A 70,558-nucleotide genomic window follows, 5' to 3' on the forward strand; every position below is an offset into this window, starting at 1 on the left:
ATGAATAAATGCATGACCCTCATAAAAGATTGAGAATGATTAGTGTTGTGAGAGAGAGGTGGAGAGAGCAATTCACTCAAAGATCAGATGGCAGGAACGTTTTTTGTTTTTGTTTTTGTTTTTGTTTTTTAAAGATTTTATTTATTTATTTGAGAAAGAGAGAGCTTGAGAGGGGTAGGGTCAGAGGGAGAAGCAGACTCCCCGCTGATCAGGGAGCCCGATGCGGGACTCGATCCTGGGACTCCAGGATCTTGACCTGAGCCGAAGGCAGTCGCTTAACCAACTGAGCCACCCAGGCGCCCCAAGAACGTTTTTATAAAGAAGTAGAAGAGTAGAGTGGAAAGACCAGAATCTAGAGGCAAGAGACACAGTTGAGTCCCCAACCTGTTCCTTAGGTTTTTGGGAAAGTCATGTCATCTGACTACGTATCACTGGCCTCATCTGTAAAGTGGACCTTTCCTCCTCAGGAGAGCCCTGATCACCCCTTTGGGGCTCCTGTACTTCTCCTGCAGCCTTCCTACAGTTCACTAGGAGGTTGTGTACAGCTATACATGTGTAAGACTGGCAGTAAAGAGAGGAGAGGCATGGTGTGCTCTACATTCTCTCTACCCCTGGCCCTTTGCCTATGTGTCAGTATCTACTCCTAAGTACTTAAAAGACTGCTTCTTCGGTTTTGAAAGATGTTCCTTATTGTGCATGATACATTAAAATAATAACAGCTAACTCCACAGAGAGCATTCTGGAAGAGCAAGCAAGAGTAACCCAGATGAGGAGCCAGGGTCCACGACAGGCCAAATGGGGTTACCCCAGGATGTATGACAACAAGGAACATCATAGCCCCCTGAGCTGCCTGGCCATAAGTGAGGCTGCTACAAGAGCCTGAGAAAGGAGAAATCAGAGCCATCCATTCCCACACCTGCCCAGGATCAGGGCAGCTGTGTACAAGTTGGAGAGATGATGTTTTCCCTCGACTTGCCCATGTTCTGAGTGAGACCTTTGGTCTAGTTTTAAAAGCCATCTGAGCCTTGATAAGCAGGGGCGGGGCTTCCAGAGGCAGGAGTCTCAGAGTTCTATAAAGCCCAACGGGGCACAGCTGGGCAACTCTCCCAAGGACCGTGAACTGTTGGTTTCGTGCCTGTTCCTCTGGAAATGCAACGGCTGTTGACTTCAGTGAAGCGGGTCTTGCAAGTGAAGACAGCAATGCAGGAAGCCTTCGCCTCACCTGCTAGCCTTCTTCCAGCAGCCCGCCAAAGGTGAGTCACGTTGTTCCCAGGGACTGTGCAGGCCACTCTTTGAGAAGTGTCATTGAACCAGTAAAAGACAGATAGGTAGAGGGTCTGCCATAAGGAAAAGCTCACTAGAATCCCAGGGAAAAGTAGGCAAGGCTTGTGCACAGCCATAGATAAGCAAGTTAACCTGTTAGGGTCTCAGTTACCACCTCTCTAAACAGATGGTCCCTCTCAGCTACAGAGTTCCAGGATCCCCAACCTCTGATACCCGCTGGTCGTAGACGATGACATCTTTCACTGCCCCAGCTGCATGAAGCAGTGGAAATATCAGTACCAGGGCCCCCGGCATTCTCCTTTGCACCACCATTCACCCTTTTACCCCCAGCTCCTGCCAAGACCTGGAGCATTCTGTGCCAGCTGCGGTGTTAGTCAAACCAGCTGCTTCAAGTCATTGCGGCAAGATTCCAAATGGACTGGGGATCAGAAGCATGTTTCTCTGCCCTCTGATTTCATGGAAGGGGGAGATGGGATGTTAAAATAAGAGTATATGTCTGTGTGCAATGCACTGTACACAGAAACACGCACGTGTGCCTTTTATTTCTAAACACTCCCCAGTTTGGCCCACGTGCTTGGAGCCTGCCAACACCGACGGTAATAGCTATAGCTAGGGCCTTGGGATCCGCTGCACTGTAGGACTAGCCCACTCCTCCCACTTCCACACTGCCTTCCATGAATACTGAGAAAAACGACTTTGACCCAGTGTCTTCCCTTACCTGGCATCCAGGGACCTGGCCGCATGAATGTGTGGAGTAGGGGACGATGCTCCTTAGCCTTCTTATTTTCTTCCTGACTCTCTGCCATTGTCCATACCCTCCTTCACCCTCTTTAGACAGGCCAAATGTCCCAGCTCAACATTTAACCTGTTCTTGTATCTGTGAGGAAGGGATTGACATGGGTTCGCTTGTTTCAGTGAGCAACGGCGGGCTGCCCAGCAAGAGACAAACCTCAGAACTCATCCAACCTGTCCCTTCTTCTGGCATCCTTGGTTCACACATTTCCCTTTTCCAGGGTACTCACAGCTCATCCCATTTTCCGTGGCCTGAAAGAGTATTAAGGATCTTTCTTATGAGTCTCTCTTTCTCTGTATGTCTGTCCCCTCTACTGCAACATGCACAACTCTAAATCCAACCCAAGAACTACTCCCACCTCAGCTTATGCTTCACCGCTGGTTAATAAAGAGGGGTGCCCTCCCCTTGGCGGTCCCCAGTTGCTTTTCTCATGTGCTGCATCCCTAATCCCCGCTCTACCAGGTGCCCTTACTTGCTTAGTCATCTCCCACTGTGACCGCCACCCCATCCACTCGCCTCCAGTTCTTCATCAGCAGAAGTGCCACTCATCCATCAAAGTTGACCTCAAATGTAGTCTCTTCCATGAAGACTTTACTGAGCCTACCACCCACAGGAAATCTCTGCTTCCTCCAAACTCCAGTGGGATTTTGCTATATCCCTCTTGAGGCCCTTATCCCATTCTGACTCTCAGTTGGGGTATGCATGTATGTGCTCGTTTATTCCTCCCACTGGTCAAAGAAGTCATCAAGAACCTAGGCCTCCTCTTTTCTTTGTCTACCCTCTCCACCTCGGCAGCCTCTCACTAACACAGTGCCTGGCATGTAATTGTGAATTTTGAAACACAAGAGAAGGAGGAGAGATGGAATAAAGAAAGAAAAGCATATTCTTAAATCAAGCAACCTCAGAACAAAACCAATTTTAAATTAAATAAAGTGATTATTCTCTAGAGAAAATATACAAGATAAGAAGGGCACTCTTAACTCCAGTGGTCTGATCTTTCTGGAAGCCTCTACATGCTAAATTTTCTTCAAGGTTCTGGAATCCATTTCCAGAAAATAGCCCCCTGCTAAGATAGTTACAAAAGTTACCAAGTGGCTGAATCTTGGAACCTCTCCTTGAAAGCTTGGATTTCCAGCTGGAAAGAGAGGAAGGGAGGGAGCTCAGAGAAGGCAGAATGAGAATGAGGCTGAGGGGAAAACCAGCCAAGTGAAGGACCACTGCTGGCTAACCATTAGCTCCTATATACTGGGAAAGATTCTCCACAAATATTTGAGAGTACAAACTCCAATTATTTAGGGAACACCAAATAAATAGGGCAGATAACTAAATTCCAAAACTCTCTTATCAGATATGAACATTTATACTTTGCCTCATTGTCTGATGATCTTGTGATCCACTTTGCCTCACAGTACTTCAAAGTGACCTTTCTGATGGGAGAACTGGGGTTTGCCAGAAGCCCAGAATCTTCAGGATGATTGACAGACACACTCAATCTGAGCTATAGTTCCTGTGGCGTAGAGCTAAATGCATAAGCCTGTGGAGCCATCCTGTCACTCACCATGGTCAGGAATTCTATAGCCAGATATAAGTCAAAGGACTCTGGTGGCACTCATGAGTGCCTTGGTGGCACTCAAGGTGGTGAAAGGACAGGATATTTCTGACACATGAGTAACCATGAAGGTACTCTGAGCACAACACTTCACCAATGCATGCCTTGATTTCACCATCTGCAAAATGAAGAATATCACTAAAGTAACCAGATTTCAGGTACTTTCATGTGGGAACAGATGGAGGTGGACTTGGTGATTTCTGTACCTGTAGCTGGAAGGAGAAACTCCAGAATTTCACCAGGGATATTAGGAGTCAGGATTGAAGAGAGGTGGGTAGGTCCAGGAAAGAAACAGATTATCTTTTCCCTCTTCCACTGACCCCTTCCCCATTTTCTCTCTGCTCCCATTTAGAATTGTTCCCCCTGTCCTCTGTATTCTCCCAGCCTTTGCTTGTTATACTATGTATTTAGCTGTGAAATGTCTGCCTCTTCCATTAGACCATGCTCTCTTGATGGGAACAAAGGATGCCTTCTTCACTACTGTGCATCTGGAACCCAGCACTATGTAGGATGTGTTCCATAAATATTCAGAGGCCCAATCAGAAAAAGCAGAGAGGATAGAATCAAGCAGGAAGCTTCCTTAAAAAGTAGAAAAACAATAGGTGTGTTCTTGTGTAGTAAAAAGAAACAAGTAGAAAGGGTATAATGAGAAGGCCACTTTAAAACTGAATGAGATTTTTAAAGTTATGTCCTATGAGGTTTATAACATGTGTAAATCGTATGACAATAATAGTTCAAAGGGATGGAGAAGATAAAGGGAGTTAAAGTATGGTTTTTCACTGTTTAGAAAATAGTAGAAGTATGAATGTAAGTTAGATTACAATAAACCAAGCATGCATATGGTAATTTCCGAGGTCATTACTAAAAGAAAAAGAGGAGATAAAATGGAATAATAAGTACTTGCTTAATCCAAAAGAATGCAGGAAAGAAGAAATAAAGAAACAAAGGATATATGAGACAAGGGTGGCTCAGTAGTTAAGCGTCTGCTTTCGGCTCAGGTCATGATCCCAGGGTCCTGGGATCGAGCCCTGCATCAGGCTCCCTGCTCCTTGGGAAGCCTGCTTCTCCCTCTCCCACTCCCCCTGCTTGTGTTCCCTCTCTCCCTGTGTCTCTCTCTGTCAAATAAATAAAACCTTAAAAAAAAAGAGAGAGAGACAAAGGAAATAAAGAGTGAGATAGTAGATTTAATCCCATCTGTATTAGTCACTAGAATAAATATAATTGGACTAGTTACTCCAATTAAAGCACCAATATTGTAAGACTTATTAAAAAACAAACAAGACCCAACTATGTGCTGTTTAGAAGAGATGTGTGTTAAATATAAAGACCCTGAGAGGTTAAAAGTATAAAAGGACAGCAAAAGATATACCATGCAAACAGTAATAAAAAAAACTCAGGCAGCTTTCTTAACATCAGGAAAAGTAGATTTTGTGGCAGGAATATCACAAAGATGAATTAAAGAGGGACATTTAATAAGGAAAAAGGTTAATTCAACAGAACGATAACCCTTACATTTGTATTCATCTGATAATATAGCTTCAAAATATATGAAAAATGAATGAGATGATTGCTGTATAGTATTTTGAGGCGACTGGCTGGAGACCATTAAGAGGATTTTGATTGTTATCTCCATTACAGGTTTTCTACCATCCCTGCTGTCCCCTTGGCCAAAACAGATACTTGGCCAAAGGATGTGGGCATCCTTGCCCTGGAGGTCTATTTCCCAGCCCAGTATGTGGACCAAACAGACCTGGAGAAGTATAACAATGTAGAAGCAGGGAGGTACACGGTGGGCTTGGGCCAAACCCATATGGGCTTCTGCTCAGTCCAGGAGGACGTCAACTCCCTGTGCCTGACGGTGGTGCAGCGGCTGATGGAGCGCACGCAGCTCCCGTGGGACTCTGTGGGATGGCTGGAAGTGGGCACTGAGACCATCATTGACAAGTCCAAGGCTGTCAAAACAGTGCTCATGGAGCTCTTCCAGGATTCAGGCAACACTGACATTGAGGGCATAGATACCACCAATGCCTGCTACGGGGGCACTGCCTCCCTCTTCCATGCTGCCAACTGGGTGGAGTCCAGCTCCTGGGATGGTATGTGCTTCCCGAGACCTTACGCAAGAAAGGAACTGGGTTAGAGGCTGAATCCTCAGTTTTGTTTCTCCATTTCCCCAGTGATTTCGTCAGAGAGGGCAGGACAACTTATTCACACAGCTGCTGCTATCGTCAACAGCCACCATGCTGATGACCACTTAGACTTGTATAACTTCATGCTGTTCATTAGGTAGCACGTTCACATAGCCATTCATTCAGTCCTTCCAACAGCCTAGGAAGTGGGTGTTACTCCTGATCTAGAGGTGAGAAAATGGAGGATCTGGTATCTCACACACCGTGTGTGGCAGGGGTGGGACACAAAACCAAATCCAATCTATTCCTATTTCTCATTAAGTTTCTCGTAAGTCTCTGAGAGACAGAGTTAAACAAGTTTAGGTATTAAGGGGGAAACATCCTGGTAGAAATAGACCCAAAGAATCACAGGATAAAAAAACAAAACAAAACAAAACAAGAATCACAAGATACACTATTACACAGAGTGTTTATTCTCTTACTCCCTTGCCTGACTACTAGGAAATTGGTTTTTTTTGCTTAACATATTTTTTAAAAGATTTTATTTTATTATTTATTTATTTTTTATTTTTTTTATTTTAAGGGGGGAGGAGCAGAGGGCAAGGGTCCTGGGATCGAGCCCCATGTTGGGATCCCTGATCAGTGGGGAGTCTACTTCTCCCTCTGCCCCTCCCCCTTGCTCATGCTCGCTCTCTCTCTCTCAAATAAATAAATAAAAATCTTAAAAAAAAGAACGTGCCAAATTGTTCTTCAAGATGTTGTACTAAAGTACATTCCTATAATACATATTATCAAGCTTTCTAATCTTTGTCAATTTAATAAGGAAAAATAAGGATTTGTCTCTTTTTTCATTATAAGAAAGCTTCAGTATTTTTTAGGATGTTCACTGGCTATTTTCTCATTACATACCTTGGGGTTTTTTTTAATGAGACTTTTATAAATGAAGGAAAATAGCTTTTTGTTGGTTGTAAGTATTGTAAATACTTCCCCAGTTTGTCTGAGTTTGTTTCTGATAAAAAGTTTGAATTTTTGGATAGTCAAATTTACTAATCTTTTCTTTGACAGCTTCTAAATACTTTTCTATAGTTTCCAAACTATATATATCTGTAAAATATATATATATATATACATATATATGTATATATATATAAAACAATACTTTTTTGTTGGAGTTGTTACAATTCTTAAAAGAAGGTTCTTGGGTTTCCATGAATTTGTGTTGGAATCCTGACTTTGAATCTTTATCTTACCATCTATTAGCTGTGTGGCTTAAGCCAAGTGACTTAAGTTCTTTGGGCCTCCATTTCTTTGTCCATAAAGAGGGAATAACTCTACCTGATATATAGGCTAATCGTGAGGGAAGGGATTTTTGTTTTGTTCACTGGTCTATCTTTAGTACCTAAAATTGTGCCTGGTTCACAGGAAGCACTCAGTCTACTTGAGATTTGGGTAGTGATCTCAAGTAGAGATAATTACTTCTTGTCTCTCATTACAGGTCGCTATGCAATGGTGGTCTGCGGAGATATTGCAGTCTATCCCAGTGGTAACGCTCGCCCCACAGGTGGGGCCGGAGCTGTGGCCATGCTGGTTGGGCCCAAGGCCCCTCTGGCCCTCGAGAGAGGTCTGTGGTAAACTGTGGAAATGTGGTACCAAGAGACTGTTCAGAGCAAATGCGTAGCTCCCAATCCCAAAAGAAGATGAAAGAAGATAATTGGGTATAAGGAGAAAGGTTCTCCTTTGAGACTTTTGGCACCTATTCCAGATTTTGTTAAGGCCATATAGGTATGGAAAGGGAAATATAAATCTCATTTATATAAGAGCAACCATCTATTCAACTCCCTTTGAACATGGGAGGGATGTTGAGTGGGCTCAGACAGAGAAAAACCAGGAAACTGTTAGTACATGCCTCCCCATCATCCCTGCTCCATGGGGGCTGCATCATACCATCCCTGAATCTCTCCTTGTGCCTTGCCAGGGCTTAGAGGAACCCACATGGAGAACGTATACGACTTCTACAAACCAGATGCGGCTACAGAGTACCCAATAGTGGATGGCAAGCTCTCCATCCAGTGCTACCTACGGGCCTTGGACAGATGTTACACATTATACCGTCAAAAAATCCAGAACCAGTGGAAACAAGGTATGGGGCTCAGAAGGCAGAAAGTGGGGACTCTATTTCTAGGACCAAGAGGTGGTCCTAAAAGCTTAAGACAAGATTTCTTCTCTCCTTCAAAAATGATCTCAAAAGAATTGCTTCATGTCCGCTTCCTCTTACACCCTTCCATGGATCTATGCTAAAGTCCATGTGGAAGCTTCCAATGCAAGTATGAGGCTGCCTCCAATTTGAGCTAAATGAAAGAAAATAAGCAATCTAGGACCAAAGCCACCAGTAGGAAACCAGTGGGTATCAGCCGCCTGGGGAGGTACTGTGGTGAGTGAGAGTAACCACATCCTACTGGGGCTAGGATTTGTTTCTGTTGAAGTCAGGAGTGATTTGACTCACCTTTTGTAGTTTGCTACCTTTTAAAGTCTGGTCGATGTTGAAAAATCTTATCTCTATTTTCAGTATACTAAAGTGTTAGTGATTTTTCTTTGGATGGTAATGTTACAAGTTAATTTTATTTTCACCTTTAGTTTCTGAGTTCTCCCGCTAAGAAAATATGTACTGCTTTCATAATCAGAAAGGAAACAAACGTTATTTTAATAAAGTACAGAGTGATCTACTTTAAAAAAATAAAAGGGCTTTTACCTGCTTAACCATGGCCAGACGGACATCTGTGATAGGCAGTTTCCAGTGTGAGAAAAGGCACGTGTGGAAGGTCCCAGAGCATGGATGCTTTAGGGGTGGCCTTAGGAGACACTTCTTGCCCCTTTCCACTGTGCTGAGAGGGATGCCACTCACCACTGCTGGCCCATACGGGTAAGCATTGGACTTGGACTTCTCTACCTTCCATGCCCTGTAAATTTGCTATTGGTTAATTGCTCTCACCAGCTCTGTGTTCTGTCTGCATTCTAATTTTGCTCCGTAACCTCATGCGGAATTTGATTGGTGCTGCTTTGGTTCTCAGCACTAAGAGACAGTCTAGGGTGTCTATAGAGTCAGAGACATCAGAACCTAAATCCAAAGCCAGCCATTTACAAGCTGGGTAGCCTTGGACACATGACCTAGCTTCATATTTTAGAGACTCTGTTTCCTCCCCTGAAAAATAGAGAAAGTAACACAACACCAGTTTGATTTGGAAGAATTATCTGTCATAAATGTTGGCAATAGTAGACAGGAAGAAAATGTTTGTTTCTTTCCTTTCTTTCTTTATAAGTAGAGTGCTTAGTAAAATCCTTGTAAAGTGAATGAATAAAACTTTCATGTGTTTGCTGGAGGTAGGAGCTGGTTTTCTGGGATGCCTCAAGTCACTCAGAATACTTAGGTCTTGGAGTGTAGGTCTAAATGGCTCATCTGCCATGGCACCTCCTCGCTTTCACACTTCCTCTTCCAGCTGGCATCGATCGGCCTTTCACTCTTGATGATTTGCAGTTTATGATCTTTCACACACCCTTCTGCAAGATGGTCCAGAAATCCCTGGCTCGCCTGATGTTCAGTGACTTCCTGTCAGACAGCAACCACACGCGGACCCCCCTCTATGAGGGGCTAGAGGCCTTCAGGTGGGTCCTCTTCGGGAAAACCTAGAGGCTCGTGAGGGCTGAGGAAGGAGGAGGGTTCCTCACTCCTTGAGTCTGTACCACCAGCCAACCCTGGGGGTGAGAAAAGGACAATTCTCCAACACAACAGAAATGACACCAAGTCTATACATGACTTATTGGGTTATGGTCTACATAGGGGCCCCCACCTTTTATCTCAGGGAGCACAGGGAGTTTGCCAGCACCTCTAGATCAAGTGGCTGGCTATCAGAAGCTTCAGAGAATAAGAAAAAGGGGAAAGGGAGTGTGGCTAAATCATCCAGTTGGTAAACATTTTATGAACATCAACTGTATGTCAGGCATCATACTAAACTCCAGGGACACCAAAATAAATGTGACTCCATGATCCCTGCCTCAAGGATCTTACAGTCTAAAAAAAAAAAAAAAGGATCTTACAGTCTATATGGACAGAAACACCTAGAAGCAAATAATCACAGTACAGGATGGCAACTTGGGAGCATCAAGCCTCTTTCTCACTTGCCATTGTTGAATTAATGTCTGGCCTATTGCCTTAATTTCCCCCATCTACAAAATGGAGATAGTCCAGCTCCCCACCTTAGAAGAATCTGTTTATTGATGCATTACTCCAAGACATTTAGAAAAAAGAATCTTCAATACACAGTTCCCACTGGGAAGAAAATATTCCCTTTTCTTCTTGGTAGCTGTTTAGTTCAAGTTTTGGAATATTCTACCAACATCTGCCCCCACTACTAACTATTACTAACCCTGCCACTAACTAAAACATCAAAATGAGCACAAACACTACTTACAAGACCTACCCCATGAAAGAAAATTCTAACATATACCAAAGATAATAGTTTAATATCTTTAATATATGGAGGTCTCACCAATAATAAAATAAACACCCTAATAGAAAAATGAGCAAAAGATATGCACCAGAAATTTCCTCAAAGAAGAAATGCACATGATCCCATTTTCAAATGTGCTTGCTCATTAGTAACAAATTTAAACAAGTTACCATTTTCCTTACATAGCCTTTTTAAAAATTAGAATACTCAGAGTTGATGAGGCTCTGTGAAAAAGGACAACAGTGGATGTGTAAATTGACACAAGGGCTTTGGGGAGAAATAGGAAAACACAAAACAAAGGCCTTAAAGATGTGCACACTTTTTGGTTCAGCAAATCCACGTGTGTGAGGGAACATGAAGAGTTTTAACTGGTAAGGACAGGAATGGGGAAATTGGTTCAAGTAGGGCACATCGTTTCATGGTCAATCGTGCAGCCTTTAAAAATATTGCTAGAGAAGATGATTTAATGTCATAGAGAAAATTAGTTAGGGAAGCATGTTGAAGAGAATATAGAGCATGATTTTATTTTCTAGTTAACCTTATGAAAGCAGGGATGGATTCCACAAGAAAAATTGACCTAAGGGCTCTCTCTGAATGGTAGGACTGTTAGTGACATTGTTTGTGCTGGTCTGTATTTCCAAATATTTTGTAATAAAAACATGTGCCTAAAAGTCTCTCCAGAAGCTGTTACTTTTTCCCCTTTTGCCTCCCTCCCCTTCTGTGGTCTCTCACCTGGCTTGTGTCTCTGGCTGCCTCCAGGGGGCTAACGCTGGAAGAAACCTACACCAACAAGGACATGGATAAAGCACTTCAAAAGGCCTCCCTGGACATGTTCAACAAGAAAACCAAGGCCTCCCTTTACCTCTCCACTCACAACGGGAATACGTACACCTCATCCCTATATGGGTGTCTGGCCTCCCTTCTGTCCCAGTGAGTACTGCACCTAGCCCCACCTTCTACCCCTCCACCCCATGGTTGTGGTTGGAGGGGTCAACCAAATTTGGTTCCTCTTCCGGTTCAGAAATTTTTAAGGAAGGAAAGATAATGAAAGAAACTTGTTTCAAAGGTACATGTATAGGCAGATTTACCATCATTATTAAACAATGGTCTCCAAAGTGACGATGTATGATGTCAAGGAATGTGTAATATCTGCTTGGATGTAGCAAGCACACAATAGAACTTTGATGCATATTTTTATCTCATCCATTTGAAATCTCTGTCCTTAGTAAAGCATGGTGGTTAAGAGAGTCTAGCTTTAGAATCCACAACCCAGGTTTAAATACCACTTACTAGCTTTGCTCTTGGAAAAATGCCTAACCTCTATGTGCTTCACTTTCCCCATCTATAAAACGTATGCACTAACAATACCTACCTTCTAGCGTTTTGATGAGTGTTAAATGTGTAAAGGAATTAAAACACTAGTGCTCAGCAAGCACTCAGATACTAGTTGTTATTTCTATTGATATTCTATTTTCTGGGTTTTGTAAGGAAATATTTGTACTATAGTACCTGCGCATAACATAAGAGATATATATATGAACTCAACAAATGATTACTGATGAGGGGATGATAAAAAAAGGTAAAACTGCTGAAACATTACCAGAAAACATGGAAGCCTTGAAGTGGTCTGACCTCCAAACTTCAGAGTTTACTGAATTCATCTTGTCCTCATCGGTGGCGAGAAGCTCCTTTTATACCCCAAATTCTGTTATGTTCAATGTGCCTTCTGTATCTTGGATTTTAGCCACTCTCCTCCTGGCAAGTTTTCTTCTTTCTAGGTCTATCCCCAGGGTCTCCCAAAAGCCCCTCTTTGTGCAGAGTGCCTGGAGCCCATTCCTACTTGCAAGAGGTTGACTAGATTGGGGCGATAGGTTGGTGGTTTATTTGAAGGGCAGACTATAATGCCAATGTGCTTCTTGGGTTTCTTTCCCCACAGGTACTCCGCCCAGGACTTGGCTGGCTCCAGGATTGGGGCCTTCTCTTATGGCTCTGGCTTGGCAGCAAGTTTTTTTTCGTTTCGAGCATCTAAGGATGCTTCTCCAGGTGAGTCCTGTCTTTCTATCAGGCACTTCTGGTAAGATTCATTGGGTAAAAGAAACCACTATCTGCCTCACCACTACTGAGGCTCCCATCTGGACAGAATTATGTTGTGATTAAGAACAAAGGAACTCCCTGAAGGGATTTAAGCAATGGAGTCAGTTTGTCTAATTTATGGAGTTGAAGCATTTGCCTGGCTACTACTTGAAACTAGATTGAAGAGAAACAAAGGTGGAAGTGGGAAACCAGTCAGGTTGTTCCAGCAAAAAGTCCAGGGAGGAGGGAGTTAATGGCCCTTTGGTTACAACTGGTTAAAGGGAAGTTGATGGATTTGAAATTTTCAATAAATGTCTGTTGATTATTTTATGTCAGATATGATCAAGGGTACGCACCTAAGCACTCTGTGGGACATTCCTTGACTAAAAGAGTGTGTCTGCCAGTCGGTTTCGCTAACATTACGTTTGCTGACCTCTATCATTTCTCGACATTCCAAGCCACACACAGTACCTTCTTCCTCCAGGGTTCGAGCCCCCACAGAACCTGGCTCTCTATCGGACTCGCAATTGGTAGCAATGATAATGACAGTCAAGTAGATTTAACAATCTTGCCTTTGGGTTTCCCAGGATCCCCCCTGGAGAAGCTGGTGTCTAGTATGTCAGACCTGCCACAACGCCTTGCCTCCCGGAAGCGTATGTCTCCTCAGGAGTTCACAGAAATAATGGACCAAAGAGAACAATTCTACCATAAGGGTAAGAAAAAGGACGAGAAGAGAGGAGAAGGAAAGAGAGCCAGGGATTCATCAGAAGTCTGGACTACAGTGGGCCAGGGCAAAGACATCTATGAGATATGATTGGGAGAAAATCTGTTAGGTCCAAAGGGGCAAGAATTGGGTGGGGAAGCAGAAGGCAGAGTGGAGAAGAGGTGGGAAGCAGCATGTAGCTTCCCAGTATAGATTGTAGCTAACCACTCAAAACAGGATACTGGACAATGCAGTCCCAAGGACATCAGACCTGTGGTCTTGAAAACTGCTCTCTATGCAACAATGGAAAGAGCCCAGACTTTGGAGCTAGATATTCAAATCTAAACCAACCTGTGACACTCAGTAACTCTTTATCTTTGGGAAAATTATTAACGTTTTCTCAGTTGTCTTATTTCTAAAATCATACCAGCTTTGCAAGATTGCCAAAAGCGATTAAATGAGTTAATGTACATAAAAAGTTATCGACAGCCCACCTGCCCCCTTTCCCTACCGAACACAAAAACAAAATATTGCCCAATGAGGGGCCTGGGTGGCTCAGTGGGTTAAGTATCTGCCTTCGGCTCAGGTCGTGATCCCAGAGTCCTGGGATCGAGTCCCGTATTGGGCTCCCTGCTCAGCAGGGGAGCCTACTTTTCCCTCTGCCTCTCCTCTGCTGGTGCTCTCTCTCTCTCTCATAAATAAATAAAATCTTAAAAAAAATATTGCCCCAAAAAGCAACAAAGGAAAAGGAGACAAAAGCTGAAGTTATGACTGGAGAGACGAGATGGTGGTTTTAAAACCAATACCAAACAAAAGTTATTTTCTCAAGCAAGACTTGGGACACATGGCTTGCAGTGTGGTCTGAAAGGGAGACAGAATACACGGAACTGGGAATGTTCCAGAAAACCTAGGTCTAGTAGTCATCCATCTCCTCTGGAACAGGGACACCTTAGGGTAAAGAGGAAAAACAATTAAAATAAAAATAGGACTTCTGAGATAAACATTGATGGACAAAGAACAGAAATACTACAATGAATCTGAGCCAGAGAACTTAGGGCTAGGAAGGAAGTGTCTATTAGAAGACAGGAAGCTCTGATGTATACATACCTCAAGCCAAGTACCATTGGCAAGAGGACATGATGAGGACTTCAAGAAAGGAAGGTCACATTTACTGTAGGAAAACGTCATACTCCTATAGTAAAATTTCTCGTAGCCAAGGCTTATGTACTAGATCCAAGATGGCTGCTTCTGGTTCTTGGGCTGGTCCAGGGCTCTGCTGGGGATGGGACAGGTGGCCTCACAGCCAGGAGAGCTTCATGGTGAAGGCATCCCTGGCACTCTTTTCTTTTCCCTAACCCCTTTGTAAGTATTGCCTCTTCTCATTCCACAGTGAATTTCTCACCACCTGGCGACACGAGCAGTCTTTTCCCCGGCACGTGGTACCTAGAGCGAGTGGATGAGCTATATCGCCGCAAGTACGCCCGGCGACCAGTCTAAAGGTGGTAAGTGACGTTTTGCAGGGTGGGTGGCATCAAGTTTGTCCTCCAGGTAACAGATGCAGTTCCGATAGTGTACCCAGGCCAGACAGGGTCTATAGATCCGAAGTGATCGGGGGTGGGGAGTTTGTACCATGAGGACCACCCAGAACTGGTGGGGCTCTTTGCCCAGGAAAGACAAAAGCTGGTGGAGGGGCACGTTTTTAACTCTGGAATGTGAAAATAAGTCAACTTGTTTACCTGATCTGCCGGGGAGAGGAAGCTTCCCTAGAAACATGATAGAAACCAAATTGGCAGCTGTGAGGGGAACCTACAGAACCCATTCCTCCAAAGGGGGGGAGGGTAGGAACAAAGATGAGTGGCTTCAGAAAAGATATCTACAGATTCATGAAGAAACACGGTGTTGGGGATTCTGTTGGAGCCAGAAGCCTTGGCAGGAGGGAGCCTCGCCAGGTGGTTCCTCCTGGGGAATAGCAGTGAGGTTTGGAAAGTCAGTGATGGGGGGCAGGGGGAGGAGAGAAGGGTTTCTTGCCAGAGGACTGACGGCCTGAGGGGGAGATGGAAGACTTCTTGGGGTTCTTTTTAAAGGAGAATCAAGTATTCAGGAGACTCAGGGGCACCTGGGTGGCTCAGTCGTTGGGCGTCTGCCTTCGGCTCAGGTCCTGATCCCAGGGTCCTGGGATTGAGCCCTGTGTCAGGCTCCTTGCTTGGCTGGGAGTCTGCTTCTCCCTTTCCCTCAGCCACTCTCCCCTGCTTGTGTGCTTTCTCTCTCTGTCAAATAAATAAATAACATCTTAAAAAAAAAAAAAGAATCAGAATCTTATAGTTCATGGACTTCAGTTTATCTTCCAAGTTGCTAAAATAAGCAGAATGGAGGAGTGAGAAGCCATTTCTTCAACAATCCATAAATCTCAACAAATACAGTCCCCAAATACTTCCTTTATGTGTGTGTGTGTGTGTGTGTGTGTGTGTATTATTTCCCTCCTTTGGTAGATGAAGGGTAGAAGGTTTGCCAAGGGCGGGATGTGGAGCCAGGGAAGAGGAGGAAGTCCATGGGTAAGGGAGATACCCAGATAAAGCAGGAAAACCACAGGATATGCGGGAAGCCCTCAGTTCACAGTGCTTGGCCTCCTCTGCTGGGATGTTAGGTGCTCAGCATGGTGGACAAGGGGCTTGACCGGCCGGGGCTGCAGGTGTGGTTGGACTGCAAGCTCAGCACCCAGGGCCACAGACTTGGACACTGCCCCAGAGTCGTTTGTTCGCTTGCTTGAAATAGGATTCTTAAGGGCAAGTCAATGGCAAAGAGGAAGCAATTAGATGTGTCAAGCTATTCAGTCATCAGAAGAAGAGAGAAAGAGTGACAGACAGAGAGAAATTTGGGATTTTCAAGGGAGAGTTTCCAAATCAGGCTCCCTCCCTCTCATGGTCCACAAGCATCGTACCTCAGAGGAGGAAAGCTGGGGCTCCTGTCCTGTCTCATCCTGATAGCTCACATGAGCAAGGAACCCACAACAATGAAATTTTAAGTGAATGAAAGGTTTTCTGTCAGCGTGGCACTCTGTGGAGCTATCTCTTCACTGTCCAGCCTGTCCAGCCTGCTCTTCTGTCAAGCAGATTGTGTCACGGGGCCCCTGCCCACCTCCCTTGGCTCCTGTGGCATTGGGCACAGGTGGCTCAGGTGTCCAGGCATGGAGCTGGGCAGGCAGCGGAGCCCCCCAGACCTCATGATGCAGGCAGGAGAGCCCCTCCGTACAGCCTTACCTCAGACAAGACACAGGTACTGGGAGCAAGGGCAGAGGGATGCCCAGGATGAGACTTACACTGAATGTCCTTCTTTTGTCTCTTCAAATTCTACAGACCATGGTTCCTGGGAAATCTACACTAGCAGAGTTTCTGCTCATGGATCGTATTTTAAAAAGCCCATTTTTAGATGGAAATGGATTGGATTGGACACCGTAGTCCCCAGAAGCAGCGGCCTTGGAGAGTGAGGGGCCATCCTTAGTGGTCCTTCCTGCTTTTCTCAGCTGCAGTCACTGTCCTGGGCTAATGGTGGCGCAGGGGTCTTCTCTGGAAAAGCGGATGCAAAGAAGGCCTAGCCCAGAATCACTGCCCTCCGGAACTGGGAAAAAAAATCCAGATAACTTTGCCTATCCTGTTCCCTTGTGGTCATTATTATCATTATTAGATTTTTGTGCTGTTATATCTCTATCCCTTTCTTAAGGTTTTTGGTCAATTTCTAGATGTTGTAGCAGGTATTAAACCCATATAACACAATGCAACAGTTAGAGAAGGAGGCAATCCCTCGTTGTATTGCTTGGAAACCGGAGCACCAACCACGCACAGCTGACATGCCGAAGAGCCTGCCGGACCCCCTGGCTCTGAGGGCCCCACTCTTCCTGACCCCCCACCTGCCCCCACCGCTGTAAAACCACTGAGCGCTCACCTCACACACCCCTCCCCCATCCCATTCCATTCTCCAAGAAGCACAGGGGAACAAAGTTGGGGACACACAGCCTCTGTGCCCAGCTCCCTTCCCTGATCTAGAGACGCCACCTGTAGACCGGGCCAGAAATACCCTCAAGGGCAGCCACAGCTCCTTGGTCAGGCCTTGCCAGTGTTCTCTGGGCAAATAGACACAAGGCAGAGGTTAATGCAGCATGCTTTTGACTCCTCCAGCCAAAAATGAGAGTTTTGATACCTAGCAGGGAATTCTTCTGCTAGAGATTGATTTGTCTCCCTTGGGTTAGGGCACTGCCTTTGCTAGGACCCTCTTATAAAGTAGCAAGGGTTCAGGGGGGTGGGAATTGAGCCAGGGAGGGGTCTGGGAGGGGGAGGGAGGGTACCAGGTCTTTTAAAAAGCTTCCTCAGCTGTCCCGCTTTGCAGGAGAGAAGCTGGCTTCCTTTGGTGGGGAACAGGGCTGGCTGGGCGGGGGATACTAGGGGTGACGGCGCACAGGGCACAGGGGCATGAGACGCAGAGCCAGCCCACTTCACTGCTTGCCCAAGGCTGTTCATGTCCCCACACTCACCAGAAAATCCGAGCTAAACCCCGATTTGAGCAGCTAATACAGCATCAGCAGCCCTCTCTCCAGGTGCGTGCTGAGCGCCTCCTGTTCCACCAGGTGTAACTCTCTCTGCTGGCCCCTCTCTGCCTGCTCCTCTCTGCAAGCTGTCTGGAAGCCCTTAGTCTAGATGGCATTCCTGCTAGACAACATAAGCCTTTCGTAAGATCTCCAGAGCGGCATCTGTAGTCCTGGGCAAAAGCCCCTACCCACCAGAGTTCTTCAGATAAGAGTCTCTGGGCCTTGCCTTCTACCCATACGGAGTTCACTGTGGGGTCTTGGTGCTGAAACTACCTCCATTGGCCTTAGCAACCAGGACTTCCATCTCACCCAGTGCCTCCACTCAGGAGTCATTTGGACACCATGTGGGAGTGGGAATAAAAAGATTTGACAACGAGGATGTCAGGGTGCTGACCGGTTGAATGGATGCTGCCCGTGCCCCCAGCCCTGGCTCAACTTGAGGCACTCAGGATGCCATTGGTCATTGCCTCCACCGCACAGACAGAGGTCCCTGGCCCCGCTCAGGTCCCCTTCTTCACCAACTTTGGTACGGAGCCCTGGGCCTTCCTCTGGCAGCTCTGGGAGCACTTCATTGAGATGGATTCCTGCTGGCTGTTGAACAAAGCCCTCCCCGCTACGGAAAGACAACATAGGAGGGAAGGGTTTCTAGTTGCCCCGTCCCATGGTTACCCTCGGGACTGCTCCTGCCATTTGTTTCTTTGTCCAGATAACACTGGCAGGTAAAGAATTTCCCTGCAGGGGCGCCTGGCGGTTTCAGTTGGTTAAGGGACTGCCTTGGGCTCAGGTCATGATCCTGGGGTCCTGGGATCGAGCCCCGTGTCGGGCTCCCTGCTCGGTGGGAAGTCTGCTTCTCCCTCTGTCCACTAGTGCTCTTTCTCTCTCTTAAGGGAATAAATAAAAATCTTAAAAAGAAAGAAAAAAAAAAAAAAGAATTTCCCTGCGGAGGCAAGAAATTGCCCTGGCTGACTTGGAGGAAAAAAGAGGATGAAGGGATCACTAGATAAGGGCACTGAGCCACGTTATACTCGTCTTGAGCCAGAGTGCATCACATGTTTATTAAACCGGACGTGAAGAATGGCCAGCCCACTGTTTCCATCACTGAACTGCCGGCACAGCTCTGCTTCCCAGCCGAAGTACACTGGTCCACGTCAGGACATTGCACTCTAAAGTGAGGTGTGGCCGAGATGCCACAACCCGCAGAGCAACACTGAGGAAAGAACACTCTCTGTGGGGCCCCAGCTGGATTGTAAGAATCTTGCCCTTTCTGATCTGGGGGTTATGTGGACAGCTGCGGGACAGGGGGATGCAAAGAAACTGTCCCAGGCCTTCTCAGGCCACCAAGGCTAGGAAGCTATTTGGAGATGCTCAAGTAACTTGAGCTCCCACAACTTGTTCTGACCATGAGCATCGAGTATGGTGTGTCCAGAGAATTTTGGAGAAAGAGGCTGAGATACCGAATATGGAGCTCAAATTTTAACAGAATTTTTAACTCCATCAGTCTCAGCCTGTTTTTCTAGGATCAGCGGCCTCAAGGGATGGGCTCCTTAGTGCAAGGGGTTCAGTGAGAGACTGAGGGAGACCTGCTGTCCACTTTCAAAGGGATGAAGATATGCATGTTCACCAAGTGCCTTGGGCACTTCCTATAAACCACATTTTAATCCCTTCAATCATCACCGGAGCTCTGAGTCACCCCATCCCTCTTACTGATGAGGAAACAAAGGTTTAGGAGAATTAAACATTCCTTGAAAGGCCTCCCCCTTCCAGGTAACACACCTGTTCTCCGAGAGCACTGCAAACACGCTGTAGCCGCTGATTCCTGGTGGTTCTCACGGACCTTTTGCTCAACCACAGCACAAAGAGGCCAGAGTGGTGGGTTCGCACCTGCCAGTGCCCATCAGCTGCCCGGGTCCAGCCTTCTTGGTCCAGTCAGAGGTCTCAAAAGCAGATGCTACTCTGCCCAAGGTAGGGATGGATCATCCCCTACTAATGGGGGGAGAACTCTCAAAAGGTGAAACCCTTAGGGTCAGTGAGTGCCATTCTGTCATGTTTCAGGAAAATCATCTCTTTTTTTAAAAAAAAAAAAGTCAACTAATATTCTGTCCAACCCATACCAAGCTGGCTTTGTGAAATAGGCAAATATTCTCATGCTTTATACCTTAACGCACTTTCTCTCCCTTATGAACCTTCCAAACATCTCAGACACTATCCTCCGCTCAAATCACTCCTTTGGACTCAACAGAATTCGTACACACCCCACCACACCCAGGGGCCTATGTGCTGTCCCTCCCACTGAATGGAGAGCTTCTTTGAGAACAGTCTGAGTTTTAACCCTCCTCTTGGGTAAATCACCCAGCCTGGTGCCCGGCATGAAGTGCGGTGCATCTTTGCTGATGTATTAATGTGCATGTATATTCCCAGATGGAAGGGATCTGAAACACCACAGGAATCTGAAATACTGAGTCATGTTCCTGTAAAAATGCCTCTGAACAATCTGAGACAGACAAGAGGGATCCCTCTTCTGAGCACACACCCAGGCATGCTCTTTGCCCATCCACATCTCCCTCCACACCCCCTACCCTCCTGCGGCGGCACCATGGCCCGCGGCTGCCCTCTGGTGGCTCTTCAGGGTAATAACAGAGAAACACAAGGACATTTGGGTAGGCTCTTTATTGGGTGGTTATCACGGCACTACAGGGGTCAGCCAAGGTCTGCAGAGTAAGCAGCGTCAGCCTAAGGAATGTGGATCTCCTCTGTTGATCACAGTGGGCAGGATTCTTCAGAAACCTCCCCCTGCTCCACCCAAGCTTAGAAGTGGAACTGGAAAGCCTCAGTCACATGCTGCTTCCATGTTTCCAGGCTGGGCAGCAGGGAAGAGATGCCCATGACGTGCCAGGTCTCCCCATCTGACACCACTGAGGCCTGGTAGGACAGCAGCTGCACGCCTGCCTCTGCCAGGAGGCCTGGAAGTAGATAGGAAAACCGCTGGTTGGCACAGGGCACGGGGGAAGGAGAAGCAAGAGGCTGGGAGCGGGGTCGGAAGACTTGGACCCCTGTGATCAAAGTTGCAATGGGGGGTGATGGTCTCAGAATCAACAGGGAAGAGATGGAACAGGGCACCTGCCCAGCTTCCCTCACTATTCAGAGACTCTGTAGGAACACCCTGACCGTCAGGCCAGGCGGGGAAGGAATGATCCAGACACAAATTGCTTAGAGCAATCTCCTGACTCGCTGGTCGTCAGTTTCATCCAGACCAAGAGCAAAGGAGAAAAGCAGGGGAAAGTTCCCCTGGTCAGCTGGCAAGGATGGTGAAATTAGGCCTTTTGAGGTCTGGACACATTCTGCCAAATCTGCAAGTGCTCCAAAACTCCCGGGGGCCCGAAGCCAGGGTCCTGGGGCAGGTCCCAGATGTCCACGACTGCCAGAGCGGACGCCCTGACGTGCTTTGTGGCAGTCAGGCTGGCCCCCAGGGCCTGCGGTCGGAAGAAGGAAACCTGCACTCAAAGGCTCGGAGTTCCTGGGACACAGCCCTACGGGCAGGTCCGCACTGTGTGCTTCACGATGGCGAGCAGGCCAGTTAATAGGGGCTCTGCCACCTGCGATAAGATGCTTTCCCTCTGAACTCTGTATCCCCTTCCCAAATGTTCTGGAAACTGGCATGACAGACCCTCTGTATGCTGCAGATCCAGAAATGCCCCGAGGGATGGAGCGGGGCTAAAGAAGGCAAAGGTCCATGGAGCCCAACCCCAGGAGAGACCCCCTCCCCTGCCACACACACACACACACACACACGCACACACTCACCCCTGCTTCAAGGACACAGGCAAGCCCCACAAGACCCCTCCTCACCAATCATGGTGGGTAGCATCACAGGATTAGACGGCTGAGCCCGGAACAGGAGCAGGGGCAGGCCTCTGCGGAGAGGCACTTCTGGTCTGAAGACGGCTCCATTGAGCGCCTGCAGCACAGGCAGGGTGCCCTGGACCAAGCCCACAGCCTGGTAGGGGGCACCTGTCAGGGCCACGGTCAAGAGGCCTTCCCCACAGCCCTGCTCCCCTGGCACAGCAGGGTTGTGGGAGGTGGTTACCTGCAGGGAGAAGGTAAAGAGGCACAGTTATGCCATCCTCTGTGTCCACCTAACAGCCAGTTTGTAGGGCTGCAGCCCAGTCAACACGCTCAGCAATTCGGGGCCAGAGAAGAGGGCAAATGGGCCAAGCCTAGTGCGCCTGAGCCTTCGCTTCCTGGGACCGCCAATGGCCTCCCTCGAGGGGGGGGCCAGGAGAGGTCTGCCAGGGACAGGTGGAGGCTGGGAGCCGGGAAGGAGGAGGAAGGGAGGCTGGCCTGCCCCAGAGGCCGACCCAGCCTGGCCCCCTCCTGCTCACTGCTTCCTGAACGCAGTCAGTGACCTAGTGGAGGGGGGAGCGGAGGAGGGGAAACAGGGGAGCTGGGCGGCCGGCCCATCGCTCCTGGCAGCTCGCCCTGGCTGAGAGAGGCAGCCTGTGATCTACAAGGGGAGCCAGAGGGGGAGACACCGAAGGGTCGGCGTGAGGGCAGCAGAGGCTAAGAGGACATGCTGCTAGCTTCCAGAGGGGGCGGGCTGATCAAGAGCCGGAGCACTGCGGTAAACGGAGCCCTGGATGGAGTCGGAAGCCGCGCGTGCCGCGCCGCCTCCCCGCCTCCGGCCGAGACAGCCCGGCGCCTCCTGCTCCCCAGCGGCAGAGTGCGGGTGCCACCGCCGCGCGTGCACAGCGCGCTTGCACACAAAGCACTTGCACGGGCATGTAGTTCAGGCGTAGCAACGCTCAGAGGAAGACGCTATTTCCGCTTGGCGGATGGAGAAATTCGGGCCGCTTGTCACGGCTGGGCGGTGTCAGCCGCAGGATCTGCACCCAGGGCCCCCACCCCAAGAGCAGGGCTGGGAGCCTGCTCTGAAAAGACAGGGACAGAAGGACCGTGCCGACAGGAAAGGCAAGGGGGGCAGGGGGACACGCACATTGAGGCCGGCCTCTTTCACCAGCAGCTTGGCGTTCACCAAGTTCACATCCGCCTGATGGGAAGTGTCTTTCAGGAGGCCGACAATGACCGCGGGGCTTAGGCAGTTGCCAGCGTTCTTCAGGGATGTTCCTGGGGACAGAGAAACTACCATAGGTGGCTGTTTGCTGAGCAACACAGGAACCAGCAGATCACGGACACCTAGCTTCGGGTCACGGACTCCTCACTGCCCTGGGGGCGCCAACCCCAACCAGCTCGGGGCAGTTCCGCTTCCTCTGGAAGGCAAAGAGCCAGTGACCGCCCGGTTCCCCGCCTTGTTTCCTCTGGGCATCCCCCCACCTCTGACCTGGCCTATCACAGGCAATGCCCAGGGTCTCACGGCCCCCGAGCTCCCCCCAAGTGAGCAGATGCCCAACGGGCCATAGGGAGGACAAGCCTCTACACGGTTTAGGGAACTAGAGCCTTCCCCAGTCTCTCAACTACATCTGCACAGGCTGGAGCCAGTGCAAAAGTGGCCAGAGCCTGCCCAGTCCCTGAGGACAGGCACCTCAGGCGCGGTCTTCGTTCCCGCTCTCCAGCTGAGCAGAGGCTCCCAAGGACCACCAGCTTGCCCAAGGACCAGCCTCGCTATGTCACAGAGCACAAACTGTCCCACCCTCTTGTCTAGCACAGTGCCCTGACTCTCACTTTACACGTGAAGAACCCAAAGCTCAGAGAAAGGGAAGTCACTCAGGTAAGCGACAGGGTCAAACCCAGAATCCAAGGTCTCGTCGCTTAATCTGGGACTCCCTCCACCCACCCGTTGCCTCTCCCATGAAACTCTGTCTCTCGTGGAGGTTTCTCTTGTGCCCAGAACATGCACATCTTAAAAATACTATATAAACGTGATTTGTGAAAATCACATATTTCCCAGTGATTTTCTGTACCTCTCCCCTCTGTTCCCACTGGGTAGCAACTGAACTCCATGCAGACAGAACGTGGGACATGCAGTCCCAAGGACCAGGGTCAAGTCATTTCCCAGCCCCTCACTGTCTGTGACCTGCTGCAGACACAACCCTCTTGCCCTCTCTCTGCAGTGTCCCCAGCTCACCCTGTGTTACCACCTGGATGGTCCCTTTGGGGGATCCAGCCCAGGCTCGCATCAGGGTCCCCAGAGCTTCAGCCAGACCAATCCAAGGCTTGGTATGCGGAGAGAAGGCACTCGTAAGGGCCTGGGCATTCACCTGCACAGAAAGGGGGAGCAAAGCCAAGGTCAGGAAGAGGCGGGGATCCTAAACACAGCTCCACCTAGAGAGCAGAAGGCACAGGGCCATCCTTGTTTGAGTGTCTGGGGGTTGGGAGTGTGGAGACAACTTCCATCAGCCACCAACAAGACAATGACTTGTGCCTTTAGCTTGGGAGAGCTGTAGAGCCAGAAAAGAGCACAAAAGGCTAAGACCATTGCAAATTGCCAGAAGGGGGGAAAAGGCATTTCTCCCACCTACTGAACTGTGCCTGCCTCACCCCCTCCACGGGAGACTGGGTTTTCCTGTGCTGGGGAAAGGTCTGGACAGCACAATAGGAAGGTGGGTCTCTGACGTAAGATGGATGTTGAGTCACGGATCACTGGGACCTACGGTAGGTCTCTCCAAGGTGACTTCCTTTTTACTTTATACATCAACTAAAAAAAGAAAGTGAGGGTTTACATTGTCATTAATCACTTTGACCAAACAGCAGTTTATAAAGCTGGACTAACATACTCTTAACGATCCTATCACTCTTCAAACGGCCCATGGGGAGTCCACCAGGAGGCATGCTGGGCAGCCGAGGGGGACAAAAGCCACATGTCCTTCTAAAGTTGTAAGTCTAGGGTCTGGACAGCTGGATCCCCACCAGGGGCTTGGTAACAAAGCCAGCTTGTTGCCAGTCAAAACTGCACTTCCATTTTGTGGTTCATGATGGTCTGGCTTCGAATTAAGTCTTGGCCACTTCTGTGAGTCAGCTTGTAAAGAGAACCAAAGGATCTAAGAAGGATTTAATTCGAAACACAGGGTTTGATATGAATCAAACAGGCTGCCAACGTTGGAAATGGCCACGAGGCAGGGCTTCCCAGCAGGCCCTTCTGCGTGGCCGGCCGCCTGGCTCGAGGGCTCCCACAGCGGGCTCCCCCTCTCCTCTCCAGAAGGACACAGAAAAGAGCAGCAGTGAACCAGGAGGTGGGACGAGGGCAGGCCAGCTGCTGGGAGCAGAGATGAAGGGCGGCGCGCCAGTGGGCTGGGCTGAGGCTGCAGCAGGTGGAAGCAAGTGCCCTCCAGGCAGCCCCTGGGGAACCCGCCCCGAGGTGCCCACAGCAGGTCAGGAGAACCAACGGAAGGGCTTTAAGAGTCAGGCGCCCTTGAGCACCAACCTGATCCTAATGTTCGTCTGTGTCTAAGGTTACGACAAAACTGAAATAGAGAGGATGCAGAGAAGAATTAGGGCGAGATTTCCCATGTGACACAAATGTCTTTCTTTCCAAAAGCAGGACAATCAGCCACCTTGGGTGGAGACGGAAATTTGCCCAAGTGTAACGACTTTGACCAAGAGATTTTACCTCTGCTAGAAGATGGGAACAGTCTGGTTCCATCTGATGGGGCTGGTGGGAAGGAGTCCCCTTCACGAAGAGGCCTGGAATGCCACCACTAGCTAGGGACGCCACGGTAACTCCCGAGGGCTGCATCAGTGAGGGCGGAGGCGTGCCCGGCACAGGGCCGAGGAGGGAAAGGCCCAGCCTGACTGGCCGGCACTGGTCACGGCCCAAGCCTCAGCCTCGGTCCCAGCACGTCACCTGGGGAGAGCTGCTCAGAAGCCAGAGGTGCAAAGGGAGTAAGAAAGTGTCCCCCACTCTGAGGAGCCAAGAGACGCAGAACAGAGAGGGGAGAGACACACAGATGGAGAAGCCAAGCGTTGTCATTGTCGTCGACTACCATCCTGTGGCTGCCACCAGGCGGGCGCTGAGGGGTCTTTCAGGGGAGGAGCTGCTCCCTTCCTCTCTCAGGGTATAGAAGGCAGGGTGGCCCGGAGAGCTGGCCTATCAAACCAGGGCTGGCAGGCCGAACAAAACACCCTGTGTCTCTCCTGCTGCGGTTCTGTCCTCAGCAATGAAAATCCCCAGCAGAGGGTCAGACAAGAAGGTCGGGGACTGGCCCCGGCCCTGCCCCTGCCTTGTTCGCTGCCTCTCTCCTAGAGTAGAGCCACACGAGCTGCAGAGAAGCTTACATCCTGGCTTTTTTGTCCTCAGAGAATTCGGAATATAAAGATACAAACTCAGGAAATCTTAGTAACAAGAGAGAATGTGGTTCATTGCAAAAGGGTTGACACTGGGCTAGAGAGGCCAAGCAAGTCTTTGTGAAGGGGCTGCAAGCCCCCTGAAAGACAGCTATGCTTTCCTTATTCATCTCTGTGTCCCCCAAAGAAAGGGCTATGACAGCATCGGGTACCTTCTGGAGCTTAGGGAACATCCGAAGATTAAATGAAGGAGGCAGGCCTGGAAGTGTAAGTCAGGTTAAGCTTGGGGGAGAAACATTCCAGGAAGGGCCCAGTGTGAGCTACGACAAGACGTAGGGACATTAGGCCATGATTTGAGGACAGAAAGGGGGTCTGGAGGGTTCATTCTGGGGGTGGGGATTCGCCCTGCCCAGGGGTCTAAGAAGGACACAGTAAAAGGAGCGCTCAGGTCCAGGAGGTGAGAGAGGGCCCTGACAGCCTTCTCCACAGACCAGTCCCCCAGCCGCCGCTCCCCCTGGCATCCAGCATCGCCCAAGCCACACTCCTTCACTCCCAAGGCATGTAGAGAACAAAAGAGCCTTTCTCTGGAGCCTGGAGCCTGGAAAGAGCCACAATCTCTGCAGCAAGGCTACACTGTCGCAGGGCCGAGCTGCCTCCCTGCCGCTGGGCCACAGTGAGCAAAGCTAGGGACAGGGTGGTTCTTGTCGCCCCACCCGGAGGGCTGGCTCCAGGGGAGTCCTTATCTCCTGCTCCCAGGGCTGAATCTGGTCAGCACACCACTGCTCCCCGGAACTGTCACCATCCCCCAAAACCAAACGCCCTCCCCCGCCCTGCTCCGCCCTCCGGGCCCAACCCCACTTGCCCATACTTACCACGCCCGCTAGAGATTTCCCCTTCACCATGTCCACAAACTGGATGGCGATCTCCTCCCCGCAGCGGCTCTGGGCCTCCTTGGTACTGGCGCCCAGGTGGGGGCAGCTGATGACGCTCTCGTGGTCCACCAAGGCTCGGTCCCGTGGTGGCTCCTGCCCAGAAAGAGACACCTCTCAGTTGGCTGCCCAGGGAAGTTGGAAGAGAGGAGGGCAGGGGTGAGGACGCCTTCTACTTCAGTTTTGCCAGGGACGTCACAGGTTTCGACAACCGGCTTCCTCGTCAATGTCCCTTCACAGCAGAGTAGACAGAGCTATGGATGGGATTCGCCTCTCGGCTCCCCCTGCCTTTGGGTAAATCTGCACCTCTCTGAGCCTCGACTTCCTCATCTATAAAATGGGTTAATACTAGCCACCTTATAATACCTTGTGCAGATTGCACACCAGTAACACAGGAGGTTCTCAGCCAGTGGAAGCTACTGTTTCTGTTACCGGTTTTTCCCTCAAACCCCACCTCGCCCCTGAATCCTTCCAGCACTCACGGTTGGCTCCGCATGGCATCAGACTCTTTGCAGGCCCTCTGCACAGCTGTCCCGACCTGGCTCTCAGCACGACAGGTGGGCCACCTGAGCACCTCTGCCCACCCTCCAATGTCCTTTCCACCCCTTCTGCTCGCTGAGCATAAGGTACTGCCCTTGGGAAGGTCACTCAGGCCCCTTCTCTGGCCACCTGGGCCTGTGAGTAGCAAGTGCCAAGAGAAGACCAGAGACAGACAGGGGAAGGCGCGGAGCTGGGGAATGGCCGTACAATGAGGGCCAGGCGCCCATCTGCCTTCAGGAAGCGTCCCATCTATGTGAGAAAGAGGACCAGGAGTACCAACCCCATGAGCTGTGTGCTCTGGGCAGGGCATACACAGTGAGGGCACCAGGGCTCAGAGAGGGCCGGGGACTTGCCAAGGCCCCACTGCAGGTCACCAGCAACCCCCCCCCCCGCCACGGCTTGAGCCAAAATCCCTGCTCTTTCCCTTGGATCTGTGATGCCAGTGGCAGGACTTTTAAGAGAGGCCAAGAGCACTGGAGTGGAAATGCGCTGTCCATCATTCCATCTGGTGTACGAGCAGGTGGGGGGATGGGGGTGAGCAAAGACAGAGTCTCCGGCTCCGACAGAGAGGCAGGGGGAGCAGCCCACACAGGACACAAGGGAACGCTTCTAGCCGTTGTCCTCAGGCTGCCTTTCCTCCCCAGAAGAAAGGAAGGCAGGGAAAGCCAACAGACACTGCGTGAAATGTCTTCTTGGCAATGGGATTCATTTCAGCAAAGACCTGTATCAGTACATTAAATGCTGCCCCAAATCCTCAACCTCAGAACGGACGGGTTTGCTGCGCCGTCCTCCCTGGAGTTATCCACATGACAGCAGGCCAGGGAGCCTGAGACCAGGAATTGGGTCCTATTTGAAATCTGGGTTTTGCAAAAGACAACATGGCTGCCTCCACAGTACGGCCCGCAAGGGCTCCCGAAACCACAGTGGCGTTATTTTTGGCAACAGAATTTCTCCTGTTTGCCATGGATGCTAGAGCCCTTAAGCCAGAGGCCTTTGTGCACACTGGGCTTTCTCGGTCCTGGGCCCCTCTGCCCAGCGCTCCCCTCCTCCCCCAGGCACTCACCTCTGTAAAGACGTCCAGCGCAGCACCAGCGCACCGACCGGACTGCAGGGCCCGGAGCAGGGCCCCCTCGTCCACGATCCCTCCCCGAGCGCAGTTCACCACGCGCACCCCCTTCTTGCACTGGGCAAAGGTGCTGTCGTTCAGCAGGCCTGGAAGGAGGGAAGAGCTCTCCTGCAGCACCAGAGGCCCTCCCCGCCTCGCCCTGGCTCCTCCCCCACAGGCCCACGGCCTCTCTGGCCTCACCTCTCCCTTCTCACCGGCTCTGCGGCAAGAGTCCCCGTTCTGGATTTAGACCAAACACAGTTCAGAAACATCCTAGCAGCCCCTGAGGTGTTAGTGCTTTGAATAGGTCCCAGAACCAGAAAGGGAAGCAGCGGCCCCAGGAAGAAACCATGGGGTCACTGGTCGTGCACATCGGGCCAGCTCACCCCACGCATTTCCAGCTAGCTCATCCCTCCTCCGTGTGGGGCAGGGCCAGCCAGCCAAGCATCACTCTGTGCTCGAGGGACCTAGTCCCCAGCGTGTGCGGAAGGCCCAGACCGAGGGCCCACCCTTATCTGGTCTGTGGCTTCTGTGGCCGACCCACAAGCAGGGATACACCTACCTGTGGTGGAGGGCAGGAGAGGTGTGTGCACGGTGATAAAGTCGCAGAGAGGCCAGATCTCCTCCAGGGGCAGCTGCTGGACACCAAAGGAGGCCGAGACCTCCGGCGCGATGATGGGGTCGTACCCTACAGTCTGGTCAGAAGCAAGAAAGAGACAAAGACACGAGCGAATGTCACTGTCCCTTATTAGTACTGGTATTATTAATAATGGTGGCCATTTATTGAACACCTACCAAGCGCTACTGCTAAGCCTTTCCAAATGCAGCTGACCTCTCACAGTAAGGGTTGCTACTCTTCTCCTTTAGAGATGAAGAAAGTGGGGCTCACACATTAGGAGGGGCAGGCCCAAGTGCGAAGGGAGGTTTACCTCCAAGCTCTTAACCACGAACGGATGCAAGAGCAGCATGTGCGCGTGCTTGCACGTGCTTGCGCGCGCGTGTGCGCATGTGTGAGGTTGGATAAGTTGGAGCTCAGAAACCCTTAGCGAGCAGGGAGCCCAGGAGAGGCAGGACAGCCGTGTGGGGAGCGGTGACGTGCTCATAGGGTACGACGAGGCAAGGGAGGGCAGGCTGGCCGCAGCCAAGGACCCTCAAGGCCAGAAAACAGGCAGGGGCCCTGACTACTTCCACAGAGTGAGAAAGAAACAGGTGGGGGCAGGGGTGCAGAGCAGGGTTAGCAAGGAGACCAAGACCGGTTGCTGGGGAGGGGGGTTGCTGAGGCATCAGCGGGCAGAGTCTGGTCCCCTCCTGAAGTTCCTTTTAATAAGGCTTCAAATGCATCTAGTCTTGGAAGGCCTAACTTGGTGACTAACCACACAGATCCTTTCAATAAGGCAGGTTTGACGGGGATGGGGAGCGAGCACATCAAGAGGAGGGAAAAGTGAGGCATAAAGGCACCATGGATGGGGAAGGACCCAGAAAGGACCTTCTTCTGGGCTGGCGGGGGAGGAGAGGGTCCCCAAATCAGAGGGACCTCTCCGAGGCTGCCGAAAAGGGAGGGAGATAGGGAGGCAGGCAGCGAACTCTAGGGGTACAAACTACATCAGCCTCATGAAACTTGCCAAAGGTCATCAGATACTGGTGAGGGCAAGAAGGAAAGTCAGAGAAGACAAAGCTCAGAAGAAAGAAGAAAGGACGCATTGTCATAGCTAATAACGGCAAACATTCCTTTAGCATTTACTGTGTCAGGGGCTTTCAACCCAGACCCAATGGATTAGGCACTAGGATTTCCCCGTTTTACAGATGAGGAAACTAAGGCAGAGAGGTGAAACGATTTAGCCAAGGTCACACAGCTGGCAGATGGTCGAGCGGGGACAAGAACCAGTGTTTGGATTCGAGAGCCTGCACCCCAAGTGCCCATCCTTCTAATGTGGGGTGAGGTCAGGACCCTCCCAACCCCACCTGAGAAAACAGGAGTGGAGTAGATGGAAACAGTCTTGGGTGCCAGTCACACATCTCCTTGGCAAGGGCAAGGCATTAGAGATTACCAAGCCTGTACCAGCAGCTGGGAAGAATCCGTAACCAGCCAGGAAGCATCTACCTCTGGTCACTGCAAAGACTTAATCCACTTTCTATGTGGTCTACCCGGGAGGTCTGCCCAGGGCTCTCTCCATCAGCTTGGTCCAGGTCACCAGCACTGACTGGGGGGAAAGAGGTGTAGGAGCCATAACCAACTCAAAGGCATCAATGTCCTCAAGAAGGCAGGAAAGCCAACTGATCTAGACAGACCTTCAGGTGCCAAGGTACAGATGCTGAACCAGGAGGCCCGGACCTGGGTCCTCAGTCTGAAGTAAAGGAGTTGGCTGGATGATTTCAAAGTCATCCCCTGCGCCAACACTCAGCAATTCAATAATTCCTTGAAAAGACAGTTCCCTTAACCCTGAAAAGTTACAGGTGAACCCAAGAATGCTCAGAGGTGGCCGGGGATTGAACAACAACAAACAAACACAACAGAAAGTGTGATACTCTAAGTGTGGTCATTTCTGTGTGGTGGAATTCATTTTTTCCTCCTTTAGGCTTTCCTATGCTTTGCAACATTTCCCCTGCTCACCCTGAATTTCTTTGCGGGGGAAGAGAAAAGTCATCTTAGAAATAATGGCATCTTGGGGGCACCTGGGTGGCTCAGTCGGTTAAGCGACTGCCTTCGGCTCAGGTCATGATCCTGGAGTCCCGGGATCGAGTCCCACATCGGGCTCCCTGCTCGGCAGGGAGTCTGCTTCTCCCTCTGACCCTCCTCCCTCTCATGCTCTCTGTCTCTCATTCTCTCTCTCGCAAATAAATAAAATCTTAAAAAAAAAAAAAAAGAAAAAGAAAATAATGGCATCTTAAGAGGATTTCTATGTAAAATTCAGCCCTTCCAGAGAAGAAACGGACATGGTTATGAATGAGGTAGAGCTTTCGGATCACATTTTTCATCATCAGCCTGAGGAACAGGGAAAAGGCAAGGTGGAGGTTTAGGGGGAGAGGCTGTAGGATCACAGGCTCATGACCACCACAGTCCCAACAGCCATTCCCCTCGGCTGTAACCTACTCGTTTTGGCAGGGACAATTAAGTGTCCAGGGAAGGAGAGAGGGCCCCAGGATCCCTGCCCGTACTCTTCCAAGTCCTCTTTGTCCACCAGCTACTCGGAGGCCACTTGGAACAACGGCCCCGTTCATCTCTAATCCAGATGTACTTTGTTCATGTGAGCGGGGAGTGGAGGCGAACACCAGCAGAGGTCACAAAGCCGAGCCCAATGGAGGCCAGTCCACACTACTCTGGGGCTTCCGGGCTCTCAGGAGCCAAGAAACAGCATGGAGCCATGGGGAGGAAGGGTCCCGAGGGCTGAGCCGGGCCCAGTGGCCCTATGGCGGGTGCCTGCAGCTAATGGGGAGCAGATGGGGCAGGAGGAGATGTGCATCCCCCACAGTGGTCAACAGGATCTGACTCAGCTTGCTTTCTCTCGTTCACCTGCAGACAACTGCAGGGAAGAATTTGGCTGAGAAAACTGTTTCCATTTTTCACTGGAGATACCCAGGGCAGATGGGAGCTGAACTCAGCTAGGAGTCAGGATTCTTACACCAGGAGACCATGTCACGGGGAGTAGAAAGAGTAACATTGGGCCCAGGAGACCAGTGTCTGAGTAGGGTCCTGACATGTCCCAGAAAGGGTCAGAAGTCCCGATGCGCAGAAGTTGGAGCAATTCCAGGTACGTACCGTCCGAAGACTATTCCTGTAGAGGAGCCTCAGGGAGACCCACGAAGGGGTTCCCCACCTGAATCCTAGCCTCAGGACAGACTCCTGATGCTGGGCAGCAGGGGAACCCTAGCTTTTCCAGGAGTACTCAAGGGCCACCTCCTAGCTGGTGTGAGAAGGCAGCCTAGAGAGGCCGACCACAACTACGCTGGGCCCTCTGGCTTAGCAGTAGATGCTGGAGAACGAGGGGGCCTTCACAGTCAAGGGTCTCCAACAAAGGAGCCTAACCATCATTTGGCTTAGTATCAGAACTCTCTTTCCTTTGCACAATGAAATCTTAAACAGAAACCACATTCCTAAGGTACTTTCTAGAACTTGAGGCTCTGTGAAGAACGTAAAAAATCAGTACTCTAGGGCAGTAGGAATTCCAGTTACCAGAATGAGATAGGAGCTGCCTGTCCTGGGGAGCTTTTGTCCTGAGAAAAGTCGAGCACAGTGACCGTTTAACCAACACGGATCAGGAACGAAGACAGTGGTGGTGATGCAGGACAAAGGGTACCAGACTGGAGGTCAGGAGACCCGGACTTTAAGCTGTACTCCATCATTTACCAGTCCTATTATCTTGAACCTATCATGTAAGTGTCCTGGGCCTCAGTTTCCTTATCTGTAAACCTGAGGTAAGGATACTGACCCCACAAGAGTCATTGTGAGCACAGCATCTGACACAGCAGACCTCAGTCAACATGAGCTGGGCCTGAAAGAGTCAGTGACACCTGGCACCTCAGGTTCAATGTCCATTCCTCCAGACTAACTTCAGATTCATCACAACACTGGCCACAAAGAAACTGCTGGCCTGCTCCTCATAGAAAACCCTGGCAAAAGAGTGCAAGGCTCAGCTCCTGGCTGGCTTGGGCCTGCTAGCACATTCTGGGGGACATGCGAGCGTGAGTGAGTTGTGTCTCCAAAGTGTACAACCTGTTCTTCAACAACATGATCGAGAAAAACTTTGGGCAGAAGGAACACCATAGTGCCTAAGACTCAGATGACTCAGACCATTAGCAGGCCACAGACTGCCGGAATTCTCTGGAAACCCACATCTGGGCCATGTGGTTCAGAGCAAGTCAGCAGGTGCTCTCAGGTGGCACATGAAGATCCCTTTCCAGGGGCGCCTGGGTGGCTCAGTCGGTTGAGCGACTGCCTTCGGCTCAGGTCATGATCCCGGAGTCCCGGGATCGAGTCCCGCATCGGGCTCCCTGCTCGGCAGGGAGTCTGCTAAAAAAAAAAAAAAAAAAAAAAAAAAAAGAAAAGATCCCTTTCCAGGCCTGTGCTGGTTGGGAGGGGCAGCCTCGGTGGGCTCTCCCCCAGCCAACTCCAACACGCACACCCTAGATGCTGTTGGGAAGCCGGGTGGCTAGACCAGATAGTGACAAAGAAAGGACAGGAAAGGTAAGGGGGGCATCCATCCCCAACATCTGAGCACAAAAGTGTCTCCGCCGATCACTCCTGTGGCACGAAGGGGTCAACTCTTAAATCGCGATACTCTGGAAGGGGTTGGATGCTGATCATCCATTAATAGCCTCATTAGTGATTAACAACCTGAGTGACAGATTAAAGCACAGGGTAAGACCCCAGGACCAGGGAGGGAAGGGGGTGACGAGGATGATCTTCACATGCTTTGCAGCGCCGCCCGAGCTGCCCAACTGGAACCACTCAGGGTCCCCTATGCCTCCTGGTCCACACTCTGTCTTTAATTACAGGGTTCTCCCAAGTTACTGTAACAAACCACAGTCCTTAATAATGTTGCTCAATTTCCTATGGTCGCTCAGTGAACTCACTGCTAAAGACCATTTCACAGATAAAGAAACTCGTGGCCCACGGGTAATGGGTGCTCGGAGATATCAGAGCTTTAAAGGCCACCTGCTTCTACCTCCCTGCCAGTGTTCACACCTTGTCCTCACACACTGGCCCAGTGCTCACCCAGTCTCCTGTGGGTGTCTGCAGGAGTGGGACACTCGCTCTCCCCCATTGAATCTGGGGCCAGCTCAGGCTGTAGTTCTGTCCCCTCTGCCTTGTACCTGTTGGTCCTCCTTGGATCCACTCTTTAGACAGCATGACTCTTCTACAGACTGCCCGTTAGCTATTTGACGGCCTTCTGGTATGCCTCCCAAGTCATGATGGGGCTCAATGACCCCAGTGCCTTCAAGCCTTTCTTAGGAAGTACAGACATGAGCCTCTCACCATCATCCTCTACCTCTATCTCCAGAGCTTTCAGTCTCACAGAGCATGTGAGGGTCTGACTGGTACAGAGCATGAGGAATCTCACCTTCCTTGTTCTGGAAGCCATAGTTCTTTTAATGCTGCCAAAAGTCACATTACCTTTTCTATCAGCCATGCCACTGTTAACCACACTGCATTTTTGTCAACCAAAGGTCCCCTGCCTTGGGAAAGCTTTTTAACAACACTTCTACATCCAATATGTGTTTAGTTGCTTTGGGGCTCATTTTAGGGCACTGATAGGGATTCTAGCTAAACTTCCTATTAGGATGCCCAACCATTCTAGCCTTCCTTTGTCTTTTAGGATCTGATTCCACACTCTTAAAAGTTAGCCACCTCTCCCTGCTTCCTGTCACCCAGGCCGTTGATGAGAACCATGGAGAAGGCAGCGCCCTGCACCATCCTGTACCATCTCCCTCCAGATTGAGACGGAGCTATCCTTCAACCAGTTACTAAACCTTTTAGCACCAAGCTCACAGTCTCCATCTTAACCCCAAGGGTATCCTAAAAGATCTCACCAATGTCTTACTGAAGTTCACATTTCCAATGTCCATCCTTGAGGAAATGGTCAAATAAAAAGCAATTTGTCCACACAACAGAATTCCATGCAATAGTTTACAAATATGGTAAATTTATTTATTCCAAGACATACATTTTTATCTTAACACCATGTACAATGTTCTATTTTCTATAGGCATAGAATCCCTCTATAGGCCAAGAACTGTATGCATTCCATGTAAACGCATAGAAAAAAGTCTGAGATGATACACACCAAACCGATGTTACCTGTGAGACCAGGTGGTAATCAAGGAGATAAGGATCTATATTTCAAGATACGTGAGGATTCATTCACCTCTTACATGATTAAAATACAATTTTAAATCGTCCAGATATAAGACACTTAAGGATGTTCCTGATCAATCAGTCTAATATCGGTTTCCAAAGAGAGAACAAGGCCAGTTTAAAACAACCTGTGTTTAGTAAACACTGATCATTGTTTCCTTCCCGGATGCTGATAAACCATCTCTTTCACAATTTGTTCAAGAATCTAAATCTTGCTCTTCCCAGCTGCTCAAACATCAACCAAGGAGCTTTGGATGATGCAGGTCAGTCATCTGCACCAAGGCAAAATTCATCTGGACCCAGAAATAGGTTAGGAAGCTCAGTCAAAGTGAGCCGAGAATATAAATGAAGGCCATTTGGGCCACTCTGAAATGACCAGGGCAGCTGGCCAGGGCCGGGGGGCTTGGGGGGGGGGTGACCACTCCAAGGCATGTTTTAGCAGTTTACAAAGATCATGTGCCAGAAGCAAGACAGCCTACAGTGACCCTCCGGAGACAGCCGGGCAGAAGAACCCTCAAGGGAAGCAGCGACGTGCTGTGACAGGCAAAACCACCCACACCCTCAAAGCCTCGCTGGGAACGTGGGCGTGTCATGCGTGGTCTGTCAGGACGCACGGATTCACATTCATGAGCAAGCTCTGGACATCTCTGAATCAAACACATGCCCGAGGGCTCAGGGTCCACCTCCCTCGTGCCTCTCGGAAGCAGCCCGGCAGCAGCTGAGAAGCTGAGCCCGGGCCAAATGAGCAGAGAAGCTTACCAATCACTTCCATGACTCAGGAAATGAGGTGGGGCTTTCTGTTTGGGTAAGTCACTGCCCCAAAGTTTCAAGTCCATGATAACCAAGGCTCCTGAGCTAGCAGAGACCGGTGTGCTTTGGTGTCCTAGGGAACCATGGGGAAGGGGACGAACAGCCTTCCTGAAGTCTCTGTATCATCAGTGAGGCACTCACCTGTTTGGCTATTTCACTCTGAGTCATACTTAACCCAAGGCCACTGCTTTTAGAGGATCAGAATTGTCTGTGAGCTAAGCCTTAATCCCTCACAAAAGAGGAAGAGAAAGCGCTTCTTGCCGCGTATGGCACCTGGCCAGCCCTGCACAGGAGGGCAAGGCTTTGGTTTGTTCTCATGATCAGTGGATCCTGCCGGGCCCCCGCCCCCTCTCCAGGGATCTAGAAAAATGTGCTGAGGCTTAGGAAAGAGGTCTGGCTGGTGTAAATAAATGTGGTGGGGGAACAGGGACAGCAGGGAGAGGAAGATGTTCAATGTGGTATCACGGGATGCCCACCTGGGTTCTTGTCTACCTTCCATTTGCTGGAGGCCTGAGCAAAAACAAACTCCAGACATCAATATAAAATTAAGGGTTCATCTCTAAGGTTCCTTTTAACTCTATGAAGCCAGGGGGACATGGAGAAAGGGAGGAAGAAGGAGAAAAAGGGAAAATGCCATCGCAGCTCTATGTCAATTTTTCTAGAAATGATCTGATTGTCAAAACTATTCTCCTTTCTGTTTAATGAAAGCCTTCCTGGCAGCAGTTTGAACACATCATGCTCCTAACAGCAAACAGCGAACAAAGAGTGAACAAGGAGACGTCCACGAGCACTCCTGGCCACCCTGTCACCTGCCCTGACGGGTCCCCTCCTGTGGCTCGGTGGCCTCCCCCTTTGCAAGGTGTCCTGGATCCGCCTCAGGGGATGACAACCCTCCCTCGACCAGAAGAACCACGGAGTTTCCAGAATAGGATGAAACCGGGTCCTGGAGGGAAACAGGGGTCAGGGAGGGTTTCTGAGCACTATGCAAGGTGTTCTAGCCAGCAGGCTTTAACTTCATCTCGGCAGCGTCTAGACAATCACCACACCGTCCCTTCTGCACTACGGAGCAGAGCTAAAAGGTGGATAGAGACTTGCTCTGCTAGAAGGTTGCAAATTTCCTCCTGTTTCTCTGAATTATTACAGGCAACAGACACAGCCAATCAAAGAGCCCCTGTGGCAGGGGAGGAAAAGTTGAGCAGGATGCATGACCCCGCCGCTCCGCTGGGACCCAGAGCTGACGGACCTCCACCAAGCGTGCCCAGACTTTGAGTTCAGGTATCCAGAATGGCTACCCTGCCGACTTAGTCAGGGGCTCTAAAAGAGGGTCAGACCCTCCGAGGACAAAGCCTTCACCTTCTCTCAAGCAAAGCTGCCTCTCCCAAAACTGCTACAGGGAGCCCCACGTCAAAGGGGTTCACCAACCTCTTACCTTCATTCCAAAGGACTGCATCCGGGTGGCCACTTCTCTCCCAATTCTGCCCAGGCCAAGAATTCCCAGGATCTTTCCATTTAGCTCTGTTCCCATGAACTGCAACCAAAAAAGCAAAAGGCAAAGTGGCCGAATTAAGCACCAGGAACCCGGGCGCCGAGCCGGGCGGGACGAGGCAGGGCTGGCCGCTCACCTTCTTCCGTTCCCATTTGCCGTCCTTCATGGAAGCCGTCGCCTGGGGAATCTGCCTGCAAGGACAGACACGGGCTCAGTGGGCCCATGCAGAAGGCGTGTGATGTGAGGTCTGCACAGCTGCCCCCTCTAATGGTCATTCCCCCGGGGAACCAAGCTCAGGCTGGGTCTGGAGCTCAGGTGCAGAGACACCGAGGAGGGTCAAGGGAGTTCAGCAGAGGGAAATCCGTCAGCGAGACCTGATGTGGGAACCCCAGGATTTCTGTCTCCAGCTAGGAGTCTGATTTCTGTCTCCAGCTGCCTCAACCAGCTGAATGGCTCCAGGCTGGTAAAAAGCAAGCGCCAATCCTCCGGGGCTCATAGGGATAACGAAATGGGGTATCGAGGGGCTCGGATAACATCAAGTGCTCCAGAAGTTCAAGGATTTTCGTTTTCCTCTTCCATCCAAGGCTGCAACCCATACCTTCCACTGTATCAGTGAACAGCTGGGTACTTATTCTTCCTTGAGAGTTTCTTAAGCCCTAGCCGTCTCAGGCTAGACTGGGATGGGTGGGTGCCAAGTCCATACCACCTCCTGTCCCAAACCACCCCCCCCCAGCCTATCTCCTCCTCTTGGTTAACTTGGTTAACATGGGGTGTTTTCTGGAAAGGACAGAGGAAGTTAGGGCAGAGTCAGAGGTGAGAGGATAAGAGTATGTCATATGGGAGGTGGTCACCCAGGCTTCTCTGGAAGCGAAGAAGGGAGACAGAAAACAATGTTTAGAATGTTTAAGGAGTCCCTGCTCTAGTTTAGACACTCCATGAGAAATGCTTAGACACGCTTTAGCACATGTCATGCTCACCCCAACTGCATGGAGAGAGACAACCGGGGGGTTCAACACCTTGAACAGCATCATCCCACGCGGAATAGCTGAACGGACTCAAAGCCCAGCACATCCCCAGCACAGTCAGCCTTCTAAGTATTTAAATGCAGTCTTTCCTGCTGGCCACAAAACTCAGAGTGGTGTGTGTGTGCACGCGAGTGTGTGTGTGCATGTGTAAGGAGGGAGAGACTCCAACATACTGTTCCTGTAGCTCCATCTCACCGAGTTCTTATAAGAAAACATTCTCTTGTGTCTACACACTGCCAGCACACGCTTCCATCTGAGGGTCAGGTTGAGGGGTGATCTGTGCTCCTGCGATCTCACGGGCAAACTCCTAAAGCTTCAGTAACAAGCCTTGTGGGCAAGAAGCTCCATCCTGCTCCTCTGGCCCGTCAGTCCTCAGGAGAGGGTCCTTGTGTCAGGAATGTCCCAAGGACAATGACTTGCCTCGAGGAAGGGCTACCTTCTCAGCAAAGCTAGCCTGCTCCTATGCCTCCGACCAAGTGAGACAGAGCCCACCTGCCTCCTCCCAGGTCTGGCTCACGTCCTGCTCTCCACCCTCCTGGCCCCACAGTGCCATCCGAGAGAGGGCACGCGGCCCTGGAGATCCCAGCCCCCACCAGCTGCTCTACCAGCTACTCACGGATCCTCTCCAGCCTTTAGCACTTTGGGGTCCTCACCGGGCCAGTCTGGGGAGGACCATGATGTGGGCGAGGGGCTTCCCGAGAACCAAATGGTAGCCATCCTGACTTACAAAAAGAGAAGGTAAAGTGGGCAAGATGAAAGCTATGCAGGCCGCATTCTCTTCTCTTTCTTTCTGTGTCACTGTTCTTCCCCTGCACCTCAGGAGCTCCTGCCGTCTGTTCAAAGTCCCCCAGTGTGAGGCCCGTCCAGGCCCCCTCTCTCCACCCACATTGCTCAATGCTCCCAACCTTCTGTCCACAGCACCCACTCTGCCCTCACTGCCCTGCTGGAAAAGCAGTCTGAGCAGACACACAAGAAGGTATGAGAGACTGGCCATGCTTCCTTATTAGAGTGCTTAGTTCTTAATTTTGATGCATCTTTGATGGTGAGGTCGTTGGATGAGAGGTTGGAAACGGGGCACTTCCTTGAAATCACTCCACTTTACCTATTCTTTTTTTTTTTAAGATTTTATTTATTTGTCAGAGAGAGCGAGAGAGCACAAGCATGGGGCCGAAGCAGAGGCAGAGGGAGAAACAGACTCCCCGCTGAGCAGGAAGCCCAATGTGGTGCTCGATCCCAGGACCCTGGATCATGACCTGAGCCAAAGGCAGACGCTTAACTGACTGAGCCACCCAGGCACCCCCTTTACCTATTCTCTTAAATAAAGCTGGTCTTGGAATAGGAGAAAAATTATTCCTGGCTCCCAAGCCCTTCCTTCCACCTCCAGAAAAAGAGTAAGAGAATTAATTAACTAGAAAGCTGATCAGTCCCTCACTCAAAAACAAAAACAAAAACACCACTGAATTTAACAGCACAAGTGAAAACAGGGCTTGAGGCTTCTCCAGGGGAAATGAGTCCAGCCCAGATGTTCTGGAAGATCCAGACAGCCAGCTCACAGACCCCTTCCAGGCTAGGTCCCTTTGGCTGCGCACGCTGTCCCTGTTCCTCCCTTTCTCCAGTCTCCTCTGCTCTTCAATGGCCAGTGAGTAGCAATGAATACTTAAGAGCTCAGGTAGAAATCATGAGGAAGAGTTAGAACAAAGGTCAACTCCTCCAGACCCTGTCCCAGAAGAAGAGAGAACAAGTCTTGAGAGGGGAAAAGAGTAATTTCTGGGCCCCAGAAGCTTCAGGCCTGAGTAGAGAAATAAAGAGTCTTGGCTGCCTGGGTCCCCTGGTTTAAGGATCCAAGGGTGTGTGAAGGGACCTAGTGAACTCCCTGCCCTGTCCATTGGCTCCTTCCTCTCCCCCCTGACCACAGAAGTGCCCGAATTGCCTATTCAACAACAGTACTCAATACAATCATTCTACTACCCAATACAGGAAGATTCATGCCCATTCTGTGCTGTATCCAGTGGTTCCTAGGCTGTCCCCTCTACTCAAGAGGCCCACACCCCCAGAATTTCTGCTGGAAGAGCAAGACATTTTGATCATTTGAATTCCCTTGTGTTAAGAATCCACAGGTAGGGACACCTGAGTGGCTCAGTTGGTTAAGCGTCTGCCTTCCAGGTCATGATCCCAGGGTCCTGGGATGGAGTCCTGCATCGGATTCCTTGCTCAGCGGGGAGCCTGCTTCTCCCTCTGCCTGCTGCTCTCCTTGCTTGTGCTCTCTCTCTGACAAATAAATAAATAAAATCTTAAAAAAAAAATCCACAAGTAGATAGAGCTTTTACTCCCTTCTATCACAATAAAGATCTGTAAGCCTAGTACAGAGGTAAGCCCTGGGGGCCAGGGCAATCAGTGAGGGACACAGCACAGCCAGGGAATCAAGAGAGAGCTTCTCAGATGAATTAACACTTGAGCTTAATCTTGAAGAATAAGAGTTACCTGGATAAAGATGATAGGGAAGACTTTAGTTAAAAGTTATCTATCGATATCTCAATATCAGTTCACTGATTGTGATCAAAGCACCATATTAATGTCCCATGTTAATAATAGGAAGACTGGGTATGAAGTATATGGGTCCTTCTACTATCTTTACAACTTTTCTTTATATCTAAAACTCCTAAAATAAAAAGTTTGTTAAAAAATCCCCATGCCAAGTTTCACGCCTTACCGATCAAATAAGAATCTCTGGAGCGCGGGCCAGGCATTAGTATTTTTTTAAGATCCCAGATGATATCAATGTGCAACAAAGTCTGGGAACCTCTGGGTTATGAGAGGTCTCTGAGGTATGGAGGCTGTTACATTTTGGCATTAATTCACTCAAAAATGTTCCGAACTAAATAAAAATGTTGAGCGCTGCTTCTATTTTATACCTATGTGCAGTTGGATTTTTAATAATGAGTGTGATAAAAATAAAATACCGGAAAGACTCAGAAAAAAAAAGATGATGGGGAAGGATATTCCAGGGAGCAGAACCGCATTTTCGAGGCTTAGAGGTTCGAGAAGCCAGAGGATGGTGTGGACCACAGGAAATGACTAAGGAGGAGGGGAAGACGGCACACAGTTATTTTCTCAATGAGCCTGCTCCGGGTAAGGAGCAGCCAAGCTGAATGCCCATCCCCTTCCGGGCCCCTTGGCGAGAAGCCACCTGAACTCTGTGTGCCAGAACCAGTGTATCAAATGTTTCATAAAGGATGGGTGCCCTTGAAGGTTCTCGGCAGTGTGCACGGTGCCCTGCAGAAGTTTTCTACCCTTCTCCGGGTCACTTTGTTTGGGGAGTCATAACCACGGACACACCAGAGGCTGGCTCTGCTGAGAAGACAGGGACTTACCTGGCCAGGCACATGATCATCCCGCAGGTGAGCTCCGCAGCACTGAGGCTATTCCCATTGGGGGTGCTAAAGATGGAAGAAGGGAGGGGACGTCAGTGGATCCAGACCCATATGCCTACTCCTGTCCCAACGGAAAGCCCGGAGTGTGAAGCGCTCACTCTCCTGCCCCCTCAGCTCACCTGCTCTTAAAACCAACCCCCCAACCCCATGCCTCCCACCTGGGCTCTCTGATGGACTCCTGCCCAATCCCAGGGCTAGAGGGAAACCCCCCTGCCCTGGCTTTATGCTTTCACGAGGAGGGACTTCAGTTGGAGGGACACACCTGGCCTCTCTACCCAAGCTCTTCTCCCAAGGCAGAGAAGTGTCTCGCTCGATTGGAAGATATATGTGTGGCTCCGCATTTCTCTCTCCTCTCGTTTCAGGATCTACCTGCCTCCGGGAAGCACGGATTCCCGCTGCTCTGTGCCACCACTCTTCCTGAGACTGTGACCAAGATGGGTGATCACGCAAGCCTATCAAATTCAGGTCAGCCCACTGCCCACACAGCTTCATCAAGCTGCCCAGCCCGGCTTCTGTCAGTAACAAAGCTAGGATTTTTTTCTCCACCTGTTTGACTTCTCCTATCTCTTCACACGTTCTGAAGTGAGACAGCTTCCTCACACCTTAATGCACAGGGCCATGCTGACTCGGCCCATTTCACAGAAAGGAGAATAGAGCTGAAACCCATAGAACTATTCTTCTTTTCTCAAAGACTCTTTTTTTGATTTTTGGCTTTGGAAAAATTTATTAGCACCCATGTTCACCTTCCTTTTTCCTCTATTGGATCTTTTCATCTCTAGAAATGAAGATGACAAGGAGGGAAAAGTCAAGAGATCTTATCGCACCCCCCCCCCAAAAAAAGTCAAGAGAAAAGGATTCTCAGAGTCTGTCTTTCCTTCTAGTTTCTGATCTAACCCTGCAAACAGGCTGTACTGGGATGTAGGAGGGGGTGCAGGGCAGGGGGCGATGCCTCCGTGTCCAGGGCAAGAATGTAGGATGCGTTACCATTTAACATTTCTTCTGTTGGATATTGACCTCCGTCAGATGACCAATTAACCCCTGCACTATAGGAGAAGTGAAGGGAAGGGAGAGGAAGGTTTTGAGGACACCAAACTTCCCAAGGGAAGGGAAAAGGCTTGGGGATGAAGAAGCGGGCGACAATCACCTTGCCACACTATCTAAGTGCCAGACGGGGGCCAGAAGCAAGTGTGGCCGAGTCCTGGCGTGCAGTCATGACCTCTGCACTGAGTTTCTGCAAAAACAGCTCTAGCGGGGACGCTTTCCCTCTCGGCACTGGAGTGTGAAAGAGAAACTAGGGTTCCTGGCTGCAGAAGGGTGCCGGGCAGGGAGGAAGGGAAAGAATGTAGAGCCACTCAACTAGCAAAGGCTGTGCACCTGCAGAGGGGGGACCGAGCAAAGCAGAGCTAACGAACATCCAGTTCCAGCCAGAACGACGGAGGGAAAGGGGCAGCACTGGGGCAGGAAAGGCAGATAAATTCGCTAACATTCCTCTGATTCCCAACCAGGCTGTGCTTCAGACGTCCGTGGAGTGGGTTTGTGAAGTGACCCGAGATTACAACAAGAGCCTCCTTGTCAAGAACCTAGGGAACCACGACGCTGTGAGCGCGGACCGCCTGTCTGGACTCGGCCTGGTCCAGGCATCCTTCTGGAAGCCCATCCTACTCTGACCCAGCCTTCTCTAACCTAAGTTTTCCTCTCCCCCTGTGTGGTGAGGCCCCACCCCCCCACCCCCGGGGCTCCACGACGTACTTCATGACCAGAACGCCCTTCCTGGTGGCAGCCTCCAGGTCCACGTTGTCCACGCCCGTGCCGGCCCTGCCCACCACTTGGAGCTTCTCTGCCGCGTTGATGACATCAGCAGTCACCTTGGTGGCTGAGCGGACGATGAGGCCTTCACAGTCCTGAAACAGAAGAAACATCTGGGTCCACAGTTGGTCCTCAAGACCTCCTAGCACCTCTTTGCCCAAAGGGGGAGTTCCTGCATGCTGGCTGAGTTTGGATAGCTTCAGAGAGAGGAAGCTGATAGCATCCCCATCCGGAAGGGGCTACCAGCCGGTAGGCCTGGGGTCAAATCCAAGCTCCATCCCCCATGAGCTACGAATCTGAGACTTGGCCTCCTCAAGTGTGTGAGGGGAAGTGAGAAAGGACAGGTACAGCCTCCGACATGCTCCCTGGCTCTGCTCAATGGCCAGCACCTCCACCATCGGACATGGTGCTGCTGAAGGGGGACTGAATTCTACTTTGTAAGCCCCAGTGACTGGCACACGGAAGGCGCTCGGTAAGTGCTAGCTGGCTGAATGACTAAGACGTGAACTAACGACAAACTGTTGAAAGAAAGACATTTCCTAAAATAGAGACCAAGGGGCGCCTGGGTGGCTCAGTCGTTAAGCGTCTGCCTTCGGCTCAGGTCATGGTCCCAGGGTCCTGGGATCGAGCCCCGCATCGGGCTCCCTGCTCCGCGGGAAGCCTGCTTCTCCCTCTCCCACTCCCCCTGCTTGTATCTCCTCTCTCGCTGTGTCTCTCTCTGTCAAATAAAGAAATAAAATCTTAAAAAAATAAATAAATAAAATAAAATAAAATAAAATAAAATAGAGACCAAAGTAAGGGGAGGACAGGAGAATAATCAAACTGGTCTATAGCTGCTCAAAAACGCAGGCAATTTGGGGCTACAAATATACATATGCAAAAAGTAAATACTTTCTGGATTCATCATAGCTGCTTCACTTGGGCTAAGCTAATCCCCAAGACAGTCTTTCTTAGGCTCATCCAGAATCTTGTGATATCTTCTCAGAATGATGATATTGTTGCCCAAACACCCAATGAGAGTCCCCAAGAAATGGATCGAGTGAGCCATGCTCTGTCCCAAACTGGCTGTCCAGGGTTGGTAAGGAAGTAAGTGCTGTTGTTGCAAAAGCAGCAATCTGTGGGGATCGGGGAGGCTGGGGTTCCAGTCACGGTGCTAAGTCCCCCCCACTCCTGGTCGTCATCTGTAAAATAAGAGGGTTGGAACAGATGGCTCCCCCGGGTCCTTCCCACATCTGATCTGACACCAATGATGTAAACCTCTTTGCAATTTCCACAGAGAGCCAGATGCGGGACCCTTCCCAGGCTCCCCAAGCCCTTTTATTATGTCTGCAGTTCTGAAACAGAACCTCAAAATGTGACACTCCAAGCAATATTGTCCAACTCCATTTCACAGATGAGACACTGAAGCCCAACAAGATCAAGGATGCCCGTGTCCCCTCCTGCCCTTTTCATGCCCTCCTTCCATCCACTGGGTGCCTGGTAGGTATGTATCTGGCATTATGCTAGACTCTGTCAAGACAAGATGAAGAAGTCACAGCCCCACCCCTCAAGGGGCTCACAGTGCCAGACATCCCAAAACTCACCAGTACACATGTATGCTGTGACTTCTGAGTGTCCAAGGCACACAGACACGGAAAGGTTAGAGGAACCAAATAGGAGCCACCCCATCTGGGCTGACTGCCAACACTGGCCAAAGCCAGGGGAATCTTGAGGGTGCTTGGAATTCCTCCCTCTAAAGAGCAGCCTAGTTGAACATTAGCCAATGCCTGGGCACACGGGGACACTGCTGACTGTCCCACATTCAAGTCCACTACACTTGGTTCCAAAGAAAAGGCTTCCCCTGCCTGGCCACCCACTACCAACTTTTTAAGGCACAGTCAACTTCTCTTCCACGAAACCTTGCCAATGACGATGGACTCAGTATCACTCCCTCCCCCTATTTTTCTATCATCTGTTTTACATTCAGGTATCCTCTGTCTGACCTGCAATTTGGTCTCTTCATCTATATTTTACATCTCAAAAGCAGGACTATCTTCATAGCTGATGCTAAAACACTGCGTTGAATAGATGAATTCAGCGATTTGAGAGGCCGGTGGAAACCTATCCTCACCATTCTCCCCACCACCACCTTCCTTCCCTAAATAATTCAAACATGTCACATGGTCAAAAATCCACAATGGGAAATCCCTTCTCTTGACTGTGATAAGGAGGCATCGGATCTACTTGACAGCACTCAAGAGTTTTGTGAGCATAAGAAGAAGGAGAGAGATGGGAGAAAAATGTTCTGAAACTGACAAATTGATCAACAGAACCAAATAGGCACCTGACAAATAGACCCATGTATGTCTGGGACAGACAAACAGACCCATGTACGTCAAACTGATGGGGAAAGGAAGAGCTATGTGATAAAGGGTATTAGGAAAATTTAGGTAAAAAAAACTCACTACAAATTTTTAAAAATCCAGAAGAATTAAATAATTTTTTAAAGATAAGCGTTAGAAGAAAATGTAAGGGGATATTTTTATGATCTCAGGATGGGGAAGCTTCATAAGCAAGGCAAAAATCCCAGAAACCATAAAAGAAAATACCGACAAATTTGATAACTTTTCAAATGTCAATTTTTTTTTTTTTAAGTAAGCTCTAGGACCCATGACCCCTGAAGATCAAGAGTCGTGTGCTCTAACAATTTTCAAATGTTAATTTCTTATGGAAAAGATCCCATAAACAAAGTTAAAGTCAAGTGATAGGCTTAATATGGGGGAAAATCCTTACACCATATATGACAGAACAAAGACTCATCACCAAAAATAATCAAGGCTTCCTATGAATCATTTTCTTAAATGATAAAGAACCCAGTACAAAAACAGGTGAAGGTCCAAGCTGGTAATTCGCAGGAGAAACACAAAGTGGTCAGTAACTTTTAAAGACTCTTAAACTGCTAGATATCAAGAAAATGTAAATTTTGGGGATGCCTGGGTGGCTCAGTTGGTTAAGCGTCTGCCTTGGACTCAGGTCATGATCCCGGGGTCCTGGGATCGAGTCCCACATGGGGCTCCCAGCTCAGCAGGGAGTCTGCTTCTCCCTCTCCTTCCCACTCATGGTGTTCTCTCTCGCTATCTCTGCTTGTCTCTCTCTCAAATAAATAAATAAAATCTTAAAAAAAAAAAGAAAATGTAAATTTTAAAATGTGGTATTTTCAGGCATCATATTGGCAAAACGAAAAGTGGTAATAGTCCACATTGGTGAGCGTGCAGGGAAAAAGGAGTATAAATTGCACAACCCGGAGAGGGCAATCAGGCAGCGTGCGAGCACATTTTCACCGTGCATTCCCTCACCACCAGTTCTGACACCTCTAGTCACTACTAACACACTGAGGAAGTCAAACCTCCTTTGAAGTGGTCAGTCCAGGACCAAGGGTCAACTGACAAGCAGCAGGCCTGGAGCGGGACCACCCAAAGAGTCACAGTCTTTTCACCTTGCCGCTCTAGTATCAAGTTCCTGGGCCCAAATCTGAGGCACAGTCCTGCTCCGGATGCTCTACCCAATCACCCTGTTGGGCCCCAAGAATCTGGCCTCCTCAAATGCTTTCTCCAAAGCCACCACCACCCTCCCCAAACCTTAGGAATCTGCTTCCCACGGCGGGCGGGGGTGGGGGGGGCGCTGCAGAGTCCCAGCAGCCCACCCCATGCTTGCAGACCCCAGGACAAGCACAGAAACAGCACGATTAGCCTTGAACAGGCCCAGCCTTGTCTACATAGGATTGTTACCCCGTAGTCTCTCCATACTTTTCCCTCAAGGGAGACATCCCTCAGACCAGCCTTCTTTGAAGCCAGAAGTCTGAAGCGTTTCCAGTCCGACCAGTACAGATGTTCATTCAGAGCTCACCTATCCCAAGTAGGGAATCCGCCTTTGGAGACTCCCCTTCAGCCGACCCTGGTCCCACACTGAGCCAGGGTCCACTAGCTTTCATGGTCTCTTAACACCCTCCACTACCCCCCATTTCATGCAGTTCTTGATTCAATCGCATCACCAATTGATACGTTCAATCAGCACATATTGATTGAGAGCCTACTGGTGACCTATCTCCTGCCGACCCCTCAAAACCCCAGCACTCCTAGATACCATCCCCTCCTCAGGTCACAAGTCACCCCTCCAAGACTTGGCTCCAAGCAGCCTGCTCCTCTATTCTACTTATGCAAACTGCAGGCCTTAGCACACCCTCCCACGCCCTCAGTGCAGTCGGCTGTGACTACAGCTTTCTTTTCTCCAGCGTCGTGGGGGCCATTTTGGCCACCTCTCAAAACTGCACCCATTTTGCCGCAGCTGTCTTAGAGCTGGAAAACGGCCACTCTTCTGCTGGATTTATAGTTGTTCCAGAAAAACTATGCTAACTCAGCAGTAGAAAGCATTCACATATTCTCAAGTTCAAACACACTTCCTTTCCCAAGGAGGACAGGCTTGGCCTTGAGGGTGATTCTAGCATGGCTGGTGCCTCTGACTTAAATCATACAGAAAGCCAAACTCTTCAGGTCATTGTTCCCCAGCTAGAGGATGCAGGAAGGTGCTGTTTGGCACTATATGTGTGATTCTGATTTAGTAGATGTCTATTTAACTTCTGCAAATTAAATCCTAGTGCAAAGGCTGAGAACTTGCTAATTTTTTTCAAAGATTTATTTATTTTTATTTTAGAGAGAGAGAGGCAGAGGGAGAAAGAGAATCCTCAAGCTGACTCCCTGCTGAGAGTGGAGCCCGACTGGGCGCTCAGTCCCAGGACCCTGAGATCATGACCTGAGCCGAAATCAAGAGTCAGACGCTTAACTGACTGAGCCACCCAGGCACCCAGAACTTGCTATTTTTTTTTTTTTTTAAGATTTTATTTATTTATTTGAGAGAGAGAGAATGAGAGACAGAGAGCATGAGAAGGAGGAAGGTCAGAGGGAGAAGCAGACTCCCCGCCAAGCAGGGAGCCCGATGCGGGACTCGATCCCGGGACTCCAGGATCATGACCTGAGCCGAAGGCAGTCGCTCAACCAACTGAGCCACCCAGGCGCCCCAGAACTTGCTATTTTAAAAGAGCCTTTCAAAAGATGGACTCTTGCATGGAAAATTTTCCCCTTCTCGATCTTTCTTAAAATTCTGAGATAGAGATATAAATGTGCTCAGTAAGTTAAATGCATTACTAGCATGTGGCTTACTGGTTTGTGACCAGCACTGCTATTCAATAAAACAAAGAAAAATATATGTATCACATATAGTAAGGGTATTATTTCATGGAACTTTAGTGTGTATGTGTACACATATGTATGTGTATCCTGAGTTATGATGCAGAATGAATTTCTTCTTGTGGGTCATGGTCAAAGTTTAAAAGCCAGGGATACATGGTAATATTTAAAGGCTGCTATGTATACGGTTTATTTAAGATGTCACATCTGCTGATAGAAGAGGGGTCCCCAGTCTAAGAGTTCTGTGAGTTCTGAACACGATGCTTTACTATTCCAAGCCAGTGTTTTCCATACTTTTTTGACTAAGACTTACAGTAAGAAATATATGTTTAGGGGCTCCTGGGTGGCTCAGTTGGTTAAGCGACTGCCTTCGGCTCAGGTCATGATCCTGGAGTCCCGGGATCGAGTCCCACATCGGGCTCCCTGCTCAGCAGGGGGTCTGCTTCTCCCTCTGCCCTCTTCCCTCTCGTGCTCTCTGTCTCTCATTCTCTCTCTCTCAAATAAATAAATAAAATCTTTAAAAAAAAAAAAGAAATATATGTTTAAGTTGTGGTTTTATACTCACAAACCGCACAGGTCGCAACATGGCCCACATAACTGAAACAAATTTCATGACACACTACTTAGCCTGACTATCTGCCTTGCTCCCAGTTATTTCTTATTTTGTTTTGTAAAATGCTAATCACGACCCATTAAACCGACTTTACTACCCACTAATGTGCAGTGACTTGCTCGGAGTCTGAAAAGCCCCATTCTCGGGGGCGGGTGGGGAGTGCGGAGTAATTGTACATCCTGACCACGGACTGAACGAGAGCAAACTGTGTCTGCCCAGAATACCAAGGCGTGGGAACAGAGGCCAAGCCTGGGCAGGCAATGTGCTCAAGCGTCCTGGAGAATTAAAGATTTCAGTGGGAGAGGGCAGGGGGTACGAACTTGGGACACCTTTCCACCCAGAATAAAAGGACACAGTATGGACATGGGGCCCCTCCAGTGGGCTGCCCAGGTGGACTAGCTGGCATTCTGAAGCGAATGTTTTAGAAAGACAGACCCAAAGGCTGGGGGCTCCCCAAATAGCCCAGCCACGCCCCAGCCAGCCAGTAGCCCACAAACACCCCTCCCTCCTCTCCCACCAGGAGCTTTCAGTGCCTTTAAAATGTCCTCCAACTTGCAGCTCCAGACTCCAGCAACCCACCCCGCCAACTTCCCAACTTCACGAACCCCTCCACAACTGGAGAGGCCTCCCGTTCTTCTCAATTCTGCCTTTACCCCACCTGCCCCCTTCCCTCGAAATCCTACAAATGAGGATTTCTAATTTCCACAGGAAAGCTACAAAGCCCCAAGTGAGGCCACTCATCCCAACCTGGTGCTGTGGTGGAGGTGAGGGTCAGAAGCGGGTCTGGAGGCCATTGCACTGCCTTCTGGCCATTGCCCTGAGCGAAGGCCACTGACAGCACCCATACAAAAGAGGAGGGGACAAGCGGGAGGTGCCTGCCTCCCATCCAGTCCTACCATGCTCCAAGGATCAGGTCGTGAGCCCCTGTCCCCCACCCCATTCAGGCTAATCACCCCCCTTTTGTCCACTTTTGCAGTTCCATGAAATAGTTCCATGAAATAATACCCTTACTATATGTGATACATATATTTTTCTTTGTTTTATTGAATAGCAGTGCTGGTCAGAAACCAGTAAGCCACATGCTAGGGCAGAGACTAGGCTGCTGGGTGATCTCACTTGGCACTCACGTGCTGTGCCATCTGGTCAATCCTGGGATGTCCTGGAGTGTTGGCCAGGCTCCCGAAGGAGTCCACAAGCTTCCCGAAGGCGGGGACTCAGACACTTCTCTAAGTCTGGGACAGCACGAGACTTACTCTCTGAGTGCCCAGATACAGCACAATGGCGGTGGAGGGGGTGGGGGGCACGTGCCGTGGAGAAACACAGCAGCAGATACAAGGGCAAGCAAGGGAGCACCGACAGTTTGCAGGACCATGTGGTTCCGGCACAGCTCCAGCAACTGCGGCCCCTCTGTGGTTTGATTCAGGGGGCCCTCCGGGGAGAAAATGGAGGGGTTGGATGTGCGCTGGGGTCGAGCGAGGTTGGTAGGAGGCGGCAGAGCGGGGCTGTGGGGAGAGAATACCTCGGGCAGTGGGGCATCGACCCCCGCATGCTGGGTGCAGGAACTAGAGTCAAGAAGGGCTCACAAAGTAAATGTCCTGCACGAGGCCACCAAAGCTCACAGGACCCTTACAAACAACCCTTACAAACGACCCCTAGAGAAAGATCTGAAGTAGACGGCGGCGCTAACTATGCAGCACAACAAACCGGTACGTGCCTGAGAAGGATTTGCTAAGAAACAGAAATTTCTTGGGGGCGTTTGGGATCGGATTCTAATCCAGTCTGGTCATTCCTGACCAGCGATTGAGGCCAACGGTGAGGCAGGCGAGCAGGAACTAAAGCCTGGATCCCGGGGTGGGGGTGGGGGGTGGCAGGGGCGGCCGCGCCCCCCGCCCGCCCCCCTTTCCTGTGAAGGCTCCCTGGAGGCCGAGGGGCGGGGAAAACTCGCGGCAGTCTTGCATCAGACGAAAGGCGGGTACGGTTGCTGCCCCAACCGGGCCGCCTTGTCTGCAGCCTCTCCAGCTGCCACGAGACAGGCTGTGGCTCTGCCAGCGCCCCCCACCCCATCCCACCCCACCCCACGCTCCACCCCACCCCCGGGGAAAGCTGGACTCGGCCGGGCTCGCCAGGACTTAGTCCGGGGAGGATCGCGGGTCCCTGGGCTCCCCGCGCGGAAGCCACTTTGGCGCCCCTTCCCGCCCTCGCCCCCGCCCCCCCGCCAGGGCCACTGTGCGCCTTCGCGCTGGCATCCCTCGGGGCAGCCCGCAGGACCAGTTGGAGCAGCCTGCACTTTGCAGTGCTGGCGGGAGGCGAGCCAACGTGAAACACGCGGTTGCAAACTGAACGCAAAGTTTGCATCCCGCCGCTCGCCGCGGTTTGTTTCTCCCTCCCCCAGCCCCCAATCTCGGGAGGCCCCAGGATTGACTGGTACCGGGGACGGGGGTGGGGGTGGGGCGCACTGGCCCCGGCGCCGGCCGGCCGGTTTCGGCAGGGGATGATGCCATGCCACCAAACCCTCGTCTCTCTTCCGTTCGCCTTACCTGCAGCTCGGCTATCAGCTCCTCTTTGCTCAGGTTCTGCTTCTCCACCACCTGCAGCCCTCCATCTTGCAGGATCTTCCGGCAGCAAGGGTCCAGGCTGTCACTGATGAGCACTTTCCGCAGATTTGCAAAGGCCATTGCCGGAGTCGGCTTCGGAATCGGCCGCTCCCGCGGGGCAGAAGCACCTAAGCCGAGAAACTGTAGTTCCGGCTGGCGGGCTGGTGTAACTGGGCAGGATTCTTGATCTCCCGCTCCCCTTTTATCTCCCCCTTCTGCTCCTACCGCCTCCTTCTGATTGGGCAAAAATACTCAAACTCTCGGTGACTCCGCCTCCTCCTCGCAGCTCGAGCCTTCAGTTCCCCGCCCACTTTATTATTCTCCAGCGACGAATTTCTCAATCTCAGCGAAAGCTACACCTGGTGAGCATATAGAAACACAATTTGCGCTGACTAGCTGATTCATATCTCACACAGAAATATTTGTTCTCACCCTGAGAGAAATGTTTCATGTTCACTTCTTTCTCCCGAAGAACGTATTCAATAATTCCTTAACAAGAATTTAATGAACGCACCTATTATGTGCAAGGCACCGTGCTGGATGCTGAAGGGGCTCGGACATCCCCTGGTGGGCTAACACCGAGGGTACCAAAGGCAGACACGGAAAGTTACATAGTGAAAAGCAATAGGAAGCTTTCTGAGACCTCACAAAGCAGTGCTTAATTACAAATGAATGATGCATTGGGAATTATGAGTTTGAAAGAGAACAGGGACTGACTGGGTGCATTTAGAGCTGCCAGAATTTTTGTTCCAGTTCCCCATTCTCTTCCTCCACTTCCTCTATGATTATGAAAAAGACAAAAGGAATGTGAGATGTCAGTTTGATCTAATTTATATGTTGACCAAGGAGGCACTTCCCAGCTCTTAACTCCTTTATGTTTAAACCCCATGACAAACGTTCCTATCCCATGCCCCTCTTGCCAGAAATATTGGGGGGGGAATCCGTTTAAGGCCCTCTAGGATCAGAAGCAGAGTCGGGCATGTTCCTAGATGAATGAGAATTCAGTTTATCCAGCCGCGAGCCATCCTCAGCCAGCGTGTGCCCTGGTCCTGAGAAGCACCCAGCGTCAGCTTGGTACTAGCATGGAGCACCAGGAAGGCCTCCAGCAGTGCTGCCTTTCAGAAGATGCGCTGATGCTCCTCTAAGGCAAGCACTCTCCGCGACCTAAGGATATGGTGGTAAGTAAGGCATTATCTGCCTTCAAGCTGCTCTTAGTCACTTGTCTAATCTTGAGAGCTGAATACGAAATAACCAGGGAGAGAAGAAGTGACATGTACAGAGGCCCAGGGTGTGATGAATAGCTGAAGGAGATGCCCGAGGGGTGCAGGAGACCAAAGTGCAGAAGGGCCAGCCTGCCCAGCAGGGGCCTTTCCCTGGGGAGGAGTTTGAATTGCACTCCAAAGTAGTACAGAGGCACTGAGTGATGTTTTAGATGGGATCTGCTTACGTTAGCTGAGCTGAGCCCTTGCACTGCTAATGGAGATATAATATCTCTCTGCACTGCCCCCCACCCACCGCATTCCCATCCTTCACCCCTACCTCCAACATCAACTGCAAGTTGAGGATTTTTCTTTTACAATCAGCCTAGGAGCAGAGGAAATATTCTCCCCCCACCCCATGTTATGCCTTCCATAAAACAGGAACTTTGGCCTTCTTGGAAGTATTAGGAAAATAATTCTGCCATTCTCTCAAGACCCCTCACTCCCTCCCCTCCCTGAGCCTTAGCCCCTTGGGAAGAGAGACAGTTTAGGGGAAAGGTCCCAGGGCCAGCCCAGGCCAGCCCCTGCTTAGCTCTCTCTTTTGGAGCTGAAGCCCACAAATAAGGTGCCCTCCCCTGCTTCCTTGTGTGTGGTGAGCCCACCAGGGCCAGCCCCACCCCATGTACCTGAGGGGGCAAGAGCCATAGCTGTCCAGCTGCTCTTCCTGTAGAGGATAAGGTTCATGGGAGAGAGGGAAGGGGGAGAGGTAGGAATCCTATTTTTTTACTTGGAGCCCAGCTGTGATCTCCAAAGTCACATTAGGAGTAATAAAACAGATATTTTGATGAGTAGATGATGAATTGTCATCTGTAAAACAGGCATATCTGAGTTTGAATTTCAGCTTCTGAAATTACTGATAATGTGACCTTGGGCAAATTACATTGCTTCTCTTAGACTTAGTTTTCTTCTCTGTACTATGGGGCTAGTAGGATAGTGCTTACTTCATACGGTTGTTGTGACAATATGCAAAGCACTCAAATGAGTGCAATCTGTAGTGCTTGGCTTTCATTCATTCATTCAGTCAGTCAGTCAGTCAGACAGCCAACACATATTTATTGAGAGCCTATTATGTGCCAGGAACTGCTGAGGGTGATGGGAATGAAGCTTTGAAGGGGACAAACACAGTCCCTGCTCTCACGGAGCTTATGTTCTGTTTGGGGCCAGAAAATAAACAAATAAGTGAAAAATGGAACAAGATAACTGCAGGATGTGAAAGTATGATGAAGAATACAAACTGAGTGACGTGATAGAGAGGATCGGATGTGGGGGCATTTATGTTAGACTTTATAACCAGGAAGGGGCTTTCCAAGAAAAGGATACTGGGGTTGACACTGAAATAAGAAGCCAATTTGCAAAGAACAGAGGAAAGAGAATTCTAGGCAGACGGCAAAGCAGAACAAGTCTGGCACATTCAAGGAACTTGCTCCCAGATATTCCTGTAGCACTTACTGTGTGCCAGGCCCACCGCCATGCCCTGGGATAACAATGCTGGACAAGTCACACACAGTGCCTGGCCTCTGGAGACTGGAAGTTCTAGCATGTGAGCATGTGTGCGGTGTGTGGCCCATGTCGGACAGTCAGGAAAATCTCTGAGAAGGGCAGCGCTTAAGCTGAGATCTGAAGGTGGAGGAAGAGCCAGTGGAGAACATTTGGAAGAATATCCAGGGGAAAGAGGACAATGAGAATAAAGTCACTTGGGTAGGAAAGAGCACCTTTGGTCATATAGAGACCAAAGGGGAATGAGGCACAAGATGAGGTGGAGAGGTCAACAGGGGACAGACCACTCAGGCCAGGTGAATAGTCTGGACTTCTGTGGATGCAAATTAAAAACTCAGTTTAAACTGGCTCAAGGTGTCTAAGAAGATCAAATGTGGACAGAAATGAGTTCAGACTGGTGTCATTGGCAATCTGTCTCTCTCCCCATCTCTGTTTTCTCTGGCTTTGCTTCATTTCCAGAAAGCCAAGATGTGGCAAGAATGTCACCAGTTAGTGAAGACTATAAGATTCCGTTGTATGTTCTGAGCAGTTTTGCAATCCTAGAAGATTGCTCTCATTTTCTAAGAACTGCCACAATGTTTTCACACCTGATCCTCACTGGGTCAACTGGGGTCGTGTGTCTGTCTCTGAACCTATTCCTGTGTCCAGGGGAATGGATATGCTGGCTGGTCAGTCCTGAGGAAAGCACCCACTTCAGAACTGAAGAAAGTTCCATCTGGAATATATGCTAAGAGTATGAGGAAAGTGGGTCCCTAAAGGAAACTTCAGGGTGCTAAGCCAAGAGAAGGGGTGTAGGGATTGGAGGACAGGCTGGTAACGCCAACAGTCGACCACTCCACCATGCTAAGGAGTTTAGATTTTATTCTAAGTAAGATGGGAAACCATTGAAGTTTAGTTATAAGGAGGGGAAAGTATTATCTAAGTTTTAAAATGATCATTCCATAATTTACACCGAAAAGACTCCTTTTTACAGTGTGGTTTTGGTTATCATTATGATGATGATGACAATGAATACTATGATGATAACGATTAGGAGAGAAGTGGGTCCCTTGTTTGGCATCTGTAAGGCACAGTTAGAACTTGAAAAGGCAAATCTCTGACTGTGAAACTAATAAGAACCAGTGAATAATGGATGGAGTTAACCACCTGACAAAGTAACCCATCCTGAGAGAAGGTAAATGTCTGAAAAAGGAGTTTTGGGAACGACCAGATCAAATTAAGAGAATACTGTTTCATCCAAATACTACTAAATGTTAAAAAGAAAAAAAAAACCCTCTTAATATAATCAATTGCTTTATAATTTTTCTGCAGGAAGAATATATTAATGGAAAGGCTGGTCTGCATGTTCAAAAAGATGATCCAAGGTGAGTCTTGGCTTTTACCCAGCACTGTTCCAGAAGAAAGAGAGGAAGACTGCATGTGACAGACAGGAGTGGTCAGTAGCAAGGTGTACTTCGATGTGGTACAGCAAGAATTCACCAGATTGTATCATAGTCTGTATAAACATATCCCTTCTGATTCTGCAACTCCTTTCCTTTGCTGTTCTTCTGAGCACCTATTTTATTTTCCAGATACCCTGATTTCAGTAAAGGGTTGCTGAGTGGATCTGTTTCTCACCAGATCCCATTGCCAGGTTATGTGGTAAAAGGAGAAACAGGCAGAAGCTAAAAGGCTGTGTTTTGAAGGGCTCCTGTCAACAGGAGAATGCTGTCAAGCAAAAAGGGTTGAGGGAATCAGGCATGGTCACTAGACGGACAATCTCCCTATTCATAAACACAGGAGTAAGGGGGAGCAAAGTATGTGACCCCCAAATATGCACTATGACATGTGGATTATTTGGAGCTAAAGGCAATCAAGACCCAGCAGACTCAAGAAAAAGAACTATTACCAGAGACAACTTTTTATCTGAAAGACCTATCCACATGGGAGGACAAATATCGAATTACTAAACATCTGCTCTTCTTACAGTCCTGTGAATTACCCTCTTCCGCTTTGAAGCCCAGGCCTCTATCCTATTCCTTAGCTCAGGAGGGTATATAACCTATCGCCTGGCTTGACATTGGGTCTCATATTCTAATGGGGCTTTGGTACATACATAATTACATTTGTTTTTCTCCTGTTAATTGTCTTACGTTAATTTAATTAATAGGCCAGCTAAAACAATCTAGAGGAGTAGAGGAAAAATTTTCCTCCCCTGTAGGAGAATTCAGGTTTGTATTCTTGTCTCTTGTGAGTTAGGCTAGTGGTAGTCTCTGAAACTCTGATCGACACTAGCTTCCCTCCGAGATCTCAGGCTCTCCTCTCAATACCTTAAACTACAATGTCTCAAAACCTCTTTAGGCCACTGAACTCTATAAGAATCTGAGGAAAGCTACAAACCCACTCACCTTCTAAATTGTGCATAAATTTTGGGAATTCATGTACCTTTTGTAGCCTACTCATGGGCCTCCTAGGATCCCACGAACCTCTTGTTCGATGCCCATATTTACATGGATTAGGCATGGTAACAAAGTGCAAAATAGTCATAATGATAATACAAATATTTATTGATCATTTTAAAGGGCTAGCTAAGTGTAACTCAGGAAATCCTCATAATTCTATGATATAGGCGCCACTATTATTTGTGTTTTACAAATGACAAATCTGAGACACATATTTACCCCACCTTTACAATTTAGAGGAGTAAAATGACTTACCAAAATTTAGATGACACTAAGTTGTAAAGTTATGATTACAGCATTTCCTTAAATCTCAGCAGACTTCTAATTGCGCTGTCCTCACATCTTTCAAAATAAAATCAAAAGTCCTCCTTTCTCTAAAATAGTATACTCAGTTTAGAAAAAACAATACAGGTGTGCCTGGTGGCAAAGTCGGTTAAGTGTCTGATTCTTGGTTTCAGCTCAGGTCGTGATCTCAGGGTCACGATATCCAGCCCTGCGTGGGTCCCTGCACTCAGCGTGGAGTCTACTTAAGATTCTCTCTCCCTTGGGCGCCTGGGTGGCTCAGTTGGTTAAGCGACTGCCTTCGGCTCAGGTCATGATCCTGGAGTCCCTGGATCGAGTCCCGCATCGGGCTCCCTGCTCAGCGGGGGGTCTGCTTCCCCCTCTGACCCTCCCCCCTCTCCTGTGCTCTCTCTCATTCTCGCTCTCTCAAATAAATAAGTAAAATCTTTAAAAGAAAAAAAAAAAAAAGATTCTCTCTCCCTCTCCCTCTGCTCCTCTCCCCTGCATGCTTGCGCTCTCTCTCTCTCTCTCTCAAAGAAAGAAATAAATTTAAAAAAAAAGAAACAACAATACAATTGGCTTTTATGTTATAGCTATTTTTTTTTAAGTAAACTCTACCCCAGTGTGGGGCTCAAACTCATGACCCCAAGATCAAGAGTCACATGCTCTATCAACTAAGCCAGTCAGCCCTGTGGGGTACTCTGATTGGATGGGGGGTGTCACCAAATGTGGGGCATCCCAATTTGGTTGGGGCCGGCAGCGCCAGTGGTGAAAGAATTCGCCGAAGGCAAAACAAAAGAGATAAAAGTTTATTGGATATACTGTAAGGGAGCCGTGGGCAGGACAGCAAAGGAGAGACTCTCTGTAACCAGGTAGTGGTGAGGGGCCACAGTTATAGGGCGGAGTGAGGGAGTATGGGGACATATGGAATTTCCCATTTTTTTGGTAATTCTAGGAATTGTGCCTGGTTGTAATTGGTCAGTTAGGGTCTATGGCCATTTTGAGGTGGTCGCTTAATGAGCCCCTTTGCCTTCAGCTTGGTGATTATGGTGGGCCCTTCTGCCTTGCTCAGATGTCCATTGCTCAAGCCTGTTGCCTAAAAGCGGCCTCTTCAAGGCACCCCTCGAATGTTGTAACTATTGATGACAGGCAGAAATCAGGATTCTACATTGCCCGAGGAATTGCCCAAGACGTTGGTATTTACTGAGAAATGTGAATCTTGGTCTGATAAGCAGAATGATGGCTCCCCCGAGGTGTCCACACCCTAATGTCTACAACATGGAACTACTTTATATGGTAGAAGGGACTTTGCAGATGTGATTCTGCTAAGGAGTTTGAGGGGGAAGGGGGGATGATGATCCTGGATTGTCTGGGTGGGGTGATGGAATCACAAGGGTCCTCATAGGGACACAGGGGGAATTGGAGGAGAGAGAGGCCATGTGGTGATGGAATCAGAGATTGGAATGATATGCTTTGAAAATGGGGGAAGGGCCTCAAGCCAGATACACAGGGGGCCTCTAGAAACAGGAAAAGGCAAGGGCACGGGTTCTACCCTAGAGCTTCTGGGAGAAACCAGTGCTGCCTTTAGGCCTGGGAAACTGATTTCTGTCTTTGGAACTCCAGAACTCCAAGAGAATAAATGTGCGTTGTTTTAAGCCACCGATTTTGTGATGGTTTGTTAAGCAGCAATAGACAACTAATACACTTGGAAACCATGCAAAATGAAAAGAACAAAATTTCATCCTGACAGAGAGATTAAGTAGCGGTGAAGCACAAAGAAATTTTAGAAGACAGAAAGGGTAGAAGGAACATTAATGGACCCCTCCCCACCTTGCTTCTTATTAGGCAAGGAATTTAACATTAAAACAAACAAATACACAAAATTCCTAGGTAGTCCTAGTTAAGCCTAAAATGAGACAGGATGGATGGGACCTGAGGAATTTCTCACCTTCTCTTCCCCACTCCTCAAGCATCTATTTCCTGGATGGTTCCTTGCTAAAGGATGCCTGAGGCCAGAGATGAAAGAGGAAATGAAGGACAATGTGCGGCCCATCCGCCAACCAGTTCAAGGGCTGGATTGTGAGCCACGGGAGAGCAGGGCCTGCCGGGCATCACTCTAGTGCCTCCCAGACCTTTGGTTGCAACACTGGCAGAGACTCTGGTGTCATCATGGTGAGCACCAGCAGAGTAGTGCAAGGGAGGCAAGGGGGCAAGAACCAGGGAATTCAGCCTCTCAATGTTAATGTCATGTAAGAACCTCGAAGCTACATCTAAATAAAAGAATCTTCTGTGGCTTGAGGTACAGTCTTCTGACACACCTCTGAAGATTCAAGCACTGTGACCAATGCCTAGAGAAGATGCAGTTGGATCTCTCAATGCCACTAGGGTCTTGGGCAGAGCTGGGTGGGGAGAGGACCATGGCATTGTCACTCTTTTGATGATTGCCATGTACTCAGGAAGTGGCATTGAAGATGAAATGGACACCTCTAAGTAGACACCAGACAGAAAGTTTCATCCCATTTCATGTCCTGTCATTATCAAAATGAATCAGAGGACAGAGCTACTTTCCTGTAAATGCCTCAGTCAACTCAGGCTACTATAATAAAATATTACAGACTGGAAGGCTGAAACATTTATTTCTCACAGTTCTGGAAGGTAAAAGTCCAAGATCAGGGTGCCAGTATGGCTGAGTTCTTGGTGAGAGCCGTCTTCCTGGTTTACAGATGGCTACTTCCTTGCTGGTCCTCACATGGCAGAGAGTGAGCTCTGATCCCTTTATCCCCACATAAGAATATCAGTCCCAACATGGGGGCTCTGTCCCCATGACCTCATTAAAATCTAATTACCCCCTCCAAAGGCCCCATCTCCAAATCCATCACTTTGGGGTTAGGGCTTCAATCTATGGATTTTTAGGAGGACATAAACATTCAGTCTGTAGCATGCTCCAAAACCTTAGCATTACCCCCCAAAAAATTGGGCTCCCAGGTCAGGCTTCCTCAACATCTATCAAGCCCAAGGGTCCCTACTTCTACAGCACAGTGCCCAGGTGATTTCAGAATACAAATATATATGGGAGACATGAGTTACAAATTCAAGGTCTCCATTTATTCAGTTTGCATTGGCTGTACTGTAGGAATTAATCTTTGTTTTTTCCTGGTTCTTCCATTTCATTGCTCTTCCAGACAGCAAACTCCCCATTCATAACCCTGACCTTGGAATTACTCTTCTCTCTCCTTAGGTCACCTTCTGACATTTTCAGGACAGAGTTGCTCTCTCTCTAAGCCCTCAAGTCTTCAAAGAGGCAGTATTCTTTTCTACTGAGGTTCCAGGTCCAGTTCTTTAACTTCTGATAGAAACATATAATGTTGTATTTTAGGGTAATTTGGAATAATTCATTGACTGATTTACTCTCATCTAGACTTACTCTTCTATATAGGACCCCAAATCTCTCTCTTGTATTATAGAGAGTAAGAAGGCCTGGGGCAAAAACAGGTTGCTATCTTTAATACTACTGTCAACTCTGAATCTGTTTGAGTAAAATCTCTGATTAACCATTCTCACTAATGTGCAAATGACTGATACAATCTTAATATTACTTCTCTCACAGTTATCTGTATGCACATTTCATCTCTCCAAATGAGATCTTATATTTATGTAGGAATTGTGTAGTTCGTAAAACAGTGATGACTCAATAAGGTAGAACAAACTGATATTACCAACACCATTTCAAAGATGAGCAATTAAGGCTCAAAGAAGCTGCATAGGACTTCTGCTTGTGGCCACCATAGAGTAACAGGATCCAGGTTTACCCCTTACTTGAAATAACTAAAACAAAAGACAAATACGTGAAACAATGGTTTTCAAGACACTGGATGTTAAAACAAAAGACAGTGATCTCTGAGAGATAAGAAGCAAATAAGGTAAATCCTATGATTGCCTCAGCTTACTGTCTGGAGAGAGTTTCCAGGCCAGGGCAGAAATGAGGAAACCAAGTAAAGCACAGTAGTCTCCCTGAAATAAGAAGATGAAGGGCGCCTGGGTGGCTCAGTTGGTTAAGCGACTGCCTTCGGCTCAGGTCATGATCCTGGAGTCCCGGGATCGAGTCCCGCATCGGACTCCCTGCTCGGCAGGGAGTCTGCTTCTCCCTCTGACCCTCCTCTCTCATGCTCTCTCTCTCTCTCTCATTCTCTCTCAAATAAATAAATAAAATCTTTAAAAAAAAAAAAGAAGATGAAGCTGTGTCACAGAGAAGAGTGGAGAGGAGAGAGCTGAAAACGGTGATAATTCTGGAGATCTGGAAGAAGAGGTCCTTTGAGTTTGCAGCTGAGGCTGCCCACTGTATGCATGTGAAGAAACTACTAGAATCCAGGGAAATAATCTCTACAAGGAATAATCTTTAGAGCTCACACGGGCCAGAAACAGCTGCTATTCTCACCAGCCAGACCAGAAACCCTCATAATTCACAAGATGCTGGCTCTTGCTTCAGTAGTAGATAAAAATGAGCTCTAGATTAAGCACTGCTTTGGTCCTAACAAAGCTTAAAAGACATACCTGAAAAGATTGAACTGTTTCTAATTAATTTAACCACATCCCAGACCAACTTAAGAATTTATATAGAAATACAGTAATTGCCAACATGCAGCAAGGTAAAATTTGCAATGTATAGAATTCAATAAAAAATTACCAGGCATGCAAAGAAACAGGAACAAATGACCCATAATGAGGAGAAAAATCAATCAATGGAAATCAACCCAGAACTTGACACAGATGCTAAAATTAATAGGCAAAGACATAAAATCAAGTAGGAGAACTGTATTCCATATATTCAAAAGACTAATAGAAAGAGTGAGCATGTCAAATATAGACATAGAAGATGTAAAAAATAAGACCCAAATCAAATTTCTAGAGATGGTAACTATAGTGTGTAAGATGGAAAGTCACAGGACAGGCTAAACAGCAGATTAGACATTATAGAAGAAAAGACTGGTGAATTTGAAGATTTATTTATTTGAAAGAAAGAGAGAAAGCACACGGATGCACGAGAGCAGGGGGAGGGGCAGGGGATAGGGAGTAGGAGGAAGCAGATTCCTGGCTGAGTGGGGAGCCCCAAGTGGGGCTCGATCTCACGACCCTGAGATCATGACCTGAGCTGAAATCAAGAGACAGATGCTCAGCCAGTCAAGTCACCCAGGCCCCTGAAGATTGGTGAATTTGAAGACATCGATATAAACTATCCAAAATGAAATTCATAGAATAGTATGACTGGGAGAAGAAATTAGCAGAACATCAGTGAGTTGTTGGAAAATTTCAAGTGGCCTGATCAAAATGTAACTGGACTCCTCAAAGGGAAAGGAAGGGACAGGGGGAGAGAAAAAATATTTGAAGTAACAATTACCAAAAATGTTTCCAAGTTTGATTTGTTGAATCTACAAATCCAAAGGATCAATGAACCTCAAGCACCAGATACATGAAAAAAATTACACCAATGATCATGTAGGTAAGTCGAAAAAAGTGACAAAGGACAAATCCTAAAAACAGCCAGAAGGAAAAGACAGACGTTACATACAGAGGAACAAAGGTGAGGATGATGGCAGATTTCCCATCGATGCAAGGCATAAGAAAGCGTAACAACGTCTTTAAATCCTGAAAGGAAAAAAATTCTAATACCCAGCAAACACATTTTTCAAAAATGAAGACAAGTTTTCTGATATGTAAGAGCTGAAAGAATTAATCATCAGCACACTTTCATCATAAGAAATATGAAAGGGGCGCCTGGGTGGCTCAGTTGGCTAAGCCACTGCCTTCGGCTCAGGTCATGATCCTGGAGTCCCGGGATCGAGTTCCGCATCGGGCTCCCTGCTCGGCAGGGAGTCTGCTTCTCCCTCTCCCACTCCCTGTTTGTGTTCCCTCTTTCGCTGTGTCTTTCTCTGTCAAATAAATAAATAAAATCTTTAAAAAAAAAAAAAAAGAAATATGAAAGGAAGTCCTTCGGGTAGAAGGAACACATACTGTCTGGATCTATACAAAGGAATGAGGGGCCCTGGAAATGTTAATTATGTGAGTAAATACAATAATGTTGCAGAACTTGCTCAAAGTTAGAGAGCAGCAGACCGGGGACTTGGTGCAGGTCTTTTGACACCGTGGTCAACTTACCCACTATGTGCAGCTGTACATGGCCAGCAGTGTGCCATTTATGAATCAATAAATGCTGATTACACATGGAATGGACCATATGTTTGGTGTTTTGCTCAGAGGTGGGCTATGTAACTGAGGGCTAGCATTTCTGGAAGACTTCATGGAATGGTGGGTTTGGCCTTTAAAAGGGATAGGTTAGGTTAGGTTAGGATAGGATAGGATAGGATAGGATAGGATAGGATAGGATAGGATAGGATAGGTGGTGAAGTAGACTGAGCCTTTCTGGAGGGTTCTAAGCACAGATGTGGAAGCAGCAATGTGCATTAGAGATTGGTGGAGGTAGGAAGGTGGGAGAGGGGAGAGGCTGGCCTGCCTATAGCAGATGCCTTCTGTTGCAAAAGAAAGGAGATTCGTTTGGAAAAGGTTATGGAAAAACCTTTTATGTCACGGAGGGGTTTTTAATTTAGAGATTGGCACAGGACTCAGGCTGTTGATACGGAGGAAAAAAAGATAAGCTAACTGGTAAATTCTAGAGTCAAGCCCGTGATTATTTGCTCATTAGCAATTTGCTCCAACCATCTATATAACAAGTTATTAAACAATGTATGATATATGCACATAAGCATTTATGTGTCTGTATTCTCTGGAAAGCAAACAGAGACTCTTAGGACATTAGGTAGGCAGAGAAGGTATAAATCAGCAATCTGATAAGTAAAGTTGATAGACGTTCAGTTTGGCCATACAGTGGCTATTGGATCTGTGATAAATCGCTTCACCTCTATGTAGCTCATTGTCCTCATCTGAAAACAGAGTCGCTGTGAACATGTCCCGAAAAAATAAAGGGAACATGCTTTGAATGCAAGCATGCTGAACAACTGTTATTTGTCATGACTGTTCCATGATGAGAAAAAACAGCCCCTACTGTTCTGGGTGTGTTTGAAGAGTACATACTTGATAAAAAAAGGCAAATATGTTCAAAGGTGACTTTATTTTCTCTTAGTCTTGGAACCATTTTCACTGAAACTGTTTTTCTTGTAGCCGTTTTATTGATTGTTCTTTCCTTTACTCCAGTGTCTCTTCTTGCCTTGCCTATCTGTACAGAGTTATAAAAGTCACCTCAACTATAAGTCAAACAAACCAAAGAGTTGAAGCATATGGTATAAATATTCATTTATTCATTTAGGTATTTGTTTATTCACATTTATGGTTCAATTAAAATATGTTAGGAACTATGCAAATAAAGAATCTGTGGCTTTGAGGAGCTGACAGTGAGTGGGTAAATCAGTGACTCTCTTGCAGAAAAGTGCGGGAAGTGCTCTCTTGAACGTGGTCTCAGATACACAACTAGAAACCAGATCACCTGGCAGGGTTATGGGGCTGGGCTGAGGAAGTCCCAATGCCCGGGACCCTGAGCTGAATATTGAAAGCCCACAGTAGGGGCCCCTGGGTGGCTCAGTCAGTTAAGCGCCTGCCTTTGGCTCAGGTCATGATCCCAGGGTCCTGGGATCAAGCCCTGCGTCAGCCTCCTCCCCCTGCTTGTGTTCCCTCTCTTGCTGTCTCTCTCTCTGTCAAATAAATAAAATCTTAAAAAAAAAAAAAAAAAAAAAACTCCTTTATGTCATGGAGAAATATCCATGACATATTAAAAACCAAAAAAAGAAAAGAAAGAAAGCAAGTCCACAGGAGCTGTCTAGTAAATATAGCACACTTTGTGCAGAGAGAACGGGATGCCTAAAAGTGCCAGTGTGTGAGAAACCATGACATGTTCTGGAAACTGCAAATCGATCAGTAACATCAGAGCGTAGGATGGGAGGGAGAAGTGATGTGTAATGTCAGGAGGATGGACACTGGCCAGGTCAGGAATAGCCCTGCATCCTCACTGGGCCCACTCTTGGCAGCTATCACTCATACCAGGGAAAGTGCCCACCGGTTCCCCTGGGGACCGCTGTCTGGAGGGGGGCAGTTGGGTTAGCAGGGAGTTGAGAGGGCAGAGCTGAAATGGCGGGGCGAGTTAAATCACACACGGGAGAGCGGTGCCTCTTGGGGCCTCTCATCCCGTGAGGGCCCGAGTCCCCTCTGTCAGAAGTTGCCTAGAGTTGGGAGAATCTTGGTGGCTCCCTGTCTGTGCCGCAGAGGCTCCCTGGCCCGGAGTTGGTTTTATTCCTCCGTGGCAGGCATTGCACTCACCCTTTACAACCAGGACACCTTCCTGATTTGCAGCTCCTTCTTCTACCAACAGTTGCCACTTTGACTCCAATATCCACTCTCGGCTTATACTGCATCAATATTTACTCTTTCTTTTTTCTTTCTTTTTTAAGATTTTACTTATTTATTTGACAGAGAGAGAGAGATAGCGAGAGCAGGAACACAAGCAGGGGGAGTGGGAGAGGGAGAAGCAGGCTTCCTGCAGAGCAGGGAGCCCAATGTGGGGCTGGATCCCCGGACTCTGGGAACATGACCTGAGCGAAGGCAGACACTTCATCAACTGAGCCACCCAGGCGCCCAATTTTTATCCTTTCAACAATTTCTGGTTGCCTATAATCTGTCGATTGCACAAGGTGCTGAGGAATTGCAGACAAGACATAGTCTCACTGAAGACAAGACATAGTCCCATTTAAGGAGCTTGACGTGTAGCCATGCGGCTAATGTGACCGAAATCTTTGTGGGGAAAACGGGAGCACGTTTGACGTGTTAATAGAAATCTGTCCACCAGATGGCGCTCAGGAGAGTCCAGTGTAACAACCCTACACGCGAATGGCCGGGGTGGGGGCGGGCGAAGGAGCAAAATTTACCCTGCGGAAGAACATTGCACCATGACTTCTATTTCACCTGTACGATTACATCCTATCAAGCCTCCAGCTGTTACATTCCCCAACCTCCAGGACTCTAGATGTGATGTTTGGACAGGGAGGAGCACCAGCTCCCACACCGCCCGGTGCCCTGCCAACGCTCTTCTGGAAGCCGAGCCCTTCCAAGTGACACTAGGAGAGAACTGCCCCGCCGGGAGGTGTGCTTTCTTCGGGAGCAAACACCTCCTTTTGGATAGAAGGCTGATTCTTACCTGAGTTACTTTAACCAGCTCGGAGGCATCCTTTGGGAACAAGCCACGTCTCTCTCCTCATAGCTGCTCGGGTCTTGGTCTCTGTTCATCTGCTGTGTCGTTGGATTAAATATATTGATTTTTTTCATGTGTCATCTATTCTAACTGCTTATAGCTTTTCAAAACATGTTTTTCTGATTATAATAAGTTCATTAAAAGAAAGGCGAAGAGAGAAATGAATGACTTAGACAGGGTATAATTCCACTACATAAAATTCAACTCTTGGAGATACTGTTAAGAGTTTGGCATATATTTGTCTAGAACAGGGTTTCTTAACCTTGGCACTACTGGATCTGGGGCCAGAAAACTCTTTGTTTGGAGGATTGCTCTGTGCACTGTAGTACGTTTAACAGCATCCCTGGTCTCTAACCACTGTTAGAGTAATACCCACCCACCCCGCCCCGCCAAATATATCCAGTCATTGCAACGTGGTTTCATACTATACATGCTTTCCTGCAATTTGCTTTAAAAAAAAAAATTTTAATGAGCACATCTTAGTCATCTTTCCATTTCAGAATATCTGGATCTATTACATTCTTTAATAATAACTATAATAATAATAGCAATAATAATACAGAGTGAGGCTTAATTGATTGTACCTTTGCTTCATACTAGCTTTGTGACCTTGGGCAAGTTAATTTGCCTCCTAAGTCCTGGCTCCCTCTTCTATAAAATGAAGATAATGATAGTACATGCCTCATAAAAGTTGTTATGAAATTTAATTAATTAATGGCTGAAGGGCTTTAAGAAGATTAAATCAGATTGTGCCCGAAAAGCACTTACACAGTATCTACTAAGGAACATGCACTCACCTAATATGGGTATTCTGATTATTATTAAAAAAAAAACCATTGAGGGCACCTGGGTGGCTCAGTTGGTTAAGCGACTGCCTTCGGCTCAGGTCATGATCCTGGAGTCCCTGGATCGAGTCCCACATCGGGCTCCCTGCTCGGCAGGGAGTCTGCTTCTCCCTCTGACCCTCCCCCCTCTCCTGCTCTCTCTCTCTCATTCTTTCTCTCAAATAAATAAATAAATAAAATCTTAAAAAAAAAAAAAAACCATTGAATTCTATTTACCTTGGGTTTGGCCATTGTACTTTCTGTTCTTATTCATTTTGACTTCTTTTTTTCAGTTTATTTCTTTGAGTTCTTTAGTGGATATTATCATTTGTAAATAGTAATTCTTTGTGTTCTCCTTTCTAAAAGGAAATTTATTTTTGTGTCCTATCTTACTGTGTTAGCCAGGACCTTTCAAACGGATGATAGCAATCCAAGAGATAGTAGATATTACAGTGGGATGACTTTCAGTAATTCACCAGTGAATACATTGTTGGCTTTTGTCTGAAGTTAGATTTTTTAAAATCATTTTTAAAGACGCATTCTTCTATGTATAGTTCTTTTTTGAAATACATTTATTTTTTAGGGAAGTTTTGGATTCACAGCAAACTGAGCAGAAAGTACAAAGAGTTCCCATAGACCCCTGCTCCCCCACAGGCACAGCCTCCCGCACTATCAACATCCCACACCCCACACCAAAATGGTACATTTGTTACAATCTTTGGACCTACACTGGACACATCATTATCACCCAAAGTCCTTAGTTAACACTAAAGTTCACTCTTGCTGTTGTACCGTCTATGAATGGCATCTTTTTTAAGGCCTTTATCAAGAATGGATATTTTATCAAATGCTATTTTAGCATCAGCTGAGTTGGTATGATTTTCTTTTTTGACCTATTATTGATATTAATGGACTTTTTCACAGTACTTTGTCCTTGCATCCTTGATAATGAAACTGCTTTGTCCTCATGATTTTTTGATTAATGGTAGTGTCACATTTGACTCATTGGTATTTTTGGTGAAGATTTTCATGTGAAAGTTCATAAAATGGGTTGGACTGTAAATTTTTATTGTGTTCTGTCTTATCAGACTATAAAAAGCCCTTCCGAACATTTGAGCCATTCTTCTTTCAATTTGAGCCAGTCTTTTTTCTATTAAAAAAGATCTTTTTCTGACAAACAATTAGTTTGTCCCTTTCAGGTTCAAAGACTATGTTCTCTCAGCTTTTCTCATGGTTCTGGCAAATATTAAAACAAAAGAATTGATACCAATTATTTACAATTCTTCCAAAACAAAAACAAAAACAAAACAGAAGAGGCAGGAGTACTTCCCAAATCTTTCTATGGGGTAATACCCCAATACCAAAATCAAAGACATCAAAAACTACAGACCAATATCCTTTATGAATCTAGACACAAAAACCCTCAACGAAGTACTAGCAAGTTGAATCTAGGAACATGTAAGAATAATTATACACCATGACCAAGTATTCCCTTGGATACGAGGCTGATGCACCTTTAGGTAGTATCTATTTGCCCTCCTTTCTGCCCACCACTGCCAGAGATTTGGCTAGCAGGGCAACATGGTCAGGACAGAATGTCAAGAACTGTTATAGGAGCAGAAGTCTAGTTAAAGCTAATTTACCTAACACTTACCCTTGGAAATCTTAACCTGCTTACCCCTAACCTCATGAAGTACTGATCAGCTATTCCTTGGTGCCCCACTGAATGCCATACACACATCCATCCAAGACACCTGTAACATTTTCTTGCATGTACTTGTCCGCACGCCTATGTTTCCCTTAGCAGTGTAACGACTGTAAACAGTTTGTATCTTCAGCCTCTGGCACAGCACCTGGAACTATGTAGAAGCTGAAAACATCTGTGGAATAAAGTATAGGGGGTCTCCAGAGGAGAAGAGCTGCCAGGAGTCTGAGAGTGGGACTAGTCAAGGATTCATACAGTGGCACTAGGAAGGTCTGACAGTGGGAAGCATCATCTTGCCATCCCCAGCATCTGCTGATAAGGAAAATCTGTGTCCTAAGACGGCTACTGAGCCGGCGAGAGAGTCCCAGTCCTTGCCCCAGGGCTCTTCCGGGTCCTTCTCCCTGCCCCGCTTCGCGCACGCGCCAAAAGTGCCAAGTATGCAGAAGTAGAAGTGTATAAATTGCCCCCTTTGTGCTCAGGGCTCAGACCTCAGACCTTTGGAGACCACTCTCCTCCAAGCCTGCCGGCATTAAATAAGCCTCCTATCCTCCAAGATCTCCGGGTGCCACTTGGTTTTTCCGTTGGCTGATCCAGTCCAGGTTCTGGAACATTTGGTTCCCTGACCGGGAAACCCAACCGCGCTGGCCCATTGTTGCCACTGGTTTGGGGCATGGCGGGGCGGTGACGGAAGGAGGGATCCTAGTGGAGAAGGCACGCCCTGCCTAATTTTTTGCAGTCTCCCGCCCCGGTCACCTCTGGCAGGCCCCACTCTGCTGTTCCCGCCGGACTCGAGGAGACTTGGCAGGTGAGGACCTGGTCCCAACGTCGGATTCCAGTAAGGCCTGAGAATACAGACCCACCCCCACTGGGGTGGAAGGGGAGCCTGATCACCTCCCAGAGACCTCTTAGAGGTCTCACAGGTAGGGACTCCCAGGGAGGGAACGTAATAACTTCTGGAGTGTGAATGTGTGAGTGACTG

The 70,558-nt window shown here is 48.5% G+C and overlaps 2 protein-coding genes across 2 annotated transcripts; one reads left to right on the forward strand and one right to left on the reverse strand.

The window, feature by feature from the left end:
- Positions 1-1,016: 1,016 nt before the first annotated feature.
- On the forward strand, positions 1,017-16,789 carry HMGCS2 (3-hydroxy-3-methylglutaryl-CoA synthase 2). Its single transcript, XM_045896840.3, has 10 exons — positions 1,017-1,253; positions 5,325-5,779; positions 7,308-7,433; positions 7,788-7,952; positions 9,307-9,472; positions 11,077-11,247; positions 12,254-12,360; positions 12,978-13,103; positions 14,484-14,595; positions 16,447-16,789. Exons 1-9 carry the CDS (start codon positions 1,150-1,152, stop codon positions 14,588-14,590), a joined length of 1,527 nt encoding a protein of 508 aa, XP_045752796.1. The 5' UTR covers positions 1,017-1,149; the 3' UTR covers positions 14,591-14,595; positions 16,447-16,789.
- Positions 16,790-20,320: 3,531 nt separating this feature from the next.
- PHGDH (phosphoglycerate dehydrogenase) lies at positions 20,321-52,544 on the reverse strand. The gene is made up of 12 exons (XM_045896841.3): positions 52,265-52,544; positions 43,836-43,987; positions 42,027-42,092; positions 37,767-37,821; positions 37,574-37,672; positions 29,044-29,176; positions 28,440-28,588; positions 26,780-26,932; positions 23,752-23,884; positions 22,663-22,793; positions 21,519-21,756; positions 20,321-20,632 (listed from the first exon to the last, which is right to left on the reverse strand). The coding sequence occupies exons 1-12, from the start codon at positions 52,400-52,402 to the stop codon at positions 20,478-20,480; spliced, it is 1,602 nt and encodes a 533-aa protein (XP_045752797.1). The 5' UTR covers positions 52,403-52,544; the 3' UTR covers positions 20,321-20,477.
- Between the last annotated feature and the right edge of the window lie 18,014 nt (positions 52,545-70,558).

This window comes from Mirounga angustirostris, unplaced genomic scaffold, assembly GCF_029215605.1.
Source record: "Mirounga angustirostris isolate CCGP_5_RB_7025 unplaced genomic scaffold, mMirAng1.0.hap1 SCAF_4, whole genome shotgun sequence".
Classification (NCBI taxonomy): Eukaryota; Metazoa; Chordata; class Mammalia; order Carnivora; family Phocidae; genus Mirounga; species Mirounga angustirostris.

Bases quoted from the DNA above. Each gene is read 5' to 3' on its own strand.
- HMGCS2 (XM_045896840.3), top strand. From the start codon at position 1,150: ATGCAACGGCTGTTGACTTCAGTGAAGCGGGTCTTGCAAGTGAAGACA. The intron at 7,434-7,787 runs GTCTGTGGTAAA...GTGCCTTGCCAG, and splicing joins CCCTCTGGCCCTCGAGAGAG to GGCTTAGAGGAACCCACATG. The intron at 12,361-12,977 runs GTGAGTCCTGTC...TGGGTTTCCCAG, and splicing joins ATCTAAGGATGCTTCTCCAG to GATCCCCCCTGGAGAAGCTG.
- PHGDH (XM_045896841.3), bottom strand. From the start codon at position 52,402: ATGGCCTTTGCAAATCTGCGGAAAGTGCTCATCAGTGACAGCCTGGAC. The intron at 21,757-22,662 runs GTGCGTGTCCCC...TTCTCCCTGCAG, and splicing joins TGAAAGAGGCCGGCCTCAAT to GTAACCACCTCCCACAACCC. The intron at 20,633-21,518 runs GTGAGGAGGGGT...ATCTACTTCCAG, and splicing joins GATGCTACCCACCATGATTG to GCCTCCTGGCAGAGGCAGGC.